This window comes from Nicotiana attenuata, unplaced genomic scaffold (assembly GCF_001879085.1).
Source record: "Nicotiana attenuata strain UT unplaced genomic scaffold, NIATTr2, whole genome shotgun sequence".
NCBI classification, from domain to species: domain Eukaryota; kingdom Viridiplantae; phylum Streptophyta; class Magnoliopsida; order Solanales; family Solanaceae; genus Nicotiana; species Nicotiana attenuata.
Window position 1 is genome coordinate 41,077 of NW_017672360.1, and position 72,089 is coordinate 113,165.

The 72,089-nt window shown below is 39.2% G+C and overlaps 1 protein-coding gene across 1 annotated transcript; it reads right to left on the bottom strand.

Moving 5' to 3' along the window:
* Positions 1-1,928: 1,928 nt before the first annotated feature.
* On the bottom strand, positions 1,929-27,544 carry LOC109212909. The gene is made up of 11 exons (XM_019376637.1): positions 27,292-27,544; positions 27,131-27,196; positions 26,913-27,037; positions 24,427-24,505; positions 24,265-24,330; positions 24,047-24,171; positions 20,763-20,893; positions 20,566-20,679; positions 4,037-4,803; positions 3,129-3,422; positions 1,929-2,175 (listed from the first exon to the last, which is right to left on the bottom strand). The coding sequence occupies exons 1-10, from the start codon at positions 27,542-27,544 to the stop codon at positions 3,157-3,159; spliced, it is 1,992 nt and encodes a 663-aa protein (XP_019232182.1). The 3' UTR covers positions 1,929-2,175; positions 3,129-3,156.
* Between the last annotated feature and the right edge of the window lie 44,545 nt (positions 27,545-72,089).

The following is a 72,089-nucleotide window of genomic DNA, read 5'->3' on the forward strand; positions in this document are numbered from 1 at the left end:
AAGCGACCAACCTTGGTCGCTATTTTTGGTAGCCAAAATGTATTGACTATTTGACCAAAATAGCGACCAACATTGGTCGCTATATCTAAAAAAAATTTAAATTAACTTTTAATTCAATTTAATATTATATATATATATATATATATATATATATATATATAATATATTATAATATATATATCATATATATAAGCCATATATATAAGCCATATTTGATATAATTATTACCTAATACGCTAATACTTAGTGCAATAGTACAACGTAAGTATATATAGCCATATTCGATATAATATTACCTAATACGCTTATACTTAGTGCATAGTACAGCGTAACTATATATATTACATATATATAAGCCATATTCGATATAATATTACCTAATACACTGTATACTTAGTGCATAGTACAGCGTAACTATATATATTATATATATATAAGCCATATTCGATATTAATATTACTAATACGCTTATACTTAGTACATAGTACAGCGTAACTATATATATTACATATATATAAGCCATATTCGATATAATATTACCTAATACGCTTATACTTAGTGCATAGTACAGCGTAACTATATATATTACATATATATATATATAAGCCATATTCGATATAATAATACCTAATACGCTTATACTTAGTGCATAGTATAGCGTAACTATATATATTACATATATAAAACCATATCGATATAATATTACCTAATACGCTTATACTTAGTGCATAGTACAGCGTAACTATATATATTACATATATATAAGCCATATTCGATATAATATTACCTAATACGCTTATACTTAGTGCATAGTACAGCGTAACAATATATATTACATATATATAAGCCATATTCGATATAATATTACCTAATACGCTTATACTTAGTGCATAGCATGTTAAGTATATTTTAGTCTATTCATCCTTGTGTTACAAAAGTGTTAACGGCTTACATTATATTATTTAGATAGTAAATACAAAAGTTATTTTTAATTTTGACCATTGTTGACCTGAAAAGAGACCAAACTTTGGTCGCTAATTATACTTAAATTTAAATTAAATTTAAATCAGATTTATTTATATTTTATATAATATTTAAAATATTAATATAATTGTTTAAACGGGTCCCATATTAGCGACCAAATTGGTCTCTATTTTTATAAGCGACCAACTTTGGTCGCTAACTTTGAATTATATTTATTTATATTTTATAAATTTTTTTAAATAATAATATAATTATTAAAATTTAATAAGTGGTCCACAATAGCGACCAACGTTGGTCGCTATACTCAGTATTTCTTTGACAACACAGTCTGACCAGTCCGGTCAACATTTTGACGAAATTATTAACCAAATAGCGACCAACTTTGGTCGCTAATGTATTTAAAATATTATTTATTATTTTCTCCATTTAGAGACCAACGTTGGGTCGCTTTTCTTGACAGACCAACTTTGGTCGCTAAAGGTTTGTCGCTTTTTCCCGGAATTCTAGTAGTGTACCTTAAAAACGTTAGTCCATAACGTGACCTAAGTTCTTCATAAATGATTATTATCCAACGTGTAATCTAAAATGTAAGATTACTTGTAATTATTTAAGCATATAAAAAAGGTAACTGAAGAAGCAGTTGACAGAAAAATCATTCTGAAATATATTATTTGCTCCATGTGTTAATCATGATATTTGTTGCAGTTTCTTTCTGAAACTCTGCTGAAATAAAGAAGAGCAGAAAATATATGCATCTTATTATCAAAGCTTACCCAAGGAATGAAGATCATATATAATATATATATATATATATATATATATATATATATATATATATATATTATATATATATATATATATATATATATTATATATAATATATATATAAGGTCTATCTTTTTTAATAAAGCTATATTTTTTGTGTCTTGGCCTACTTTCTTGAATAGTTGAAAAACTAAAATGTAAGGACTAAATAAAATAGAGTTGGACTACATATGTCAACAAAATGGAAAACAAAATCTTAGCAAATAAAGGACAAAAAGGAAGAAAAAACAACAGAGTTTTACTGTTTTCAAAGTCCATCTCCAGAAACAAGTTTTTCTAATTGTCTGCTAAAATCTTGAAGAAGACTTCAAACTACAGCTATCTGCTTCATCAGTAAAAGAATTTCTCCTTTCAGACATAAATACCCTGCAAATTAAACCATCGTATTAAATCAATAAAGATGTCCTTTTATGCATGGGGGGAAACTATTATGGAGAATAATTTTTCAGATTACTCAGAAGAAAAATAAATTAAACAAAACATTCACAAGCAAGAACATTATGCTATTCTTAGAGGTTGGATAAAATAATACCAATTTTAATGAGATAAGGTGGAAAAAGACTAGATATTCAGAATTAAATCTAGGACTAAGTTTATATTATGTTTGGTTGTTTAGTACCACACTTTATCCTACCTTATCTCGTGTACCAAACGACCCCTTAAGAATCAACAAAAATGCAATGCACATACAAACATGCACAGACGCAAAGGTATATATAACACCTCCCTCCGTCTCATTTTATGTGATGTGATTCGGAGTACGAGGACAAATTAGAATTTTTATATTTTTTTAATAAATTCATATATTTAACAACTATATACAAAGTATTATCGTTAAACTTTTCTATAACAGCTCCGTTTGTTCCAGATATTTTTGGATGTTATAGCGAATTGTTGTTATAGAAAACTTATATTATAACTGAACATGAAATTTGGTTCCGAAAAGGCTTGGCTTTTATAGTGAAGTGCTGTTATATAAGGATGTTGTTATAGAGAAATCTAACTGTATACATCACAATAATTAACAACTCAAAATATTTAAAAAGCATGTGAAAAATAATGGCCAAAGAAACATTGGAAATTTCCCCTAGAATCAGCAAGGATATAAACCCAATTATTGCTCAAGCAGAATTAAACCTTACTAATTAATTAGCAGAGCACTTGGTTCACCTTTCGCAACATTTAAAAAAATTTCACAATAAAATGATATATAGATAGAGAAATTCTTAGAATAATCTAATACTAGTACTAGTACTATTTTTTTTAGAAAAACAATTAAACTTTTACCTGTACTTTTTTGTGCTTTCCTTTTGTCATACCTGAACTTTTTTCACCTTTTCTTGAACGTCACTGAAAATTTTCAGGACTTATAAAACCCTGCTTGCTTTGTTGTTGTTGCTGTTGCTCTCTTTGGCTACTAAATCCCCCACTCATACTTCTTACTATTTCCCCAACTCCAAGGAAATCTCTAGTTAACTGTTTCTTCTGTGGTGGTAATTGGTGGTGGTGCTGCTGCTCAAAGTTCAACTTGGTTGCTGTGTTGTATCCTCCTCCATAGTCATTTTGGTCATGTCCATAAGCATTGACACCATTCATAATGTCACCAGGCGGACCTACGTATGACAAAGGATAGTCAGTCGAACATTCTTAGCAGAAAATTTTATGGTGCATATACTATATATGTAATAGTTTCAAATATTACTTCTTATATTTAAATAGAACAATTAACATAAATAGCCACCGGCCTAATCATTTAAATAAAAAATAATCGGCAAATGTATAATATATGGCAGGTGTATAATATATGTATAATTCATATTAATATGTGTTAACATGTGTATAACCAGGTATAATCAGTGTATAACTTATATATACCGACTCGAAAAAGTAAATAATGAATTCGGTCGCTATTTTTTGTGAAGACCCCTATTAGATATCCTTACCCAAAAATAGCAAGTTGTTAATATGTGTATAACTAGGTATAATCAGTGTATAATCTATATATAGTAATTAGTGAATAGGATCGGCTATTTGGGTAAAGACCCCTATATTGGACATCCTTACCGAAATCCTGGCTTCGCCATTGTGTCATGCAAGTGGTTCCCACTATGGTCATATAACCAAGTATAATCAGTGTATAATATATGTATACCAATTCGAAAAAGTAAATAGTGAATTTGATCAGCTATTTGTGTAAAGACTCCTAATAAAGATTGGACATCCATACCAAAATTTCCGGCTTCGCCATTGATGTCACGCTGGTGGTTCCCACTATGGTCACTGAAAATGTCGCCAAAGTTGACAGCTTGATGATCAGATTTTGTGTCACTAGAAGATGAATTGCCCCTAATAGTACTATTTCCAAAGGCTTTCAGCAATGAGGCAGTAGTGCTAATATTACTTGTAGTAGATCCCATTTGAGCTGCTTTTTGAAGAAGTGCAGTGGCTGACATTGGTGCAACTGAAGTAGTAGTAGTACTATTAAGATTATGGTTTTGAACTTGTGAACCATAAAGAGAATGGATTGAACAACTAATATTTTGATCACCCAAAATTCCAGTAGACAAATTGCTATTGCCATCATTATTCTGGAAAAAGTTGAGGTTAAACATATTGTTGTTGTGAAAATTTGGGAGTTGAATTAGGCCATGGATTGGTTTAATGTTGGCATAATCTTGATTGGAATCTTGAAAGAAAAAGGAATTAGTACTAGTAGTTGAGCCAATATTGGATGTACCAATGAAGTTGTGATTGAACTGCTGATTATGAGTAGTTTTAGTATTGCCCAAACTCAATATATCTGTGGAATCAGAAGAAGGATACTTTTGATCTAAATTTGTGGAATTCTGCATTTTGGAGAAGTTGTCCAAATTTATGTTGCTATTACTTCCATATAAATGGCTGCCAATTGTGCTAAAGGTTGGTACTGGATTTCTTGCAGTTTCTTGAGCCAAGGCATCACAAAAGGCTCTGTGTGTGATGAAACTGTCACGCCTGTATAAACACAAATGCGATTCAAAAAATTAACTGTGAAATCATTGTAAGAACTCTTTCAAGTTCGAAAATTATATAGATGCTGATGATAGGCTATAATTGCATATTTTAGTCGCTTATTACACTCGAATTTACTGCACTTTAATTGAGTTTGCGCTTTAATTGCTAGTGTTTTGCACTAATTGTGTGTTTTATGCCTTGTAGGTGTGATTCCGAGCTATATAGATGTTATGGAATGAATTTAAGTGATTTGAAGCTTTGAAGTCTGAGTAAAAGCTCAAGGAATTAAGCCGGGATCGTGTTCGGAGGTCAAATTTGATAATTAAGTACGAACGAAGACTTGAGGAGGCATATTGCGCACTGTCTAGTAAAATAGACATAACTTTTTGCTCAGAACTCCATTTGGGCTCCACAATATATGGTTGGAAAGCTAACTCAAAGGGCTACAACTTTCATGTTTTACGTTTTTCCAAATTCCAAACGGAACAGGGTGAAAAACCGAGGTTTTGCCGCGACCGCGGTAGAACCGCGGCAGAGTGTACTCGCGGACAACTGAAGAATCAGAGGGCATGTTTGGCTGCGGTTCCACCGCGACCGCGGCAAAACCGCGGCAGGAAGCGAAAATTTCAGGGACTAAAGTGCAAGACATGGGATTTTAAGTCCTAAACCCTATATTAAACAAAGGAGGCCGGCCAAGAACAAGAAGGGGACATATTTTGGACACAAATTAGACCTAAGGAGGCGGGGAGACACTACTTTAGGGTTAGACAACACCCTTGGAGGCAAGAACACATTGGGAGCAAGGCGAAGAATTCTTCTACGAGTTTTTTCCTTCCTCTTCCTATTTTTCATTGTTGGTTATGACTTTTAGTATTGTAGTTTTACATGCTATTATGAATAGCTAATTTGTTATCTAGGGTTTTGATGGAATCTTTTGTAGGATAAATTCTTGTTATTTTTATATAATTGAGCGGTAGTATTTTCTCTATTTGTTCAACTACGTGTTTGTTGTAGTTAATTGACAGGATCCTCAATTAGCTGTGCCTATTTAGTGTGCATAACTCGGGAGAGAGTGCATATTTAGGTAGTTGTTGAACAACACCACTCCGAAAGTATAAGAGGGATCTATAACTGCGGGTTTAAAGGCGGGATTAGGGATAACGAAGCCTTGGGTGCAATCTAAAGTGAGCTGTAATAAACAAAGCCAGCTAGCGTAACTCGGGAGAGTGCGTCTAGTAAATTGTGGTAATTACTCGGGAGAGAGTTACGACAGTCAGAGCGCTCATGATCGGTAGAGAATACTTAGGCGAATTTATAGAAAACGTAGCGGGAAGGATTCCGACAATTGGGGAAATCATAACTCTAGACCTCCTTAATCTCGACTCCAACCCTTATCCTTGTTAATTGATAGTTTTATTGCTTTCTAGTATTTGTTAGTTAATTGGATAAAAAAATGAATATTATAATCTTTATAATTAGGAAATTGTTTGGGCTTGTATTTCTTAGCGATATTGAACAACTATAGCTAAACCTTAGTTCTCTGTGGGATTCGACTCTGGGCATAAATACTCAGGTTATATTTGCAACGTCCGCATTGTCCTTTTTATAAGGCATAGTTGGGCGTGATCAAATTTTGGCGCCGTTGCCGGGGAACTAACGGTGTAGTTGTAGGTGTACATTGCTAGGTTTCAAGTTTTNATTTATTTGATTAACATAGTAAAATATAGAATAAAGTTACCATATAATATTATCATTTATTAGCTTGCCACTTGGCTTAACCACAATGCCAATTATATATGGTAACCTTATTCCTTTAATATATATATATATAGACAATTATATATGTTTACATATATTATATATATATTATATAATATATATAATATTATATTATATTATATTTAACTAAAATAGTCAAATATAGAATAAAGTTACCATATACTATTGATATTTATTAGTTTGCCACTTGGCTTAACCATAATGTCAATTATATATGGCAACTTTCTTGCTTTAATATATATATAGATATTACTACTGGAACAATTCTGTAGCACTTTAACGTATGAAAAAGATACCAAAATCCTCAATCTGTCAAGGCAATTAGACCTATTAACAGTTAATGGCTTTGCAATTAAAAAATTAATTTTAAAGATCTTAAAACCAAAGTCTTTTTTTTTTTTTTTTTTTGCTTTTATATTGTATCCAGAATACATGAATACATATAATACATGCCAACAAGGATCACAATACCTTTGTTTATTTCTTTATCATATAAGGAAATACATTAAAGGGCCATAAAATTTACTCACAACTAGTTTTTGCTTTAATCGGCAAAACAAAGACTCCACTTCGGTCTTAAGCCACAGAAAGTGTAACATAGTCACATGTCGATAAGAATAAGACTTCAAAAATTCCAAAATAAAAGGCTTTAATACTATTTCTAATTATCAATTTCACTTAGATGAATTTGGAAATTCTCTTCTATATTTTGTGTCAAGCCAATTATAGACTCATCAACAGAATATATATATCACATATTTGAGGATATTTGGCTTCAAAGAATCTGTTCGTGGATAAAAGTTACAATCTGCCCTCTTGATGATAGGCTATAATTGCATATTTTAGTCGCTTATTACACTCGAATTTACCGCACTTTAATTGAGTTTGCGCTTTAATCGCTAGTGTTTTGTACTAATTATGTGTTTTATGCCTTGTAGGTGTGATTCCGAGCTATATAGATGTAATGGAATGAATTTAAGTGATTTGAAGCTTTGAAGTCTGAGTAAAAGCTCAAGGAATTAAGCCGGGATCGTGTTCGGGGGTCAAATTTGATAATTAAGTACGAACGAAGACTTGAGGAGGCATATTGCGTACTGTCTAGTAAAATAGACATAACTTTTTGCTCAGAACTCCATTTGGGCTCCACAATATATGGTTGGAAAGCTAACTCAAAGGGCTAAAACTTTCATGTTTTACGTTTTTCCAAATTCCAAACCGAACAGGGTGAAAAACTGCGGTTCCACCGCGACCGCGGCAGAACCGTGGTAGAAGATGGTCGCGGACAACTGAAGAATCAGAGGACATGTTTGGCCGCGGTTCCACCGTGACCGCGGCAAAACCGCGGCAGGAGGCGGAAATTTCAGGGACTTATGTGTAAAATACGGGATTTTAAGCCCTAAACCCTATATTAAACCAAGGAAGCCGGCCAAGAAAGAGGAGGGGACATATTTTGGACATAGATTCGACCTAAGGAGGCAAGAACACATTGGGAGCAAGGCGGAGAATTCTTCTACGAGTTTTTCCTTCCTCTTCCTATTTTTCATTGTTGGTTATGACTTTTAGTATTGTAGTTTTACATACTATTATGAATAGCTAATTTGTTATCTAGAGTTTTGATACAACCTTTTGTAGGATAAATTCTTGTTATGTTTTTATATAATTGAGCCATAGCTTTTCTCTATTTGTTCAACTACGTTTATATTCTGGTTGATTGAAGAGCTCTCAATTAGCTGTGCCTATTTAGTATACATAACTCGGGAGAGAGTGCATATTTAGGTAATTGTTGAACAACACTACTCCCAAAGTATATGAGGGATCAATAACCGAGGGTTTAAAGGCGGGATTAGGGATAACGAAGCCTTGGGTGCGATCTAAAGTGAGCTGTATTAAAAGCCAGCTAGCGTAGCTCGGGAGAGTGCGTCTAGTAAATTGTCGTAGTTACTCGGGAGAGATTTACGGTAATAAGAGTGCTCATGATTGGTAGAGAATACTTAGGCGAAATTATAGAAGATATAGCGGGAAGAATTCCGACAATTGGGGAAATCATAACTCTAGACCTCCTTAACCTTGTCTCTAACCCTTAGTATATTTAGTTGTTAATTTACTATTTCAATTTGTTAGTTAATTAGTTAAACATAAGAATCTTAATATCTATAAGTTAGGAATTGTTCAAGCTTGTATTCTTGGTGATAGTGAACAGTTGTAGCTAAACCTTAGTTCTCTGTGGGATTCGACTCTGGACTTGTAAACCGGATTATATTTGCAGCAACCGCATTGTCCTTTTTAGAAGGCATAGTTGGGCGTGATCAAATTTTGGCGCCGTTGCCGGGGAACTAACGGTGTAGTTGTAGGTGTACATATTGCTAGGTTTCAAGTTTGAACTTTTATTTTATTATTTCATTTTTTTTTTATTTTTTTATTATTTTAGTTTTATTTGTTTATTTGAGAAATATGACATCATGGAATTATGAGAATTTTGTTGTTGGTAATTCTACTTTTGATCCTCCTTATGCATATTATGAAGGAAACCACCCAGGGCAAAATTATCAAAATATTCCTGAGAGCGAGTTTTGTGCACCAACTCAATCTTATGTGTGGAATGTGTGTGATATGTGTGGTGGTCAAGATGGTCACTTTCACGGTTGTGCTTATATTTCTTACCTTCCCCTAACCCCTTACTTTGATGGTTCTTCTTTTTCTGGTGAAGTTAATAGGAACAAAGAACCTAGGGAAGCTGACCTAAAGAAGCTCGAAGATATGTTAAAGTGCATTTTGGAACAACAGAGTAAATTACTACTGCGGATAGAAAGGCAGGAGGAAACTATTCACAACTTGAAAGTTCACATGAGTCAAGTGGTTGAAGTTTTTAATGCTCAACAAGTCAATATTGTGAATAGTATCCAAGAAGAGCGTGAATTAGATACAAAAATTGATGAGCTAGAGGAGGAGGCTAGAGTAGAACACCAACAATCAATCACACTAGATTTTGAGGATGTCGATGTTGTAGAAGAGATACTAGAGTCAACCAAGGATATTGAGGATACATATTTAGTTGACTCTATTGTCATTAGTGTTGAGAATGTAGATAGTCCCAATGTTCATGTAGTTGAGCGCATTGGTCCTCACTCCAAGCATTTTTTCACATTGTGTTTAGATGATGATATGAAAATAGAGTCGTCCGAGCCATTTGAGGAGTCAAGGAATGAGGAACAAAGTGCTTACATTCTGGAATTCTTCTTGCCAGAAAATCGGGATTACACACCTCATCTAAAGGCCAAGAAGTGCAGAATACTACATTATTTTATTGGGCCAGTCAGATTCGTTCCACCACCCCAGGAGCATGATCATAGAGCAGAATCAAAACTTGGGGTCCGATTCATAAGTTCAAAGTAGAGGCAGAAAGTGATTCACGTCGCGCCGCGACGTTAAATCAAGCGCTTGTTGGGAGGCAACCCAGCTTTATTGCTTTCTTTTATTTTTTTTTATTTTTTTTTATTTTTTTTAATTGTATTATTTTTGTAGTGTCAATTTTTTTATTTTCTAGGAGCATGGAAAGCAAAGGTATTGGAAGAATGCAACAGCAAACCAAATGGTTGGAACTAAGTGTGAGGTACCCGCACGAAGGACCAAGCTGGGGAGAAGTCTGAGTACCCCATGAACTGCTAGTGCTTCGGCCTTTGGCGCACCAGGGAGTTTCTTTTACCCTCTTGTATGTATGGGTGTGCATTGGGGACAATGCACAATTTTAAGTGTGGGGTGAGGAGATTATCTGGGTGACTTTTCATGCTACTTTAGCCGTGTTCGTTTAATTAAATAATTTTTTTTTAAAAAGATTGGACTTTTCCTGATGACGGATCTTGTAGACAGTTTTCTTGAGGGAAGTAAGTCTAAAGAAAATACCAAAAAGATTTTTTGTTTTGTGTTAGGTAGTGTAGCAATTACCCCTTGGTTTTTCTTTAAACCACGGTTCTTTTCCAAGGGTTTTATTTAAACCGGGTGTAGTTAGTTTTTTTTTTTAAGGAATAAGAGCCATTGTGTTGTGCTTTGAATTGAAGCAATATCTCTTGACTTAGTTATGCCTTGAGAACAGTGAGTACTTTGGTTGTGACGCTTAGGCTCAGTTTTTGACTCTTGTAGAAGTACCTTAAATTGTATGATTTTAACTTTGCTTAACTGCTTTGACTAGAGTGTCTTGATGAATCCAATCCTGAGTGAGTTATGTGCCATGTGTGTGTGAGGTTTAGGTGTTATTCTGTGCATTGCATTTGATGCCTAGAACTTGCCCCGTGTGTTTGCAAAGTGAAATAGTAGTTTTATTCAGTCTTGGAAGTGATATAGGCGTTTTCTTGTTGAGCCAGATATGTATATTTTACCCACCTAATTGTTATGTATCGTAGTTAACCCCTTTGAGCCTATAATCCTTTTTCTTTGGCAACCACATTACAAGCCTTACCCATTTGTTTGAATTAACCATCTATTTGAACCATTGTAACCTCTCATGAGCACTTGAATTGTTTATGAACTTTGTAAAAGTTAAAGTGTGGGGTGGTTGATTTGGCTTTTGAGTGGAACTAATGAAATAAGGAGAAAGGTGCACTGTTTTGAAAAAGTAAAAGCCACTTGAATTGAAAAAAAAAAATAGCTGGATTGTTGTTAAAAAAAATCCTTGATAAGTGGTGGCTCTTGATATAAGTGTGCTTAAAGAAGTATGGGGTAATATACATTGATGTGAAGGTGGAGTTTGGTTTGACATAAATATGGGGTTTGAATGTTAAAGTATATGTATTAAAGTGCTTAGGGAGGTGTAGTCACCCTTATATCTAAAGGTATCCTACCCGTCCCGTAGCCTACATTACAACCAAATAAAGTCCTAATTGATCCAAGATTGAATGAGCTCGATTAGTGGAGTAGTACACTACGGGCAAGCTTATGGTGCATCTTTTGTGGCATATGAATGTTATTTCTGAGAGTGAGTGAATTCTTTCTATCTTGAGTTCCTAAGTGTTCTTAAATTTTATTGTGTGGAACTACTCTCTTTTATTGTGTGAGGGCACTTGATTTATGAAGGAAAGGTAATGTCAGTCACCTCTATATTAGAGTAAGTGGGTGAGTTGTGAATAACGTGTGGTACTTGTGAGTCAAATCTTGAGGTGAAGATGTTACGCTTTTGTGCTTAGTCTATTTTAAATACTCTTGGTGTGATGAGTTAGGAGAATTGTTTAAAAAGGTCGTGTCTATAAAAAAAAGTGTAGTTTGATTGCTCGAGGACGAGCAATGGTTTAAGTGTGGGGTGTTGATGATAGACTATAATTGCATATTTTAGTCGCTTATTACACTCGAATTTACTGCACTTTAATTGAGTTTGCGCTTTAATCGCTAGTGTTTTGTACTAATTATGTGTTTTATGCCTTGTAGGTGTGATTCCGAGCTATATAGATGTTATGGAATGAATTTAAGTAATTTGAAGCTTTGAAGTCTGAGTAAAAGCTCAAGGAATTAAGCCGGGATCATGTTCGGGGGTCAAATTTGATAATTAAGTACGAACGAAGACTTGAGGAGGCATATTGAACACTGTCTACTAAAATAGATATAACTTTTTGCTCAAAACTCCATTTGGGCTCCACAATATATGGTTGGAAAGCTAACGCAAAGGGTTACAACTTTCATGTTTTACGTTTTTCCAAATTCCAAACGGAACAGGGTAAAAAACCGCGGTTCCACCGCAACCGCGGTAGAAGATGGTCGCGGACAACTGAAGAATCAGAGGGCATGTTTGGCCGCGGTTCCACCGCGACCACGGCAAAACCGCGGCAGGAGGCAAAAATTTCAGGGACTTATGTGCAAAACACGAGATTTAAGCCCTAAACCCTATATTAAACCAAGGAAGCCGGCCAAGAAAGAGGACGGGACATATTTTGGACATAGATTCGACCTAAGGAGGCAAGAACACATTGGGAGCAAGGCGGAGAATTCTTCTACGAGTTTTTCCTTCCTCTTCCTATTTTTCATTGTTGGTTATGACTTTTAGTATTGTAGTTTTGCATACTATTATGAATAGCTAATTTGTTATCTAGAGTTTCGATACAACCTTTTGTAGGATAATTCTTGTTATGTTTTTATATAATTGAGCAATAGCTTTTCTCTATTTGTTCAACTACGTTTATATTCTAGTTGATTGAAGAGCTCTCAATTAGCTGTGCCTATTTAGTATGCATAACTCGGGAGAGAGTGCATATTTAGGTAATTGTTGAACAACACCACTCCCAAAGTATATGAGGGATCAATAACCGAGGGTTTAAAGGCGGGATTAGGGATAACGAAGCCTTGGGTGCGATCTAAAGTGAGTTGTATTAAAAGCCAGCTAGCGTAGCTCGGGAGAGTGCGTCTAGTAAATTATCGTAATTACTCGGCAGATATTTATGGTAATAAGAGTGCTCATGATTGGTAGAGAATACTTAGGCGAAATAATAGAAGACATAGCGGGAAGGATTCCGACAATTGGGGAAATCATAACTCTAGACCTCCTTAACCTTGTCTCTAACCCTTAGTATATTTAGTTGTTAATTTACTATTTTAATTTGTTAGTTAATTAGTTAAACATAAGAATCTTAATATCTATAAGTTAGGAATTGTTCAAGCTTGTCTTCTTGGTGATAGTGAACAGCTGTAGCTAAACCTTAGTTCTCTGTGGGATTCGACTCCGGACTTGTAAACCGGATTATATTTGCAGCGACCGCATTGTCCTTTTTAGAAGGCATAGTTGGGCGTGATCACCTCTCTATGCGTCACTTTTCAAAAGAAATCAATTATTCGCTATAGATCAATGAAGTCAAATAACTTATCACAAAAGAATTCACTGATTACGAGAAGTTTGGACTAAAAACGGAACTGGCCTTCAGTAACAATTAGGAGTAAACAACGTAGGCTTTGATGCCATTGTTAGAATAATTCGCGGGGCGAAAACAGCATTAGTGTACCTGTCAACAACGCAGCCGAAGAATTTGATCTCACCACCAAAATAATAGCCCCAAGTCGTATTTTGAATCTATAGGAAACAGAGTTGTTGTTCACAAATTAGATACCTAAACTTTATTGTATTCTTTCTTTTTCTTGCCAAGGAGAAAAACAACATTGTCTATACTAAAGAGAAATATATAAAGAAGAGGAGAAGGTGAGAATTATCGATGGCCTCAACCGTTTGCACGCTCCCACTATTTTTTTTAACGTGTGGTACTTCTCCTATTCTTTTGGGAGTTAATAAACTTCCCTGATACTTAACTTCTATCAGCCTTATCTCTTTTAAGTGGGCCGAGTCAGTAAATGAGCGACCCATAACTTAAATCCAATATCCAACAAATCCTATTTGGCACCTCTCTAATGCTTGGAAAGATATTTATCTTTTTTGTCATTTTTTTGCCTTTTCCTCTTACTTCTCTATTAAATATCTATTTTTTTTTCCAACAAAATGTAATCACTGCAACAGTTTAGCTACTAAAACGAGCAGTTAAAAGGTTGGATTCAAATAATAATGGGTTGTGGTTGAATTCTCTTTCCTATTAAAGATCCTTGTATAAATTATCAATTGCATAATAATTTCTTATGCACTGCTTTAAATTTAGGCAAAATATTCATCTAGACTCTAAAGCTGGTATTGTAGTTATGATGAAAGTGAAAAAAATATTCAAAACGCACAAGAATTTTAACATATTCCAATCAAGAGAGAGATACTACCTAAGCTTTTGGCTTTTCCTTTCAATAGGAGGAAGAAGAGTCGCGCATTTGTTCTTTGGGGAAGAAAGGGGTTTGGCTGAAAGGTATTTGCAGTTTATTAGGCCATAGTCATCCATAAATAGTTTAGGTGTGCCAGTTTTTATGTGTATATTATTGTTGGTGCAAATTTGCTAATTGCAATGATGGTTTATTGTAAAAATATTTTTCTTGAGTTAGCAAGTTGATGAAAATATATCAATTTTTGAATCCCAATACATATCATGTATGCGGTAATTACATTGCCATTGACAAATTTCCAGCAGTTGAATTAATTCTTGATGAATTGTAAAGCTAATACAGAGAAGGGTCGTCCAAAGTTTATCAAACTTAGATGTTAGGAATATATGAAATTTTCATGTTAAAAGGAGAAAATAACAACCTTTTTACCATGGACCTAAAATTAATGTATTTGTCTTTACTAGCATTTTATATCTTTTGATTTTGGCCATTAATTTTTTTTCTGTACGGTTACGTCTCTCTTCTCCTTCCAATGCCTAATTCTTGAAACGCTATGGTGTAATAAATATGATGCGTGGTAATAGACTACACTATCTCAGGAGAAATTCAAAAATAGTCAGATTTACAAGTGGTCACTCAAAATTAGTCACAGTTTCAAAAATAATCAAAATTTAGCCACTTCTTATGTAAAGATAAATCTGAATGAAAACACTGTTCAAAATTCGGAAAATACTCCAACATAATATACTGGAGTTCCAGCATAAGTATACTGGAAATCCAGTATATTATAATGGAGTTCCAGCATAAGTATATTGGAACTGCAGCATATTTTAATGGAGATCCAGCATAAATATACTGGAACTCCAGCATAATATACTAGAGTTCCAGTATAATATACCGGTCCAGTATAATATGCTGAAAGTTCATATAATGGTGCACCAATCTCCAGTATATTATGCTGGGTCGGTCGCTGTTACAGCGAAATAGTGGCTATTTTTCATGACTTTGCAAATATTGGCTATGTTTGAATGACCAGTCCGAAAACTGACTACCACGTGCTATTTTAACCACTATCTCCTTATTTTGAATTTTAGTGGCGAGTTTGATTTTAATTGATCTTCTGGGATGCAAAGCTAACTGATGGTAAATATGAAGTATTTATTTTCTGCTAATTTTAGTTTGTTTCTCTTTCATTTTCCTCTAAGCAAAGATGAATATGTTGTCATTGAAATTTGAGTGACAACCTAATAGCATTGTAATTATTTATAGCCTCATTGTATTATTTGCATTTTGCACGTTCTCCTACCAATCAAGATATGTCAACCTCATTATATGCAATCAAGAATTTTTTTAATTTCCCAGGGGATATACCCAAAAGGTTAGAGTTATTGGTTTTTGCTAATTTGTGACTTTAGGGATAAATTAGGGGTTTTCGATTGCTGGAACTGAAATAATAAGAAGAAGAAAGAGGATAAAAATGTAACAAAAGAAGAGATAAAGAAAAGGAAGAAAATAAGAAAGAGGATAAAAATGTAACAAAAGAAGAGATAAAGAAAAGGAAGAAAATAGGCAAAAGAAAAGTATTAGGACTAGGGCGCTTGATCTTATCACTGGTGGAATACACTTAAATTATTACTTTCTTTTTCTTTCTTTCGTCTGTTTTAAAAATTTTATTTTATTGTTGTTTCCTTTCCTTAGTGTTTTATAATTTTATTTTAGATCCATGAAAAATGTTAACTTCATTGACCATAAGAGTAAATAATTCTTAAGAAATTAAAAAAAAATACTTAGAGCATGAAGAAAAAAGCAAAAATATCTCAAGTTTGTTATGAAACTATTATATTGTGGATGTCCATTTATTACTCCGCTATAGATAATCTTCCATTTAGTACTCTATTGAAGTTTATCTACAAGCAGCTCATGCATGCAGGTTGCAAGCAACTCAATGAAATGATTTGCAACAGCTTCTTATTAAACAGGCAGATTGCGAGCAGTTCATGCAGACAACTTACAAGCAGCTCAAGAAAGCCTCGCAGCTACTTCCTGAAAAGCCTAGCAGCTGCTTCCTAGAAAGCCTCACAATTGATTCCTTTCTTCTATAAATAGAGGAGTTTTGAGTTCATTATGTACATCAGTCTGAAGTTGAATAATACATCAACCTCTCTCTATACTTGTCTTCAATTTATTTACTTTACAGTTTTTATTTTATAACACGTTATCAGCACGAGACTCTACCATCTCGAGCAAATACTTTGAAAGTGTGACGACCCAAAGGGGTCATAACCTGTATTCCTACTCCCTCTGCACTTCTGAGGCCCTGGAAACCTCACTTGGGGGTTGCCTCGACTTGTGTGCGCAGTCCGGGCGCGTAACCGGAAAGTTTACATGTGAATTTGTGAGAAAAATAATAAAATTTGATGTTTTAAATTGATCGAGTTTGACTTTGGTCAACGTTTTGGACAAACGTACCCGGACTCGTGGTTCGACAGTCTCGGAGGGTCCGTAGGAAACTTTGGGACTTGGGTGTGTGCCCGGAATCAAATTCCGAGGTTCCAAGTCCGAGAAATGAATTATTGTGTGAAATTGTTTTCTGAAAATAATTAAAGAATTTGAAAGTGTTATTTGTTTAGAAGACTGTGCTGTTGGGCTCGTATTTTGGTTCCGACGCCCGGCACAAGTCTTAAATATGAGTTAAGCAATTGCTGTGAAGTTTGGTTAGATTTGGACGTCATTTGACGTGTTTTGAGCTAGCAACAGTAAAATTTGATGTTTCATGGAAATTGGAAGGAAATCATGGGTCTTGAGGCCTAATTCGATGTTGTTTTGGCGATTTGATCGCACGGATGAGTCCGTAGGATGTTTTTGGAGTTGTGTGTATGTTTGGTTTGGAGCCCCGAGGGCTCGGGTGAGTTTTGAGTGGGTCCCGGGAGGGTTTTAGACTTAAAAGCATCAGAAATTGCAGGTCCAGGTGTTGCAGGCCCCCAGCGCGGCCGCGATCATTTCTGCGCGGTCCGCGCTGGAAACCGCGCGGCCGCGGTGCATTTCTGCGCGGTCCGCGTGGCTAGGTTCAGAGGGCCAGTGAACTCTAGGTCAACCAGCGCGGCCGCGCACCAAATCAGTGCGGTCCGCGCTGGATAGGTTCAGAGAGTCGTTTTCCCTCCCTTCCTCGGCGCGGCCGCGGGGCATTTTTGCGCGGTCCGCGCCAGTCCTTCAGCAAAGTATATAAATCTGAGATTTTCAGTCATTTTGCACTTTTTCAAAACCCAAAACATAAGAGGCGATTTTCCAAACGATTCTTCTCCTTCAAAACGATTGGTAAGTGATTTCTAACTTATTTTCCTTGCTTCTTAACATCTTTAAACATAATTTCAACTTCAAAACAAAGATTTTAATGGGGGAATTTGGGAATTTAGGGTAGAACTAGGGTTTCAAAATTTGGGGGTTTTGGACCTCAATTTGAGGTCCGATTCCAAAATAACTTATATATCTGAGTTCATGGGGGAATGGGTAGTCGGGTTTTGGTTCGAACCTCGGGTTTTGACCACGTGGGCCCGGGGGCATTTTGGGGATTTTTGAACAAACTTTGGGAAATTCACTTTTCATGCATTCAAATTTATTAGATTAGCCTTTGTTGATACACTCAAGTAATTTGTGACTAGATTCGAGCGGTTTGGTGGTGAATTCGAAGGGTAAAGCTATACTAGAGGATTGAGTTGAGTTTGGAGCATTTGAGGTAAGTGTTTGTTCTAACTTTGGCTTGAGGGAATAGGATTAGGATGTTATTTGCTACTTGCTAAATGTGGAGTACGGTGTATAGGCATGGTGACGGTTATCTATGCACCGGAGTCTAGCATGACCGTGAGTCTTAACTGCTTTTAATTCGAATGACGTGACACAATTTCCTGGTTAAATTGATAAATTTCATATAATGTGAACGGTTGAGGAAGAATTGTGATTGGTATATTTTGGAGCGTTGGCTCGAACAAGAATGTGATAGTCGAGAAAGAAGTGATTTAAAAGAGGATGTGTTGTGATTATTCCCTTGCCGGGACGTGTAGACTATTATTATGTACTCTCCCTTGCCGGGATATTTGGGCTGTTAGCTGTACCCTTGCCGGGTTAAAGTGTTATGTTGTTGAATTCCCCTAATGGGGCCTTCTTTACAAAGTCAGATATTATATACTATGATATGGGATCGTGTGGCACGCCGTCCACTTATATTCTATAATATGGGATCGTGTGGCACGCCGTCCACTTATATACTATGATATGGGATCGTGTGGCACGCCGTCCACTTATGAATTAAGAAATGGGATCGTGTGGCACGCCGTCCACTTATGAATTAAGAAAAGGGATCGTGTGGCGCGCCGACCACCTATAAATGAGCTATGGTATTGAGATAGTTTCGTCGTTATATCCGTTGGTCTGTGTTCGCTGTATTTTTCCCCGAGCATGCCCCCTTCCCCTTTTTAGTTGATATTCTCTGTTGTTATTTCTGTTGCCTTTGTATATATATATATCTGTACAGGTTGTTTTTGGTAGGTCCTGTCTAGCCTCGTCACTACCTCGCCGGGGTTAGGCCAGGCACTTACCAGCACATGGGGTCGGTTGTGCTGATGCTACACTTCTGTGCTTTTTGCACAGATCACAGTACCGGAGCAGGAGCTTTTGGACATTAGTAGGAGCGTTGGGAGCTTACTTCAGTCCGGAGATTTCCGAGGTAGCCTTGCTGGCGTCCGCATGGCCCGGAGTCTCTCTTATCTCTGTCTTTCGTTTGATTTCCCTTGTATCGGATCAGACAGTACTGTATTCTTATTCAGACTTTGTATTTAGCATTCAGTAGAAGTTCGTGAGTTAGTGACATCAGATCTGGATAGAAGTGTATTTGAATTTCCGCACTTGGTTTCAGTTATTATGTTTCGAGACTTCCGCATTTATATTAATTGCCTCGTTCTTCTTTATACTGTTAATGTTGTTGAGAGAAATGTTAAATTAATGGCTTGCCTAGCTCCTATTAGTAGGCGCCATCACGACTTCCGAGGGTGGGAAATCCTGGTCGTGACAGAAAGTATCAATGGTACGTACTTTCTTTTTGTAAATAATGTCAAATTTTTCTAAACGTGAATTTGTAGTACTGGATAAATCAGACAAAAGCTACGTGTCTTGGGTGCTTGATGCTAAAATTTATCATGATCTAATGGGTCTAGCAGACACCATTGAGGATAAGTTATGTGTTTTACTTGCTATGTATGCTACTGCCATTAAAAAAAAGGTATTTAGGAACCTAGCAAGTGAGCCATAATCATTGGACGAGATACTGGAGCATTTTATGAATTTCAAAACACTATAATTTGTATATCTTTATGTTCCGATTTTCACATACTCGTTTTCGGATTAAGATTTCAATTTTACTCCAGAAGAGTAATATTGCATAGGAAACTATAAAGTGGATGACATTGTTAGATTAATTTAAACTCCAGTAGAGTCTGTAAGAAATAGATAGTCACTGGCAGTGGAAATATATCCTAAGTCTTGTTATGTCTTAATTTTGTGGTTCATGTAACGGCTCGGCCGGTCGTTTCATGAGTTACAACCCCGTTTTTCCCATTTCTGTTTCTTATTGTATTTTCAGTTATGTTTCATCATATCGTGTTGATTGTTCTGTGTTCGGAGTGGTCTTGGAGTGGAATGAGACACTTAGTCTCTAATTTAGGAGCTTTAGTGGGAAAAGTCAACTGGATGTTGACTTATGTGTAGAAGGTCTCGAATGTGAATTCTGATGGTTTGGATAGCTTTGTTAGGTGATTTTAGACTTAGGAGCGTGTTCGGAATATAATTTGGAGGTCCGTGGTAGAATTAGGCTTGAATTGGCGAAATTGGAAAATTGGAGTTTTTCGGTCGGCAGTGGAAATCTTGATAGCAGGGTCGGAATGGAATTTCGAAAATTTGATTAGGTCCGTTGTGTCATTTTTGATGCGTGTGCAAAATTTCAGGTCATTCGGATGAGGTTTGATAGGTTTTTGCATCGTTTGAGGAATTCGGAAGTTTGGAAATACTTAGGCTTGAATCCGAGGGTGATTTGGTGTTTTGATGTTGTTTTGAGTGTTCCGAAGGTTGGAATAAGTTTGAATAGTGATATGTGACTTGTTCATATGTTTGGTTGAGGTCCCGAGGACCTTGGGTTGATTTCGGGAGGTTGACGGATCAAGGATGGGAGTTGAGGAAGTACTGAAGAATTCATTCAGCTGTCATAACCGCACCTGCGGCTTAGGGACAGCAGGTGCGAGGTCCGCAGAAGCGCAAGAGCAACCGCAGATGCGGTTAAGGCCAAGGAAGCCAGGATCCGCAGATGCGAGAGGAGGAGTGCACCTGCGTGACCGCAGGTGCGAGTATTAGGCCGCAGATGCAGCTATGGCCGGATAAGTGAAAACCGCAGATGCGTTTGGTTGGACTGCAGAAGCGGTCCCGCAAGCGCGTGTAAGGGACAGTAGATGCGGAAATCGCTGGGCAGAAAGTATAAAAGGCCATCTTCGCGAATTTCTGCCATTTCTTCACCACTTTTGGATGAGTTGGAGCTTGGGGACTGTGATTTCAAGAGGGAATTAAGTGTTTTCAGTGAGGTAAGCTACTTGGACCTTGTATCTTGTGTTTATGGAAATTATTCCATTGTTTAATCATGATATTAGTGCGAAAATTAGGGAAGAAATTGGGAGATTAGGGCTTGAAATTGAAGAGTTTAAATTGGTGATTTGAGGTCCGATTTTGAGGATATTTGTATGTATAGACTCGTGAGAGGATGAGGATTCTTGTCACGACCCAAATCGATGGGCCGCGACGGGCACCCGGTACCTTACTCAACCGAGTACCAATGATGTGCTAAATGTCAATACCACACAAGGGGGGGGGGTGATTTGTGTGGTATCCAATTTTCGCTCTAGAAGAACCTGGTTCTTCTAGGTATACTTTCTACTACTGTTTGCGGAATTAAAAGTACATAAAATAAAGAACAGAGAGATTTTTACGTGGAAAACATCTGGCTCAAAAGGTGAAAAAACCACGACCTACTACTCAGTAGGATTTTCCCAAACTTCCACTAAAATCACTGAGCTAAAACAACATTTACAAAACTCTTGTAAACCTAAGGATTAAACTCTAATCCCGTTGTGGCACACAGCCTCAACTGTTGCGACAACTTCAAGTTAACTCTAACTTGAATACTCAAAGTACCTAATACAATTGAGAGGCTGAAAGGTACAAGTTTAAATCACCTACTACAATTGAACTAAAATAAAAGAAAGATACAATGGAATTGGTTCTTCTATCTTGTCCAAGTAGCTTCAGGAATGCACACTTAAATCTCACATAAATTGCTTGCAAAATTGCCTCGCTCTTTTGCTCTCAATTTAGTTTAACTTCTGCATTTGTGCAATACCTGTAAAAGAGAACAATCACTGTTATTTAATGGGTTAGTAATTAGAGTTTGATTGAGACTCAATTGCTGATCTTCCATCGAAGTTGAGTCCTTGAACACCATAAACTCCAACCCTATCCTTTATCCGGATTGTGTCCTCTTCTCATAAGGAGACTTTCTCTCCTTATCCAATATGCAATCTTTTCGATCAGTTAAGGAGATATTGCTGCTTGATCACTAAGACTTATCTCCTTCACGTGTATCTCACATGTATAGGTTGATAAACATTGTGCCTCACACGATGGACCTGGTCCATTACTGAGTTCATTTGTCATTCTTCAAAAGTTCACCTGAACTTGGGCCAACAAATTCTCCCTTTTTGATGATGACAAACTCTGTGCTTTTACTGATCAAAGAACCTGTAAGAACTCAGCTTAACTATCAACACTTAACCTAGAATTTTAACTTATCATCAAGGACCAGGTTTAATTAAGTTATAAATATCACATTATTCAGAATAAAGAGTAAAGCACAATATCTCTTCCCCCTTTTGGCATCATCGAAAAGTTCCATACAGTGTGAATCCCAGATTTTAATAATTACTCATGGCCACTGAGGCAACTGCAAGTGAAAACATGAGTCAATTTATCAATAATCAACAGACATAATTAAACTATTAAGATCAGAATCTTCATATAACAAGAGAAACAGCAGTTGTCATTGATAAGGATATGTTTCCACAAACAAACCACAAAAAGAAAGAAAAAACTTCCAAAACATGAGCAAAAACTGAAATATCCCTAAATCGGGTCACTGGGGGGGGGGGTACTAGACTGGATCTAAAGACAGGTGCTGGAAGGCTTAAGGCTTGGAAGAACTAGAGGGTTGAGATTGGAAAAGGTTTAGCATATTCTGAAGCATTCCATCACCCTTCTCCTTTTCTTTTGCTAGCTCAGTTCTAAGGCCATCTCTCACATTCTCTAATTCAGCCACGCGTTCCTTGAGCCTAGCAATTTCATCATCCTTAGTTCTACACTCCTGAACCAAGGCCCTAACCTTGCTGTTGATGGGTGTCTTCAGAGATGAACCAGGTTCAACTGGGGTGGCATTGACTGGATAGTCACAAGCTAGAAGAGTCTTGACGCCAAAATGTTCCTTGCTTGATGCCATCTCCCATTTCTTCAAAGGCACATTCAGCCTGTCCAGAACAGTAGTCAATATGAACCCATATGGAGTGGCATGAGCCTTGGAGCCATTGATGACCCTGTCTAGTAATTTGACAATAAAAGCAGGCCAATTGATCTGCATTCCTCTCACAAGGCACTCTATAAGAACCAGGTCCATGTAGTTGGCAGTGTGCCTTCTCTCCTGTCTGGGTAGTAGACACTTGTTGACAAACTCAAACAAGACCTTGTGCTCATCCCTCATCTCACTTTTCTGCACGAACCTAGCTTCAGGCACATCTTCAGCAGCTTTAGCATCACAGAAATTCCTAGTGATTTGAAGAGCAGTAGGGAGAGAATCCAGACATGGCCACCTTTGCCTTGTATAATCATCATACCCTTCACTAGGTATGTCCAGAATCTCACCCAGTTTGAGTGCATCAAACTCCACTTTTACTCCTTTCACCAGGCTGGTGACTACCCCATTCTTCATAGTGGCATTTGCCATAAACTCAATCAGTTCTTTCCTGGCCAGCCTTCCATCCATTTCAAGGACCATGTCCTTCCACCCTTGTGCAGTAAGAGCATCCACCAACCTCCTCATTCCTGGTTCATCCAGGTCTTTCAGCAGCCTTCCTTTCAAAAAATTTCTTTTGCCAAAGATGGCAAACCTGTCTTGTTCTTTCTCAGATTCTTCCTCTTCTTCTTCACCACTCCATTCTTCATCTTCCTCAGTAATTTTCACCTGCTTGCCTTTCACTGCAGATCTTGTTCTCTTGGCCAAAGAGGGTTCAGCAGGTACAGGTACAGAGGAAGACTTCTTTGAAGAAGTCTTGGTTCTTTTTGATTTGGGTGTTGGAACCTCTTCAGTTGTTCCTCTTTCTTGATGGACCAGTTCCATCTCCTCTTCTTCTTCTACTACTTCAGAGCTTTCTACAACCTTTGCTTTTCCCTTCTCCCTCTTTTTCTTCCTGCTTTCTTCCAGAGCTTTCTATAACTCTGCTTCACTTTGCTTGACCCTGCTTCTAGTAGCTCTTCCCTTAGGCACTGAAGGGACAGTAGGTTTTGGGGATGAAGTTTTGCTTTTCTTGGTTGGCTTGGAAGCAGTTGGAGCCTTTTGTGAAGAAGCTTTTCGCTTCTTTGGATCATAACTAGCCCCAACCCTCTTCAGAAGATCAGCCAGGGTTTCCTCAGCTGATGAAACAGGTTCTTCTTGTTGCTTGCTTAGATGAACAAGCCCTTCAGCCGCCTCCCCAGAACCACTTCCCCCTGACTTGATGCCACTTTCTTCAACACCTCCACAGATAGCAAGAACCTTTTCCTTCCCATTTCCCCTCTCATCACCACTTGCTCCCTCTCTCTCTTTTCTTTTCTTTTTACCTCCACTCCTACTTGATTCAGCCACCTTTACATCTTTAATAGGACCACCTAGAACAAACCTATTGTCTGTGTTTTCAACCACAGAAGAAAATACCACACAAGAGCTTACCTCACCAGGGGTTTCTTGAGTTTTCTCTGTGTCAGAAGACCCATGTTCTTTACCTTCACTGGCAGAAATAAAAGCTTCAGACTTAGAGCTGGAGTCAGATTCGTGAGCAGGGCTTTCCTTCATCTGGCTAGCCTTCAATTTCTCATTTAGAACTTTCCTTAGGGCTCCGGATGCTACAGTTTTTCTAGCCAACATTTTCTGCCTACGAAACCTAGGTTTTGGGGATTCACTTGGAGGAGTAGATGAGGATGTATTAGAGGGGGATGCTGGTGGGGGAGTGCCAGGATTATCTTGGGGGTTAGACATGGTTCTTCGTTTATGGAAGAGTTTTGGAAATTTCTGAGAAGAAAGGCGATTTGGGATTTCTGGAGAGAAAAATCAATTAGAACTGGAGATATAATTTTTGACGGTTATGGGATTGTGAAGAAGAGGTGTGGTGTGTATTTAAAGGCAATTAGTCATAAGTGCAGTAACGACAGCCTTTTCAGGGGTCAATTAGAGGTCTAATCAAGGTGTAATTCCAGTCTCTTAGTAATTATTAGGCATTTCTAGATTTTAGGAAAAATCCCGGTTTTTAGAGTTCTAGGAGAACGAAACTGGTTCAATGCTCAACGGATAGAATTTATGGGAATTTGACGAATGTAGGACTTCTGCTCATGATTGGATAATTAATCTTTCTAATTGTGCAGAGTATAGAAAACATACCTGAGCTTTCATATGACCACATACTGATGAACCAGGTTCTTCATATAGAATTCTCTTGAACATGTCTCAAATGCCATAATAGAAAAACTTTGTAAGAGATCAGTGAGTCATATATACACATGTCACAGGAGTAAACTAAATAAAGTATGAAACTGAGTAAGAATTGGTCTAGATATTTACACAAAGTTAGAACTCCTAACCAAAAAATAATTTTTTTTCAAATTTTTTTTTCATTGCGCATTCTGAACTGGACCTATTAGGTGATCTTAATCATCCCTAATTCCAATCTGTTCCTGTCACGACCCGGATATCCCACCATCAGAGCCGTGATGGCGCCTACTCGTGGTAGCTAGGAAAGCCAACTTATTTACCTTTTCATCAATAAACAATTATCTTAACGGTTTGTAGCATCAATATAGAACATGAAATCTACTAAGAACAGTAGCGGAAGTCTGTCTTATAAATAGAAAACAAAATGCGGAATAGTCAATAATAACCTCTACCCAAGATTTGGTGTCACATTACTCACGAACTACTAAGAATATACTAAATACAAAGGTATGAAAGAAATATATAAGTTGTCTGTCTCGAAAACAATGAGGCAACAGTCAAAACAGAGAACATAAAGAAGAGACGCCGGGCCTGCGGACGCCTGCAAGGCTACCTCAGTCTCGTGTAAATGAATCCTGCTCCCGTACTACTGCTGCTGCTGCTCCTCAAAACCTGGACCTGTGCAAAAATGCACAGAAGTGTAGCATCAGCACAACCGACCCCATGTGCTGGTAAGTGTCTAGCCTAACCCCGGCGAAGTAGTGACGAGGCTAGACTGGACACCACATAAACCTGTGTAGTTATAAATATATAGCGAAAATCGAATACAAAGCAATTAACAATATGGGAGGGGGAAACATGCTATGGGGAGATACAATATTAACAGTAACCCAGGGTAATAAACTAAAGCAACTTAGATCCACCATAAACAAGGAATCAATACTCAATATAAACACAGGGCATCAAATAACTGTTGCGGCGTGCAACCCGCTCCATAATTATCATTGTTGCGGCGTGCAACCCGCTCCACAAATACCACTGTTGCGGCGTGCAACCCGACCCATATCATTTATCATGTATCATTGTTGCGGTGCGCAACCCGACCCTCACATATTATTGTTGCGGCGTGCAACCCGACCCTCACATATTATTATTGCGGCGTGCAACCCGATCCTCAATATCATTGTTGCGGCGTGCAACCCGACCCTCACATATTATTGTTGCGGCATGCAACCCGATCCTCAATATCATTGTTGCGGCGTGCAACCCGCTCCACCAAGATCATATTTCCTCATCCAAACCACAGTCACAAATACGGGGCAAGAGAGTAAATAAACAATAATGAAAATCCCGGCAAGGGAATACACATGACATACAACTTAATAATCTCAGTATCCCGGCAAGGGAGAGAAAAAACCAACAACAGAATCAACAAAATGTCCGGCAAGTGAACAGACTCAAGGAGTCTCATGNTGGGTGTAGGAACCTCTTCAGTTGTTCCCCTTTCTTGATGGACCAGTTCCATCTCCTCTTCTTCTTCTGCTACCTCAGAGCTTTCTACAACTTTTTCTTTTCCCTTCTCCTTCTTCTTCCTGCTTTCTTCCAGAGCTTTCTGTAACTCTGCTTCACTTTGTTTGACCTTGCTTCTAGTAGCTCTTCCCTTAGGCACTGAAGGGACAGTAGGTTTTGGGGATGAAGTTTTGCTTTTCTTGGTTGGGTTGGAAGCGGTTGGAGCCTTTTGTGAAGAAGCTTTGCGCTTTTTTGGATCATAGCTCGCCCCAACCCTTTTCAGAAGGTCAGCCAGGGTTTCCTCAGCTGATGAAACAGGTTCTTCTTGTTGCTTGCTTAGATGAACACGCCCTTCAGCCGCCTCCCCAGAACCACTTCCCCCTGACTTGATGCCACTTTCTTCAACACCTCCACAGATAGCAAGAACCTTTTCCTTCCCATTTCCCCTCTCATCACCACTTGCTCCCTCTCTCTCTTTTCTTTTCTTTTTACCTCCACTCCTACTTGATTCAGCCACCTTTACATCTTTAATAGGACCAAATAGAACAAACCTATTGTCTGTGTTTTCAACCACAGAAGAAAATACCACACAAGAGCTTACCTCACCAGGGTTTCTTGAATTTTCTCTGTGTCAGAAGACCCATGTTCTTCACCTTCACTGGCAGAAATAAAAGCTTCAGACTTAGAGCTGGAGTCAGATTCGTGAGCAGGGCTTTCCTTCATCTGGCTAGCCTTCAATTTCTCATTTAGAACTTTCCTTAGGGCTCCGGATGCTACAGTTTTTCTAGCCAACATTTTCTGCCTACGAAGCCTAGGTTTTAGGAATTCACTTGGAGGAGTAGATGAGGATGTATTAGAGGGGGATGCTAGTGGGGGAGTGCCAGGATTATCTTGGGGGTTAGACATGGTTCTTCGTTTATGGAAGAGTTTTGGAAATTTCTGAGAAGAAAGGCGATTTGGAATTTCTAGAGAGAAAAATCAATTAGAACTGGAGATATAATTTTTGACGGTTATGGGATTGTGAAGAAGAGGTGTGGTGTGTATTTAAAGGCAATTAGTCATAAGTGCAGTAACGACAACCTTTTTAGGGGTCAATTAGAGGTCTAATCAAGGTGTAATTCCAGTCTCTTAGTAATTATTAGGCAGCGGTAGAGTTTTCAGGAAAATCCCGGTTTTTAGAGTTCTAGGAGAACGAAACTGGTTCAATGCTCAACGGATAGAATTTCTGGGAATTTGACGAATGTAGGACTTCTGCTCATGATTGGATAATTAATCTTTCTAATTGTGCAGAGTATAGAAAACATACCTGAGCTTTCATATGACCACATACTGATGAACCAGGTTCTTCATATAGAATTCTCTTGAACATGCCTCAAATGCCATAATAGAAAAACTTTGTAAGAGATCAGTGAGTCATATATACACATGTCACAGGAGTATACTAATTAAAGTATGAAACTGAGTAAGAATTGGTCTAGATATTTACACAAAGTTAGAACTTCTAACCAAAAAATAATTTTTTTTTCAATTTTTTTTTCATTGATCATTCTTAACTGGACCTATTAGGTGATCTTAATCATCCCTAATTCCATCCTGTTCCTCTCAAAGTTTTCTCTACTCAGTGCTTTAGTAAAAATGTCAGCTATTTGTTTATCAATAGCACATAATTCTATTGAAATCAATCCTTTCTCATAGTTATCCCTTAAGAAGTTGTGTCTGACATCTATGTGCTTAGTCCTCTTATGATGAATAGGGTTCTTTGTCATACTTATAGCACTAGTGTTATCACAGAATACTGGAATACATCCCACTTCAATTCCAAAATCTACCAACTGTTATTTGATCCATAGCAATTGAGCACAACAAGAAGCAACAGCAATATACTCAGCTTCAGCGGTAGATAGGACACTAAATTTTGCTTTTTGGTAGCACATGACACAAGACATGAACCAAGGAAGTGTGACATACCTGAGGTACTCTTCCTATCCACTAGAAAACCTGCATAATTAGCATCAGCATATCCTACTAAATTGAAATTGCTACCTTTGGGATACCAAAGACATATATCAGTGGTGCCTTTCAGATATCTTAGTATCCTCTTGACAGCAGTCAAGTGAGACTCTTTTGGATTTTCCTGAAAACGAGCACAAAGCCCTACACTGAAAACAATGTCAGGTCTGCTGGCAGTAAGATACAAGAGTGAACCAATCCTACCCCTATACAACTTTTGATCAACTGATGAACCAGGTTCATCAACATCTAATTTAGTGGCAGTTGCAATGGGTGTGTCTATTTCTTTAGATTCCTCCATTTTAATCTTTTTGATTAGCTTTTTTGTATACTTTTGCTGATGGATCATGGTTCCATTTGGATTTTGTTTGATCTGCAAGCCTAAGAAAAAGTTAAGCTCACCCATCATGCTCATTTCAAACTCACTCCCCATTAATTTTGCAAAGTCCTTACTTAGCTTATCAGTGGTGGTCCCATATATTATGTCATCAACATATATTTGCACAACAAGGAGATCTTTACCTTTTTCTCTTAAGAATAAGGTACTGTCAATTTTACCTCTTTTGTACCCATGCTCCAGCAGGAATTTGGACAATCTTTCATACCATGCTCTTGGGGCCTGCTTGAGTCCATAGAGAGCCTTGTCTAACTTGTACACATGCTCAGGACATTCCTTGCTTTCAAACCCTGGAGGTTGTTTTACAAACACTTCTTCTTTCAGGTAGCCATTCAGGAAGGCACTTTTAACATCCATTTGATGAAGAGTGATTCCATGTGTGCTGCAAAGGCTATGAGAAGTCTGATTGCCTCTTGTCTTGCAACTGGAGCAAAAGTCTCATCATTGTCTATGCCTTCCTCTTGGTTGTAACCTTGAACTACCAGTCTTGCTTTGTTTCTTGTAACTGTTCTATCTTCATCAAGTTTGTTTTTGAAGACCCATTTTGTACCAATGACTGATCTATCCTTGGGTCTTGGAACTAGATGCCAAACTTGACTTCTTTCAAATTGGTTGAGTTCATCCTGCATTGCATTTACCCAATCTGCATCCTACAAAGCCTCAACAACATTTTTAGGTTCAATAAGAGATAGAAAAGCATCAAAAGCACACAGATTCTTTAATTGTGATATAGTTTTAACTCCAGATGTTGAATTAGTGATAATATTCTCAATGGGATGAGAACTTTGATACTTGTGAGGTTTCACAACCAACTGGTTTCTACTAGATGTTTCTCCCATGCAGGGTCATGAACAGGTTCCTTTAGGAGATTTATTTCAATTCCTCTTTGATTAGTTCCCCCTGTCAGGCTGCCCTGTATGGAAGAACCTGTTCCATCACCTGTTCCTTCTGTTGGTGCCACTTTGACCTGAGCTGAGGCTTCAGTCAAGTCCTTTACCAATCCAATGGCTTCATCTTCATATTCCTGTCTCTCAGAAAGAATGTCAGTTTCATCAAATACTACTTGCACACTTTCTTCTACACACAAAGTTCTTTTGTTAAACACTTTATATGCTTTGCTATGTGAAGAATATCCCAAGAATACTCCCTCATCACTTCTGGGATCAAACTTACCTAGAGAGTCTTTTCCATTATTATGCACATAACACTTACAACCAAATGCCCTAAGATGTGATATATTTGGTTTTCTCCCTTTAAGTAACTCATAAGGAGTCTTCTCTACCAGAGGTCTGGTCATGCATCTATTGATTATGTAACATGCAGTGTTTACAGCCTCAGCCCATAAGCTGTGAGGCAATTTACTAGAAAGCAGCATGGTTCTAGCCATGTCCTCAAGAGTTCTATTCTTCCTTTCAAATACTCCATTTTGCTGGGGAGTCCTAGGGGCAGAGAAGTTATGATCTATACCATTTCCATCACAGTATTCAGCAAACTTTGCATTTTCAAATTCAGTTCCATGATCAGACCTAATGGATGCAAGTTGATGTCCTAAGCGTTTCTGAGTTTTTCTAACAAAAGTAGTAAACATATCAAATGCTTCATCTTTAGATGTTAGAAATAGTACCCACGTAAATCTAGAATAATCATCAACAAGTACCATTACATATTTCTTTCCACCTCTACTCATGGTTCTCATTGTACCACAAAGATCCATATGAACCAGTTCCAACGACTTTGACATGCTTACTATTTTCTTCGTTTTGAAGGATGATCTTAACTGCTTCCCCCTTGCACATGCCTCACAAACTTTGTCTTCCTTGAACTTGATGTTGGGTAACCCTATCACCAAGTCCTTAGAGACTAATTTGTTTAGCTGATTCAAACTGGCATGACCAAGTCTTTTGTGCCACAGGAGGGGATCATTAACCAACACACTTAGGCAAGTGAGTTCATTTTCTGACAGAGTGGACAAATCTACAATGTAAATATTGTTAACTCTTTTTCCCTGCAAAGCAATCTTGTCAGTGGTAAGGTTAATCACAAAGCATTTGGTAGAGGTGAAAGCTACAAGATTACCTCTGTCACATAGTTGTGACACACTTATTAGGCTATATTTCAAGCCATCTATCAAGTAGACATTCTCTATGGAATGAGAATCTGTCTTACCTACCTTTCCAACCCCAATGATCTCACCTTTCTTTCCATTACCAAAGGAGACATTACCTCCTTTTAAGTTCTCAAGTGAAAGGAACTGGTCCTTGCTCCCAGTCATATGTTTTGAGCAACCACTATCCATATACCATATTTGGCTGCTTCCTTTCACTTGGACCTACAAAAGAGATCAGGGGTTAGTCTTAGGAACTCAAACTAGTTTGGGTCCCTTTCTATAGGCAAAAGGATGAATCAAATTCCTTCTTGCCCACCCAGGCAGCTTACTTTTCTCTTGAACAAAGGCTTTGTTCTTTTGACTGGCCTTTACTTTTGCATTACATTCATTTTTGTAATGGCCAGTCTTGCCACAGTGTGTGCATATTTTATTCTCAGGAAGTGTGAGGTACTTGCTTTTAGGGTCCCACTTTGGTGCTTGAGTCCCATAGCCAAGTCCTCGTTTGTTGCTACTGTGATGTTCTTGCAACCAAGAGAGTGCATCAGAGGCCTTGTTCCATTTGCAAGTTCTGTCTAGTTCATGTTTCACTTTTCCTAGATCTTCTTTTAGGACTTTAATCAGTTCATCCTTTTTATACAATTCATCCTTCATTTTTCCTAAGTTTTCCTCTAGAGTGAGATATGTGTGATCAGCTTTCTTCTTTCCTGTTCCTAGTTTCAATTTTAAGTTTTCAGACCTAAGTTCTAGGATACTGGTGTCAAGTTCATGAACCTGGTTCTTCAACTCAGCATTTTTGCTATTACACTCATTAGCTCTAGATTCTAAGCTTTTGCATTTTGCTCTTAGGATCACACATTCCCTAGACAGTTCTTCCTTCTCATTGTTAATTATCTCAGACTCATCAATGAAATCTAGTAATAGCTCAACCAGCCTATCTTTAGACAGAAATTTAATTTTGTCTTTGAGAAAAAGAATACTTACCTCTTGTTCATCATCTGAGTCTCCGATGGCCATAAGAGCCTGTTCTTCTTCAGCTTCATCCTCTGAGTCCTCATCTGATGTTTCTCCCCAGACAGCAACAATAGCTTTTGTTGAGCCTTTGTTCCTTTTTGGTTGAACCTGTTCCTTCTTCCTATTCCTTCATTCAGCCCTTTCTTTCTTCCACTCAATTTCCCATTGAGGGCAGTTCTTAATCATGTGATTAGTCTTACCACACTTGTAGCAACCCTCATTGGTCTGTTTCTCAGGAGCCCTTGGTTTGTTGAAGGTTGTACCTCTTGAAGAACCCTTTCCTCTCATAAGGTACTTTTTGAAATCTCTTGTGATCACAGCTATTTCATCATCCTCTAGATCTGAACCTTCAGCAATTCTGAGAGCCATACTCCTTTCCTTCTTGGGTGTATCCATCTTCATGGTTTGCCTTCTCAATTCATACGCAGTGAGGTTTCCAATTAGTTCATCCAACTTGAGGGTAGCAATATTCTTTGATTCCTGAATTGCAGTGATTTTGCTTTCCCATGAGACTGGCAGAACCCCTGTCAAGATTTTCTCAACCTTGTCTTCTTCAAGAATAATCCTTCCAAGAGATTTAAGTTCATTTGTCAGTGTAGTGAACCTAGTATACATCTCTTGAATTGTTTCTCCTTCCTTCATAGTAAAATTCTCATATTGAGAATACAGCAGTGTTCCTCTGGACCTCTTCACTTGAGGTGTTCCTTCATGAGCCACTTGCAAGGTGTCCCAGATTTCCTTAGTAGTGGTACAACTTTGGATCCTGTTGTACTCATCAGGACCTAGTCCACACACAAGCCAATTCTTGGCTTTAGCATTTTTCTCCCACTTCCTCAGGTCTTCAACAGTGCAGTCAGCCCTTGTCTTTGGCACGTCCACTCCTTCAGCATTCTTCTTTGTAGTTTCTAGGGGACCATCATTAACTATGTCCCAGAGTTCATAGTATTCTCCAATGATGTGATCCCTCATCCTGTTCTTCCACCAAGAATAGTATTGTCCATTGAAGAGTGGAGGCCTAGCAGTGGATTTCCCTTCCCAGTTCCCAGGTGGTGCACTCATGTTGATCTTTTCCTAAGGTGTTAGCCTTTTCAAGGATAACCTGCTCTGATACCAATTGATGTTCTAAACATCAATCCACACAAGGAGGGTGGGGGGGGGGGGGGGAAGATTTGTGTAGTACCCAAATCTTCCATCGAAGTTGAGTCCTTGAACACCACAAACTCCAACCCTATCCTTTATCCAGATTGTGTCCTCTTCTCATAAGGAGACTTTCTCTCTTTATCCAATATGCAACCTTTTCGGTCAGTTAAGGAGATATTGCTGCTTGATCATTGATACTTATCTCCTTCACGTGTATCTCACATGTATAGGTTGATAAACACTGTGCCTCACACGATGGACCTGGTCCATTACTGAGTTCATTTGTCATTCTTCAAAACATCACCTGAACTTGGGCCAACAAGTTCATTACAGGCTCACGTCTCGGAATCTGACAAAATTAATAAAATCTAAACACACATTCAACTACGAGTCCAACCATATAAAAATACTCAAATCTGATCACGACTCGACATTCAAATCCTCAAATTAAAGCCTATGAAGTTTCTACAATTTTTCCCAATTTTTCAACCCAAAACACTAATTAATTGATAAAAACAATGACAGATTCATGTCATTTAACCAAATTCGGGTTAGATCACTTACCCCGAATCTCTCCAAACGCCTCAATCCGAGCTCCCAAAGTCCAATTATGAAATATAACTCAAACCCTCATTTTTGATACTAAAGAGTCTGCCATGGTGCCCTTCTTTGCGATCGCAGAGCACAAAAATCTAAGCTGCCCAAATTTACTCTACGCAAACACGACTCACAGGCTCAACACACTACGCGATCACGAACCTACTCATGCGATCGCAAAGAACAAAATCGCGTGAACCCAGCTTCTTCATTTCCTCTTCGCGACGCGGCTTAGGCCACGCGTTCGTGATTCACTGCCTTTTCAAGCTACGCGATCGCAAACACCTTCATGCCATCTCATAGTCCTAAATCCCTAGTTGCCCAAATAAGCATTCGTGATCAAGGACCTTCTCACGCGATCGCGTATAAGGAAACCAGGCCTGCAACATCAGAATCTTCTAAGTCCGAATTCCAACCCGTTGGCCATCCGAAATCCACCTGAGGCCCCCGAGACCCCAACCAAACATACCAACAAGTCGTAAAACATCATACAAACTTAGTTAGGGTCTCAAACGACATCAACAACACCAAAAACACGAATCGCACCCCAATTCAAACCTAATGAAACTAATGAATCTCCAACTTCAACAATAGATGCTGAAACCTATCAAATCAACTCCGATTGACCTCAAATTTTGCGAAAAGTCATAAATGACACAACGAAACTATTCCAATTTCCGAAACCAAAATCCAAGCCCGGTTACCGCAAAGTCAACTCTCGGTCAACCTTTTCAACTCTCCAAACTTCTAATTTTCTAATTTTCGTCATTTCAAGCCAAAATAACCTACGAACATCCAAATCAATATCCGGACACAGTCTTAAGTCCAAAATAACCATACGAAGCTATCTGAACCATCAAAACTTCATTCCAGAATCATTTACACATAAGTCAACATCCAGTCAACTCTTTCAACTTAAGATTCCAACCTTGGGACTAAGTGTCCCATTTCATTCCGAAACATCCCCGGAACCAAACAACCACCCCGGAAAGTCACATAACAACAAACAAACACTGAATATGCAATAAATGGGGGAATGGGGCTACAACACTTAAAATGAGCGGCCGAGTCATTACATCCTCCCCCTCTTAAACAAATATTCTTCCTCGAACGGGTCTAGAATCATACTCGGAGTCTCAAATAGGTGTGAATATCTTCTCCGCATCTCCCGCTCGGTCTCCCAAGTAGCCTCCTCGACTGGTTGTCCTCTCCACTACACCTACACTGAAGCTATGTTCTTTGACCTTAACTTTCGATCTGCCGATCCAAAATGGCCACTGGCTCCAACTGAACCCTGCTGAAATCTGGAACATGAGACGAATCACCGACATACTTCCGGATCGTAGAAACATGAGACACTAGATGAACACTCAAAATGCTAGGCAGTAATGCAAGCTTGTATGCCACCTCCCCAATCCTCTCTAGCACCTTGAAAGGCCCAATATACTGAGGGCTCAACTTGCTTCTTTCCGAACCTCATCACACCCTTCATGGGTGAAACTCTAAGCAGTACCTTCTCTCCCACCATGTAAGCAATATCACGAACCTTCCGATCACCGTAGCTCTTTTTGCTAGACTACGCCGTGCGAAGCTGATCCTGAATCAACTTAACCTTGTTCAAAGCATCCTAAACCAGGTCAGTACCCAATAGCCTAGCCTCACCCGGCTCAAACCAACCCACCAGTGACCGACACCGTCTCCCATAAAAAGCCTCACACGGAGCTATCTAAATGCTCCATTAGTAGCTGTTGTTGCAGCCAAACTCTGCAAGTGGAAAAAACTAATCCCAAGAACCCCCGAAATCCATGACACAAACGCGTAGCATATCCCCCAATATCTGAATAGTGCGCTCGCACTGTTCGTACGTCGGAGGGTGGAATGTTGTAGTCAACTCAACTCGTCCTCAAAGGGGAGGCCAGGCCAGATATTATGCTCTCCCTGCCCGTACAGAGGCTGTCGCCTCCGATTCTGTCATCACAGGTACTATCTTGGTCTGTCACAGAGATGCATCGGTTCTATTCGATCCAAGCTCTACTTATTCTTATATGTCTTCTTATTTTGCTCCGCATTTAGGTGTACCTCGGGATTCTTCGAGTTCCCCAGTTTATTTTTCTACTCTTGTGGGAGATTCTCTTGTTGCGGACCACGTTTATCGGTCATGTTTGGTTGTTCCTGGTGGTTTTGAGACCAGAGCCGATTTATTATTGCTCGGCATGGTTGATTTTGATATTATTTTGGGCATGGACTGGTTGTCGCCCCATTATGCTATTCTTGATTGTCACGCCAAAATCGTGACACTGGCCATGCTAGGTGTACCGCGTGTTGAGTGGAGGGGTGCTTTAGGTCACACTCCTAGTAGAGTTATTTCTTTCCTTAAGACTCAGTGTATGGTTGAGAAAGGTTGTGATGCGTATCTAGCATATGTGAGAGATGTCAGTATGGATACTCCTTCTATTGACTCAGTTCCAGTAGTACGGGATTTCTCTAATGTGTTTCCAGCTGATCTTCCGAGCATGCTGCCTGATAGAGACATTGATTTTGGCATTGATCTGTTGTCGGGCACTCAGCCCATTTCTATCCCTCCGTACCGTATGGCTCCTCTTGAGTTAAAGGAGTTGAAGGAGCAGTTGCAGGAATTACTTGATAAGGGGTTCATTCGGCCCAGTGTATCACCTTGGGGTGCTCCTATCTTGTATGTAAAGAAGAAGGATGGTTCTATGCGTATTTGTATTGATTATCGCCAGCTGAACAAGGTGACAGTGAAGAACCGTTATCCCATACCCTGTATTGATGACCTGTTTGACCAGTTACAGGGAGCTTGTGTGTTTTCTAAGATTGACTTGCGTTCAGGCTATCATCAGTTGAAGATTTGGGAGCCAGATATTCCGAAGACTGCCTTCAGGACTCGGTATGGTCATTAAGAGTTCCGTGTTATGTCATTTGGGCTGACTAATGCCCCAGCAGCCTTCATGCACCTGATGCACAGTGTTTTCCGGCCTTATCTTGATTCATTCGTGATTGTTTTTATTAATGACATTCTGGTATATTCCCAGAGTCGGGAAGATCATGAGTAGCACCTGAGGACAGTGCTCCAGACCTTGATAGAGAAGAAGTTGTATGCTAAGTTCTCTAAATGTGAGTTTTGGTTGGATTCCGTGGCGTTCTTGGGTCATGTGGTCTCGAGAGAGGGTATTCAGGTGGATCCGAAGAAAGTGGAGGCCGTGCAGAGTTGGCCCAGACCATCCTCAGCTACTGAGATCCGTAGTTTTCTTGCCTTGGCGGGTTATTACCGTCGATTTGTTCAGGGGTTTTCATCTATTGCAGCACCTACGACCAGACTGACCCAGAAGGGTGCTCCGTTCCAATGGACAGAAGAGTGCGAGGAGAGCTTTTAGAAGCTCAAGACAGCTTTGACTACAGCCCCAGTTTTGATATTGCCTACCGGTTCGGGGTCTTATACTGTCTATTGTGATGCCTCGAGAGTTGGCCTTGGAGCGGTATTGATGCAGGACGGTAGGGTGATTGCCTACGCGTCCAGACAGTTGAAGATACATGAGAAGAATTATCCTGTCCATGATCTTGAGTTAGCTGCCATTATTCATGCCTTGAAGATCTGGCGTCATTATTTGTACAGCGTGCCTTGTGAGATATATACTGATCACCAGAGTTTGCAGCATCTGTTCAAGCAGAAGGACCTTATTTGCGTCAGAGGAGATGGCTAGAGCTACTGAAGGATTATAACATCACTATCTTGTATCACCCGGGCAAGGCCAATATGGTGGCCGATGCTTTGAGCCGCCGGGCAGACAGTTTGGGGAGTTTGGCTTATTTGCCAGCAGCAGAGAGGACCTATGGCAATGGATGTTCAGGCCTTAGCCAGCCAGTTTGTGAGATTGGATCTTTCGGAGCCCAGTCGGGTTCTAGCTTGTGTGGTCTCCCGGTCTTCCTTGTTTGATCGTATCCGGGAGCGTCAGTTTGATGACCCTCATTTGCTTGTCCTCAAGGACAAAGTGTTGCATGGCGATGCTCGAGATGTGACTTTAGGTGCTCACGTGGTATTGAGGATGCTGGGTCGAGTTTGTGTAACCAATGTTGATGGGCTTCAGGAGTTGATTCTAGAGGAGGCCCATAGTTCAGGGTATTCCATTCATCCGGATGCCGCAAAGATGTATCAGGGTTTGAGGCAGCACTAGTGGTGGAGGTGGATGAAGAAAGATATTGTTGGGTTTGTAGCTCGGTGCCTTAACTGTCAGCAGGTGAAGTATGAGCACCAGAGACCGGGTGGATTGCTTCAGCAGATAGAGATTCCGGAGTGGAAGTGGGAGCGGATCACCATGGACTTCGTATCTGGGCTCCCACGGACTTTGAAGAAGTTTGATGCCATTTGGGTTATCATGGATCGGCTGACCAAGTCCGCGAATTTCATCCCTGTGTGTACTACCTATTCCTCGGAGCGGTTGGCGGAGATTTATATCCGGGAGATTTTCCATCTGCATGGTATTCCAGTTTCCATCATTTCAGACCGAGGTACTCAGTTCACATCGCGATTTTGGAGAGCCGTACAGCAGGAGTTGGCTACCCGGGTGGAGTTGAGCACAGCATTTCACCCTCAGACAGACGGACAATCCGAGCGCACTATTCAGATTCTTGAGGATATGCTTCGTGCGTGTATATTTGAGTTTGGAGGTTCTTGGGATCAGTTCTTGCCATTGGCAGAGTTTGCCTACAACAACAGCTATCAGTCCAGCATTCAGATGGCACCGTACGAGGCCTTATATGGTAGGCGATATAGATCTCTGGTGGGTTGGTTCGAGCCAGGTGAGGCTAGATTATTGGCACAGACTTGGTTCGGGATGCTTTGGAGAGAGTCAAGGTGATTCAGGGTAGACTCCGTACAGCCCAGTCCAGATAGAAGAGTTACGCAGACCAGAAGGTGCGTGATGTTTCCTACATGGTTGGAGAGCGGGTTCTGCTTCAGGTTTCGCCTATGAAGGGCGTTATGAGATTTGGGAAGAAGGGGAAGTTGAGTCCGAGGTTCATTGGCCCTTTTGAGATATTGAGGCATATTGGGGAGGTTGCTTACGAGCTTGCCTTACCTCCCAGCTTGGCAGGATTTCATCCGGTATTTCATGTTTCGATGCTCCGGAGGTATCACGGTATCCGTCGCACGTGTTGGATTTCAGCTCAGTCCAGTTGGAGAGGATCTATCTTATTTTGAGGAGCCAGTGGCAATATTGGACAGGCAGGTTAGGAAGCTGAGGTCAAAGAACATTGCATCCGTGAAGGTTCAGTGGCGGGGTTAGCCGGTCGAGGAGGCGACCTGGGAGACCGAGCAGGATATGCGCAGCCAGTACCCTCATCTTTTCACTACTTTAGGTATGTCTTTGTGCTCGTTCGAGGACGAACGAATGTTTAAGTATGGGAGGATTTAACGACCCAGCCGGTCGTTTTTAGAATTTACGCCCCAATCCCCTATTAACTGCTTTCCCCAAGTTTATTTCTGCTATTTTGAATTTGCCGGGATGGTCGGTTTTGAATTTCGGAGAGTTTTGGGACACTTAGTCCCTAAATGAGAGCATATGTGTTGGAAAGTTGACCTTAGTCGGAACAGTGTGAAGACAGCCTCGGAATGGAAATTCGATGGTTCCGTTAGCTCTGTTAGGTGATTTCGGGCTTAGGGGCGTGGTCGGATTGTGTTTTGGAGATCTGTAGCTGATTTAGGCATGAAATGCCGAAAGGTCGAATTTTGAAGTTTCCAGTTCGATAGTGAGATTTTGATCCGAGGGTCGAAATGGAATTTTGGAAGTTGGAGTAGCTCCATTGTGTTGAATGTGACGTGTGTGCAAAATTTCAGGTCGTTCGGACGAGGTTTGATAGACCTTTTGATCGAAACCTATTTTTGAGGATTTTGGAGTTCTTAGGCTTAAATCCATGGTTAATTCGAGGTTTCGATGTTGTTTTAGGTGTTTTAAGGATTGGTACAAGTTTGGGTAGTGGTTTGTGACTTGTTGGTGCCTTTGGTTGAGGTCCCGGGGGCCTCGGGGTGATTTCGAATGGTTGACGGAGGAAATTTTGGAGTTTAAGTTGCAGCTTCAGCTGCTGGTGCTGTCATAACCGCACCTACGGTTTGGGTTCCGCAGGTGCGGCGCCGCAGAAGCGGCTACCGCAGAAGCGGAATTTTGGCCATCTCTTCAGCAACCGCAGATGCGGTATATTTTCCGCAGAAGCGGTACCGCACCTGCGGGTAAAGGGCCGCAGATGCGGATTTTGGCCTTTAAGTGGGAAATCGCAGATGCGACATTTGTTCCGCAGAAGCGGGACCGCAGATGTGGTCCCAGGACCGCAGATGCAAAAACTGCTGGGCATTATTTTTTAAAAAGGGGTTCCGCGACTTTGAGGTTTATTTCACCATTTTTATCTCTGCTTGGGAGCTTTTGGGACGATTTGAAAGAGGGATTTCAAGGGAACTTCATTGAGGTAAGGAATTTGGACCTAATACTCGTTCCTATGCTATTATTTCACGGATTAGAGCTAGAAATTATAGAAATTAAGGGTGAAAATTTGGGGAAAACTAGGGCTTAGTATTGGAGACATTTGATCGATGATTTGAGGGACCATTTGAGGGCCGATTTTGGTAATTTTGGTATGCATGAACTCGTGAAAGTGTGAGGATGCTGAAAACATAAATTTTACCCTATTCTGAGATGTGGGCTTGAGGGGCGTTTTGGTCATTTTACATAATTTCGCGTATTAGCTTAGAATTTAATTGTATAATCAGTTACTTGAAGTGTTATTCACATTATGAAATTTAATTGAATAGATTTGGGCCATTTGGAGTCGGATACTCGTGGCAAGAACGTGGTTTCGGGTTGACATTTGAGCCGGTTCGAGGTAAGTGGCTTGTCTAACCTTGTGAGGGGGACTTTTTCCCCTTAGGATTGATATTGTGATAATTGAAATGCCTTGTAAGTGAGGTGACGAGCGCGTACTTGTGCTAATTGTTGGAAATCCGGTTTTATTTCATTAAAAATAGCCTTGAATTGTGTTCTTCTTTCTTGCTTACACTACTTGGGAATTTAGCCTGCTATTATTCTAGAGAAGCATGTCTACTTGACTAAATTGTTCTATTTGACTTAACTGCATTATTTCTATTACGTGAAGCATGCTAGGTTAGAATTATCTGCCTGACTTTGGTATGAAATGGTTTGAATTGAGTTCTTGTTGCTGTTGTGTACTTACTTTGGGACTACGGGACGGTATCCCGGGAGTACCCTGTATGTTTACTTTGGAACTATAGAATTGCATTCCGGGAGATCCCCCTGCACTTTTACATTGGAATTACGGGATTGAACCCGGTAGATTCCCCAGTACTGAGTATTTATATTTGGGACTACGGATGTGGTATTCCGGTAGATCCCTGTGCATTTATGAGTTGGCTATGGGACTGCACCCGGGAGATCCACTGGATATGATATTTTTATTTGGGGACTACAGGACGGTATCCTGGGAGATCCCCGGTTGTTATCTCGGAGCTGAGCTGTATTCTCTTTCTGTGTTTTACTTGCCTTTGTAATAGTTGTTGCTATCCTTCATATCCTGTGTTACTTATTTACACTGTCTATTTCACACTGTTAAACCTTATATTATTATTTAACCTCAGTAGGGACCTGACCTTCCTCGTCAGTACTCGACCGAGGTTAGGCTTGGCACTTACTGAGTACCACTGTGGTGTACTCATGCCCTTCCTGCGCATGTTTTTCATGGCGTCACCTCAACACCAACTACATAACACGTAATTTAGGATTCATACCCTCAGAATCAAGTTTAGAAGTGTTACTTACCTCAAATCGTGCAAATCTCTACTCCAATAAGCCCTTGCCTCGCGATTCGCCTCCAAACGCTTCGAATCTAGCCACAAACAACTTGATACAATCAACACAAGCAATAGGAATCAATTCCGTATGAAAAATCTAAGTTATAAAGCAAAAGTAAAAAAGTCAACTCAAAAGATTAACCACGGGCCCACGTCTCGGAATCCGACAAATGTAACAAAATCCGAACACCCATTCAACCACGAGTCCAACCATAGCAAAATTACTCAAATCCGATCACGACTCGACCTTCAAATCCTCAAATTAAATCCTATGAAGTTTTTACAATTTTTTCCACTTTTTCCAACCCAAAACACTAATTAAATGATAAAAATAATGATTGATTCATGTAATTTAACCAGATCCGTGTTAGAATCAATCACCCCAATCAATCCCTTGAAAATATCTCTAAGAATCGCCTTAATCCGAGCTCACAAAGTCGAAATCCGTGTTAGAATCACTCAAGCACATTTTTGATATTTAAGAGTTTTGCCCAGGTGCCCTTCTTCGCGATCGCGAAGCACAAAAATCCAAGATGCAAAAATTTACTTTACGCGAACGCGAATAATCCCACTCAAATGCGACTCACGGGCTCAACAAACTACGCGACCGCGGACCTACTCACGCGATCACAAAGAACAAAATCATGTGAACCCAGCTTCTTCCTTTCCCCTTCGCGAATGCGGCTTAGCCCACGCGCTCGCGATTTACTGCCTTCTCAAGATACGTGATCACAAACACCTTTACGCGATCGCATAGCACTAAATCCTTAGCTGCCCAAATAAGCCTTCGTGATCGCGGACCTTCCCACGCGATCGCGTATCAGGAAACCAGACTTGCAACATCAAAAATCTTCTAAGTCCGAATTCCAACTCATTAACCATGTGATATCCACCCGAGACCTACGGGACTCCAACCAAATATACCCACAAGTCCTAAAACATCATACGAACTTAGTCGAGACCTCAAACTACATCAAACAACACCAAAAACAGGAATCTCATCTCAATTCAAGCCTAATGAAACTAATTAATCTCCAACTTCCACAATTAATGCCGAAACCTATCAAATCAACTCCGATTGAGCTTAAATTTTGCACACAAGTCATAAATGATACAACGGACCTATTCCAACCTCCAGAACCAAAATCCAAGCTTGGTAACCACAAATTCAACACTCGGTGAAACTTCTCAACTCTCCAAACTTCTAATTTTCCAACTTTTGCCATTTCAAGCCAAAATCACCTATGGACCTCCAAATCAATATCCGTACATACTTTTAAGTCCAAAATCACCATATGTGGCTATCGAGACCATCAAAATCCATTCCGGAGTCGTTTACATATAAATCAACATCTGGTCAACTCTTTCAACTTAAGCTTTCAACCTTGGTTATGTGTCCCAATTTATTTTGAAATATCCCCGAAACTGAACCAACTACTCCGGCAAGTCACATAACAATAAACAAACACTGAATAGGTAATAAATGAGGGAATGTGTTGGCCCAAGAACAGGTGAAGTTTTAAAGAATGACAAATAAACTCAGTCATGGACCAGGTCCATCATGTGAAGCACAGTGTTTGTCAACCTATACATGTGAGATGCATGTGAAGGAGATAAGTCCCATTGATCAAGCAGCAATATCTCCTGAACTGATCGAAAAGGTTGCATATGAGATAAGGAGAGAAAGTCTCCTTATGAGAAGAGAATACAATCCAGATAAAAGATAGAGTTGGAGTTTGTGTTGTTCAAGGACTCAACGTCGATGGAAGATCAGCATTTGAGTCTCAATCAAACTCTAATTACTAACTCATTAAATAACAATGATTGTTCTCTTTTGTAGGTGTTTCACATACGCAGAAGTAACACTAAATTGAGAGCAGAAGAGCAAGGCGATTTTGCAAGCAATTTATGTGAGATTTAAATGTGCACTCTTGAAGCTACTTGAACAAAATAGAAGAACCAGTTCTATTGTGTTTTTTCTTATTCTAGTTCAATTGTAGTAGGTGGATTAAAGTTGTACCTTTCAGCTTTTATAGAAGCAATTGTAATAGGTACTTTGAGTATTCAAGTTATAGGCTAACTTGAAGTTGTCGCAACAGTTGAGGCTGTGTGCTACGAAGGGGTTAGAGTTAATCCTTAGGTTTACAAAGAGTTTTTGTAAATGCTGTTTTGGCTCAGTGATTTTAGTGGAAGTTTGGGAAAATCCTACTGAGTAGTAGGTCGTGGTTTTTTTCACCTTTTGAGCCACGTGTTTTCCACGTAAACATCTCTGTGCTCTTTATTTTATGTACTTTTAATTCCGCAAACAGTAGTAGTTAGATCACTTAGAAGAACCTGGTTCTTCTAGATTGAAAATTGGGTACCACACAAATCACCCCCCTCCTCTTGTGTGGTATTGACGTTTAGAACATCAATTGGTATCAGAGCAGGTTATCCTTGAAGAGGCTAACACCTTAGGAAAAGATCAACATGAGTGCACTACCTGAGAACTGGGAAGGGCAATCCACTGCTAGGCCTCCACTCTTCAATGGTCTGTATTATTCTTGGTGGAAGAACATGATGAGGGATCACATCATAGGGGAAGACTATGAACTCTGGGACATAGTCACTGATGGTCCTCTAGCAGCCACAAAGAAGAATGCTGAAGGAGTTGATGTGCCAAAGACAAGAGCTAACTGCACTGCTGAAGACCTGAAGAAGTGGGAGAAAAATGCTAAGGCCAAGCAATGGCTTGTGTGTGGACTAGGTCCAGATGAGTACAACAGGATCCAAAGCTAGACCACTGCTAAGGAAATCTGGGACACTTTGCAAGTGGCTCATGAAGGAACACTTCAAGTAAAGAGGTCCAGAGGAACACTGCTGTATTCTCAATATGAGAATTTCACTATGAAGGAAGGAGAAACTATCCAAGAGATGTATACTAGGTTCACTACACTAACAAATGAACTTAAGTCTCTTGGAAGGATTATTCTTGAAGAAGACAAGGTTGAGAAAATCTTGACAAGAGTTCTGCCAGTCTCATGGGAAAGCAAAATCACTACTATTCAGGAATCTAAGAATATTGCTACACTCAAGCTGGATGAACTAATTGGAAATCTTACTGCCTATGAACTGAGAAGGCAAACCATGAAGATGGATACACCCAAGAAGGAAAGAAGTCTGGCTCTCAGAATTTCTAAAGGTTCAAATCTGGAGGACGATGAAATGCCAATGATCACAAAAGATTTCAAAAAGTACCTGATGAGAGGAAAGGGTTCTTCAAGAGGTACAACCTTCAACAAACCAAGGGCTCCTGAGAAACAAACCAAAGAGGGTTGCTACAAGTGTGGTAAGACTGATCACATGATCAAGAATTGCCCTCAATGGGAAATTGAGTGGAAGAAAGAAAGGGCTGAACGAAGGAACAGGAAGAAGGAACAGGTTCAACCAAGAAAGAACAAAGGATCAACAAAGGCTATGGTTGCTGCCTGGGGAGAAACATCAGATGAGGACTCAGAAGATGAAGCTGGAGACAGACCCTTATGGCTATTGGAGAATCAGATGATGAACAAGAGGTAAGTATTCTTCATCTCAAAGACAAGATAAAATTTCTATCTAAAGAAAGGCTGGATGAGTTATAAAAAGACTTCATTGATGAGTCTGAGATAATTAACAATGAGAAGGAAGATCTGTCTAGGGAATGTGTGATCCTAAAAGCAAAATGAAAAAGTCTAGAGTTTAGGGCTACTAAGAGTGATAGCAAAAATGCTGAGTTGATGAACCAGATTCTTGAACTTGACACCAGTGTCCTAGAACATAGGTCTGAAAACTTAAAACTAAAACTAGGAACAGGAAAGAAGAAAGCTGATCACACATATCTCACTCTAGAGGAAAACTTAGGAAAAATGAAGGATGAGTTGTACAAGAAGGATGAATTGATTAAAGTCCGAAAATAAGATCTAGGAAAAGTGAAACATGAACTAGATAGAACTTGCAAATGGAACAAGGCTTCTGATGCACTTTCTTGGTTGCAAGAGCATCACAGTAGCAACAAAAGAGGAGTTGGCTATGGGACTCAAGCACGAAAGTGGGACCCTAAAAGCAAGTACCTCACACTTCCTGAGAATAAAGTCTGCACACACTGTGGCAAGACTGACCATTACAAAAATGAATGCAATGCAAAAGAAAAGGCTAGTCAAAAGAACAAAGCCTTTGTTCAAGAAAAAAATAAGCTGCCTGGGTGGGCTAGAAGGAATTTGATTCATCCTTTTGCCTATAGAAAGGGACCCAAACTAGTATGGGTTCCTAAGACTAACCCCTGATTTCTTTTTGCAGGTCCAAGTGAAAGGAAGTAGCCAAATATGGTATATGGATAGTGGCTGCTCAAAACATATGACTGGGAACAAGGACCAGTTCCTTTCACTTGAAGACTTAAAAGGAGGTAATGTCTCCTTTGGTAATGGAAAGAAAGGTGAGATCATTGGGGTTGGAATGGTAGGTAAGACAGACTCTCACTCTATTGAGAATGTCTACTTGATAGATGGCTTGAAATATAGCCTGATCGGTGTGTCACAACTGTGTGACAGAGGCAACCTTGTAGCATTCACCTCTACTAAATGCTTTGTGATTAATATTACCACTCACAAGAGTTTTTTGCAGGGAAAGAGAGTTAACAAATTTACATTGTAGATTTGTCCACTCTCTCAGAAAATGAAATCACTTGCCTAAGTGTGTTGGTTAATGATCCCCTCCTGTGGCACAAAAGACTTGGTCATGCCAGTCTGAATCAGCTAAACAAATTAGTCTCTAAGGACTTGGTGATAGGGTTACCCAACATCAAGTTCAAGGAAGACAAAGTTTGTGAGGCATGTGCAAGGGGGAAGCATGTATGATCATCCTTCAAAAGCAAGAAAATGGTAACCACAACCAAGTCGTTGGAACTGGTCCATATGGATCTCTGTGGTCCAATGAGAACCATGAGCAGAGGTGGAAAGAAATATGTAATGGTGCTTGTTGATGATTATTCTAGATTTACCTGGGTTCTATTTCTAACTTCTAAAGATGAAACATTTGACATGTTTACTGCATTTGTTAGAAAAACTCAAAAACAATTAGGAAATCAACTTGCATCCATTAGGTCTGATCATGGAACTGAATTTGAAAATTCCAAGTTTGCTGAATTTTGTAATGAAAATGGTATAGATCATAATTTCTCTGCCCCTAGAACTCCTCAACAAAATGGAGTAGTTGAAAGAATGAATAGGACTCTTGAGGACATGGCTAGGACCGTGCTTCTTTCTAGTAAACTGCCTCACAGCTTCTGGGCAGAGGCTGAAAACACTGCATGGTACATAATCAATAGATGCATGACTAGACCTCTTGTAGAGAAGACTCCCTATGAGTTACTTAAAGGGAGAAACCAAACATATCCCATCTTATGGCATTTGGTTGTAAGTGCTATGTGCATAATAATGGAAAAGACTCCTAGGTAAGTTTGATCCCAGAAGTGATGAGGGAGTATTCTTGGGATATTCTTCACATAGCAAAGCATATAAAGTGTTTAATAAAAGAACTTTGTGTGTAGAAGAAAGTGTACATGTAGTATTTGTTGAAACTAACATTCTTTCTGAGAGACAGGAACATGAAGACGAAGCCATTGGATTGGTAAAGGACTTGACTGAAGCCTCAGCACAAGTCAAAGTGGCACCAATAGAAGGAACAGGTTCTTCCATCCAGGGCAACCTGACAGGGGGAACAAATCAAAGAGAAATTGAAATAAATTCCTTATAGGAACCTCTTCATGATCCTGTTCCTCAGCAACAGAACATGGAAGAAATATCTAGTAGAAACCAGTTGGTTGTGAAACCTCACAAGTATCAAAGTTCTCATCCCATTGAGAACATTATCACTGATCCAACATCTGGAGTCAAAACTAGATCACAATTAAAGAATTTGTATGCTTTTGATGCATTTTTATCTCTTATTGAACCTAAAAATGTTGTTGAGGCTTTGTAGGATGCAGATTGGGTCAATGCAATGCAAGATGAACTCAATCAATTTAGAGAAGTCAAGTTTGGCATCTAGTTCCAAGTCCCAAAGATAGATCAGTTATTGGTACAAAATGGGTCTTTAGGAACAAACTTGATGATGATGGAACTGTTACAAGAAACAAGGCAAGACTGGTGGTTCAAGGTTGCAGCCAGGAGGAGGGCATAGATTATGATGAGACTTTTGCTCCAGTTGCAAGACTAGAGGCAATTAGACTTCTCACAGCCTTTGCAGCACATATGGAATTCACTCTTCATCAGATGGATGTCAAAAGTGCCTTCCTAAATGGCTGCCTGAAAGAAGAAGTGTTTGTGAAACAACCTCCAGGGTTTGAGAGCAAGGAATTTCCTGAGCATGTGTACAAGTTAGACAAGGCTCTCTATAGACTCAAGCAGGCCCCAAGAGCATGGTATGAATGATTGTCAAAATTTCTGCTAGAGCATGGTTACAAGAGAGGTAAAATTGATGTACCTTATTCTTAAAGGAAAAAGGTAAGGATCTCCTTGTTGTACAAATATATGTCGATGACATAATCTTTGGGGCCACTACTGATAAGCTAAGTAAGGACTTTGCAAAATTATGAGGAGTGAGTTTGAAATGAGCATGATGGGTGAGCTTAACTTCTTCTTAGGTTTACAGATCAAACAAAGTCCAAATGGAACCATGATCCATCAGCAAAAGTATGCAAATGAGCTAATCAAAAAGTTTAAAATGGAAGAATCTAAAGAAATAGACACACCTATTGGAACTGCTACTAATTAGATGTTGATGAACCTAGTTCATCTGTTGATCAAAAGTTGTATAGTGGTATGATTGGCTCACTTTTGTATCTTACTGCTAGCAGACCTGACATTGTTTTCAGTGTAGGACTTTGTGCTCGCTTTCAGGCTAATCCTAAAGAATCTCACCTGACTGCTGTCAAAAGGATACTAAGATACTTGAAAGGCACCACTGATCTGTGTCTTTGGTTTCCAAAGGTAGCATTTTTAATCCAGTAGGATATGCTGATGCTGATTATCCAGGTTTTCTAGTGGATAGGAAGAGCACCTCAGGTATGGCACACTTCCTTGGTTCATGTCTTGTGTCATGGGCTACCAAAAAGCAAAACTCAGTGGCCTTATCTACTGCTGATGCTGAGTATGTTGCCGCTGCCTCTTGTTGTGCTCAATTGCTATGGATCAAACAGCAACTGGTAGATTTTGGTATTGAAGTTGGTTGTATTCCAATATTCTGTGATAACACTAGTGCTATAAGTATGACAAAGAACCCTGTTCATCATAAGAGGACTAAGCACATAGATGTTAGACACCACTTCGTAATAGATAACTATGAGAAATGACTAATCTCCATAGAATTCTGTGCTACTGATAAGCAAATTGCTGACATTTTCACTATAGCACTGAGTAGAGAAAACTTTGAGAGGAACAGGTTGGAATTAGGGATGATTAAGATCACCTAATAGGTCCAGTTCAGAATGCACAATGAAAAAAAATTGAAAAAAAAATTAAAAAGAAAAAAAAATATTTGGTTAGGAGTTCTAACTTTGTGTAAATATCTAGATTAATTCTTACTCAGTTTCATACTTTAATTAGTATACTCCTGTATGTACATATGACTCACTGATCTCTTCCAAAGTTTTTTCTATTATGGCATTTGAGGCATGTTCAAGAGATGAAGAACCTGGTTCATCAGTATGAGTTCATATGAAAGCTCAGGTATGTTTTCAATACTTTGCATAACTAGAAAGATTATCAATTCAATCATGAGCAGAAGTCCCATACTTCCAAATTCCTAGAAAATTCTATCCGTTGAGGGATTGAACCAGTTTCGTTCATTTAGAACTCTAAAGAACCATGATTTTTGCCTAATATCTAGGGAAGCCAAAATAATCATTAAAAGCCTGGAATTACACCTTGATTAGACTTCTAATTGACCCCTGAAAAGCTACCGTTACTGCATTAATGTCAAATTGCCTTTAAATGCACACCACATATCTAATCTTCTTCACTATTCTAAAACCGTCAAAAATATTTCTCCAGTTTTAATCGCTTCTCTTCTCCAAAAATTCCCAAATTCTCTCAAGAAACAATCAACCATGTCTAACCCCAAGATCATCCTGGCACTCCTCCACCACCATCACCCTCAAATTCATCCTCATCTACTCCTCCTAGTGAATCCCCAAAACCTAAGCTTCGAAGGCAAAAAATGTTGGCTAGGAAAACTGTAGCATCTGGAGCTCTGAGGAAAGTTTTAAATGAGAGACTGAAAGCTAGCCAGATGAAAGAAAGTCAAGCTCAAGAGTCTGACTCCAGTTCTGACTCCGAATCCTTTACATCTGCCAGTGAAGGTGAAGGACATGGGTCTTCTGACACTGAGAAAATTCAAGGAACCCCTGAGGTAAGTTCTTTTGTGGTTGAAAACGTAGAAAATAGGTTTGTTCTAGTTGGACCTGTTAGAGATGTAATGTTGGCTGAATCGAGTAGAGGAGGTAAAAAGAAAGGAAAAGAGAGAGAGGGAGCAAGTGGTGAAGAGAGGGGAAAAGGGAAAAGAGCGGTTTTTGCTATATGTGGGGGTTCAGAAGAGAGTGGTATAAAGTCAGGGGGAAGTGGCTCTGGGGAAGCAGCTGAAGTGTTGGTTCATCTAAGCAAACAAAGAGATGAACCTGGTTCATCTGCTAAGAAAATCGTGGCTGATCTTCTGAAAAAGGTTGGGGCAAGTTATGACCCAAAGAAACGCAAAGCTACCTCACAAAAGGCCCAAAATGTACCCAAATCAACCAAGAAAAGAAAACCTTCATCCCTAAAATCTACTGCCCCTTTAGTGCCTAAGGGAAGAGCTACAAGAAGCAGGGTAAGACAAAGTGAAGCTGACCTACAAAAAGCTCTGGAAGAAAGCAAGAAAAAGAAAATGGAGAAGGGTAAGAGAAAGGTTGTTGAATCCTCTAAGGTCGCAGAAGAAGAGGAGATGGAGCTGGTCCATCAAGAAAGGGGAACAACAGTGGAAGTTCGTACACCAAAACCTAAAATGTCCAAGACTTCTTCCAAGAAGTCTTCCTCTGTACCTCTGTCTGCTAAACCCTCATTAGCCAAGAGGACAAGATCTGCAGTGAAAGGCAAGCAGGTGAAAATTACTGAAGAAGATGATGAATGGAGTGGAGAAGAAGAAGAAGAAGAATCAGAAAAGGAACAGGACAAGCTTGCCATTTTTGGCAGAAGAAAAATCTTGAAAGGTAGACTGTTAAATGACCTGGAAGAACCAGGGATGAAGAGACTGGTGGATGCTTTAGCTGCACAAGGTTGGAAGGACATGGTCCTTGAAATGGATGGTAGGCTGGCCAGGAATGAACTGATTGAATTTATGGTAAATGCTGCTGTGAAGGATGGAGTAGTCACCAGCCTGGTGAAAGGAGTCAAAGTGAAATTTGATGCACTCAAACTGGGTGAGATCCTGGATATACCTACTGAAGGGTATGATGACTATACAAGGCAAAGGTGGCCATGCCTGGATTCTCTCCAACTGCTCTTGAAATCACTAGAAGATTCTGTGACTCTAGAGATGTTCCTGAAGCCAGATTTGTGCAGAAAAGTGAAATGAGGCCTGAGCACAAGGTCTTGTTTGAGTTTGTCAACAAGTGCCTATTGCTCAGACAGGAGAGGGGGCACACTGCAAATTACATGGACCTAGTTCTTATGGAGTGCCTGGTGAGAGGAATGCAAATCAACTGGCCTGCTTTCATTGTCAAATTGCTAGACAGGGTCATCAATGGCTCCAAGGCTCATGCCACTCCATATGGGTTTATACTGACTACAGTTCTGACATGCTAAATATGCCTTTGAAGAAATGGGAAATGGCATCAAGCAAGGAATATTTTGGTGTTAAGACCCTGCTGGCTTGTGACTATCCAGTCAATGCCATCCCAATTGAACCTGGTTCATCTCTGAGGACACCCATCAACAACAAGGTTAGGGCTTTGGTTCAGGAATGTGGCACTAAGGATGATGAAATTGCTAGGCTCAAGGCTCGTGTGGCTGAATTGGAAACTGAGTGAGATGGCCTTAGAACTGAGCTAGCCAAAGAAAAGGAGAAGAGTGATGGAATGCTTCAGAATATGCTGAACCTTCTCCAATCTCAACCCTTTAGTTCTTCCAAGCCTTAGGTCTCCTAGCATTTGTCTTCTGAACCAGTCTAGTACCCCAGTGTCCCGGATTAGGGATGTTTCTATTTTTTTTTGCTCATGTTTTGAAAGTTTTTCTTTCTTTTTGTGGTCTGTTTGTGGAAGCATATCTCTATCAATGACAACTGCTGTTTTCTCTTGTTCACTGATGATTCTGATCTTGATAGTTTAAATATGTTTGTTGATTATTGATAATTGCACAATGATTTCACTTGCAGTTGCCCTAGTGGCCATGAGTACCTTTTAAAATCTGGGATTCACACTGTATATGCAACTTTTCGATGATGCCAAAAGGGGGAAGAGATATTGTGCTTTACTCATTATTCTGATTAAGTGATATTTGTAACCTAATTAACCTGGTCCTTGATGATAAGTAAATTTCTAAGTTAAGTGTTGTTGGTTAACCTGAGTTCTTACAGGTTCTTTGATTAGCAAAAATCATAGAGTTTGTCATCATCAAAAGGGGGAATTTGTTGGCCCAAGAATAGGTGAAGTTTTGAAGAATGACAAATGAACTCAGTCATGGACCAGGTCCATCATGTGAAGCACAATCTTTGTCAACCTATACATGTGAGATGCACGTGAAGGAGATAAGTCCCATTGATCAAGCAGCAATATCTCCTGAACTGATCGAAAAGGTTGCATATGGGATAAGGAGAGAAAGTCTCCTTATGAGAAGAGAATACAATCCGAATAAAAGACAGGGTTGGAGTTTGTGTTGTTCAAGGACTCAACGTCGATGGAAGATCAGCAATTGAGTCTCAATCGAACTCTAATTACTAACTCATTAAATAACAGTGGTTGTTCTCTTTTGTAGGTGTTGCACATACGCAGAAGTAACACTAAATTGAGAGCAAAAGAGCAAGGCAATTTTGCAAGCAATTTACGTGATATTTAAGTGTGCACTCCTGAAGCTACTTGAACAAAATAGAAGAACCAGTTCTATTGTGTTTTTTCTTATTCTAGTTCAATTGTAGTAGGTGGATTAAAGTTGTACCTTTCAGCTTTTATAGAAGCAATTGTAATAGGTACTTTGAGTATTCAAGTTATAGGCTAACTTGAAGTTGTCGCAACAGTTGAGGCTGTGTGCTACAAAGGGGTTAGAGTTAATCCTTAGGTTTACAAAGAGTTTTTGTAAATGCTGTTTTGGCTTAGTGATTTTAGTGGAAGTTTGGGAAAATCCTACTGAGTAGTAGGTCGTGTTTTTTTTCACCTTTTGAGCCAGGTGTTTTCCACGTAAAAATCTCCGTGTTCTTTATTTTATGTACTTTTAATTACGCAAACAGTAGTAGTTAGATCACTTAGAAGAACTTGGTTCTTCTAGATCGAAAATTGAGTACCACACAAATCACCCCCCCTTGTGTGGTATTGACGTTTAGAACATCAGAATGGGGCTACAACACTCAAAATAGCTGGCCGTGTCATTTCAAAAACTCCTTGGAGGATGTGTGGTAGAAAGCAAGTGTACAGATACGGCCAATAGAACATGTTGTATTAGTATTGCCTTACCTCCTGGTGATAGTATCTTGGCCTGCCAACCTCTGACTCTATTTTTCACCTTACTAACCATCTCTGCATAGTAAGTTATCTTTTGTCTTCCTGTGAATAGGGGACATCCTAGATATTTTATTGGGAACTTTTTTTGCTATTGCTTGCTCTTAGTGCACCTGGAAGTAGAACAAAACAACTTTTACTCTTATTTATTTTCTGACTTGAAGCTGCTTCATATGTGCTAAGAGTATTCATTATTAGCTGCAGAGTTTTTGTCCTTCTACTGGAGAATAAAATGACATCATCTGCAAAAGCAAGATGATTAATTTGAGGCCCTCTTTTGCTCATTAAAAAACCAGTGAAGTCTCCATCTGAGAGTAGATTATTCAGCATGGTAGATAGTAGTTCTACACAAATGACAAAAGGTGATTGTGATATTGGGTCTCCTTATCTCAGCCCATTCTCGGATTTGCATGTCTATGTCCATTCACTATTACTAAATACCAATTGCATGATATTTGTCTGGAAATCAAGTCAATCCATTTTTATGAGAAACCTATCTTCCTCTTCATTTAACATAAAAAAAGCCATTACACTCTATCATATGCCTTTGTCATATCTAGCTTCATTACCACTTTACCCCCACTTTGTTTCTTGCTAATTTCATTAGTAAATTCCTGAGCTAGTAACACATTTTCTGAGATTTTTCTTCCATTTATAAATCCCAACTGATTAGCAGACATTATTTTGGGTAGCATTTGAGCTAGTCTTGCATTAAACATTTTGGATTAGATCTTACTTTAGACATTACAAAGGCTTATGGGTCTCAAGTCTGATAGCTTTTGTGGATAATCCACCTTGGGCAGCAGCACAAGACGTGTGAGATAAAAAGCTAGGGATAGTAGCACCAGAGAAGAAAGCAGTCACGACGTTGTGTACATCATCTGCAATAATAGTCCAGTAGCTCTGATAGGAAAGTGCACTTAGACCATTAGGTCCAGGTGCACTACTAAGTCAATGGAGAAGTCATTCTCCTTTGTTTCTTCCTTTGTAGGGATAGCTACAAGCATTTCAGTATACTCATCACAAATCTTGGGCAAGATACAGTTTAGGGCGAAGAAGTCACTTGCATCTTCATCATGGTTGAAAATGTGCTGGAAGTAGTCAACTATTGCATCTGCTACATCTGCTCCTCCCTCCCTCCAGTGTCCGTTTTCATCTTGAATTCTTTGAATACAGAGCCTCCTTCTCTTAGCTTTCTTTACACTATGGAATTATGCAGTATTTATGTCCCTATCCTCCAACCATTTTGCTTTAGTTTTTTGCCTCAGTACCTGATCTTGAAGCTTTAAATTGTACACACATTTAGCCTTTGCTTTATTGATTTTCTACTCTTTGTTCCGGTATATTACTGATTGCTAGAACCTCTTCAAGGTCGTTTATTTGTTGCTCTATCTTCTTGGGATCCTCATATATATTGCCAAAAGCTTATCTTAACCATATGCTCAATCTTTTACTCACCCTTTTCAATTTCTGGTGCAACACCCACATAGCATTTTCTTTGACTGGTTCCTGCCATTATTCCTTCACTATATCTAGAAACTCCTGATGTTCAACCCAAAATTCCTAAAACTTGAAGTATTTTGGACTGTCAGCTATTACAGTTTTCATATTGATCAACGGGGCTTGATTCGACCTTACTCTGGCTAAATGCATAACAAACGTATCTGAAAATTCATCTTCCCATTTTTCATTGGGTAAGAGTCTATCTGATCGTTTCTAAATAGTGATTCGGGTGCCTTGGTTGTCACTCCAGGTGTATATGTTACCAAAGGAACATGCATCATGAAGTCCACAATCACTAATGCAGCTTAGAAAGTCAAGATTTTTCTCAATTCGTTATGATCTGCCTCCCCGCTTTTTCGCTATATCGGTGATTACATTAGAATCTCCTACTACACCCCATGAGCCATGAATCCTGTTTGCAAGAGATCTTAACTCATCCCATAATTGTAATCTTTAGTGAGTTTTACATTTTTCATACACCGCTTTCAAGTACAAAGGATCAATTCCCATATGATGGCTAATGCTACATGTCACTTGTTGTTCAGTATCCTCCAGTACATTCACCACATGGCTCTCATCCGAAAAAGCCGAATTTTATTATTGTAATTGAAAAAATTATGATGTAAACCAAGTTTAATTTGATACCTCCTTATCTTAGAAGACCTAGTTATAGGCTCTTGTGAGGCAATAAATGTTAGGTGATGTTGAGTTTTGATAGTTTTAAGCCGCCCGCAAGCGTGTTGGGCTTTCATGCCCCTAATGTTGCACGAAAGCAGACTAATCATGGGAAACATCAGGGTTGGGGGGCTTTAGACTTCATCTTGTTAATTTTGGACATCCATGGTGAAGGCCATTTGGTATTTCCACCGCCTAATCCCTGAGTTCCTCTAGGCATGAGATTGTTAAGCTATGCAATTTTTATCTTTAACACTCTATGGGGTGTCTTCATTATCAAAATCAAGAGCTCTATGGGGTCTTCTTGCAAACTCATCATCTGATCTTACCCCTACTTTGACATCTTATAGTTGTAGCATTTATTCATCCATAGTATCTACATTCCCTTGAGAGGCAACACATAACACATAAGTATTTTGTCTCCTGTTGGTCATTGTCCCAATTGACTTCAGGTTAGAATACATCCCAGGTGTACTGTTGTCAACTGGTAAGTCTAGTTCGTCATTGCAATTACAACTATTATTCTTGTCCCCAGAATTAAGTCCACCTATATTCAAAGTTGGAAACTCCGATCTCTCTAAGCCTAACTCTTTATGGTCAGACTCAGGTAAGTCATTGAGTAATATCTTTGACTTGAATCTGCTTCATACTTCAAATTCAACTTCTCGGTCTGCTCCTCAGACACATTAAATGGTTCATTCCCTGTTATCTATAACTTCTCTTCAATTGCTCAGGTAACACAACGTGCACTTTCTTATGTTTCTTCACCTTTTTGTAGTAGCTATTTTTTATTTTTGTGCTTCTGTTTCTTCAACTTCGTGTCCCCTCTCTGAGGCATAGTTCATAGACCATCATTAGACAGAGTAGGAATTGAAATAATTGAGGCTTCAGTGCCATCAATCCCTTTATTTTGAACTTCCATCTTAGAATATTTGTCAAACCTGCTCGCACCTTGAAGATCTTTGATCTGTATGAGAACATGTTCTTGACTTTCACTTTCCTCTATAACATTGGTTTCGTGTTCGAGGTTTTGTGTCATCGAGCCACTTTCTTGATCACCGGGTGCCTTTGCTATTTGTTTCTGAACAATTTCAATTTCTATCCCCTTGTTATCTTTCCCTGATGCCTTCTTCTTTGACCTAGATATCTCTATCCATCCCTCTTCGTTTTCCATATAAGTCCAATCCTTTTCAATAGGCATTTCAAAAATTGGTTCTCCTGTTGCTGGTTTATTCGCTTGTTGTAGTCTACATTCCGCATCCGAGTGCCCTTGCATCTCGCAATAGTAGCAAAATTCAGGCACTTGCTCATACTCCACAGGTTGAATGAAGGTTTTTATTTTTCCATTGTTGTCCAGCAGTTCTACCTAAAATTCATTTAGCCTGGGTCTTGTCAGATCAATTCCAATTCGAGCCTTGGCAGTCATCGGTCTAGTACGAGCCATAGTAGCTTTTTCAAGTGCAATGAGTGTGCCAATAGGGTCAAGTATCCTTTCTAATGCAGGATAATCATGGTAATGCCAAGGCAAATCCGGCAATGTCACCCAAACTGGCGTTAAAGTAGACGCAATATCTGTCTTGAAACTTCGAGTTTATCTCCGAACCCGCATTAACATTCCACAAATTAGCATCGAACGTCTCCCATAGAATCTCTTAATGTCTTCTTCATCATAGTAAAAAATAAACACATGCCTCCAATCCTTAGCACCAATTTTAACAAGCACCCCTGTCGCGCCACCTTTTTCTCGCGAAATCGGGTTTCGACATTTCTGGAACAACTCCTTCTGAGAGGGTAGGGAACTGGAATTGAAAGAGTCGCCACCTAACGAATTAAGGTGCGTTAGGGCACATAGGGCAGATAACTCATGTTGTACTGGTTTACATCACCAGAGATCGGCTAAGGGCTCGAAATTACCTTGAGGGGAAGGTGTTAGGCACCCCTCGAGGTCCAGAACGGTGGGTCCCGGCTGAACTAAACTTAAGAATTAGTCTAATAAAGAAGCAAGAGGAATATTTATTAAGGATGGGGGTCCTAAATTTTTTAGCCTAAAAGATCACCCCGTGTAACATAAATAATACTTCGTAACTCCCTCGAGTCGGGGTGTTACTCATATTATTCAGCGGGCACAGAGTATCATCTCTTTCTACCCAATTACTATCTTTAAGTTGTTTACCTAAAGCGCACTAATCAATTTTAAATCGTGCCCTATGTGTGCACTACCCGCACCTTGCCTATGGCCCTGGAGGTATTAGGACCTCTATTCGGGAAAGTTCTAGCCTAAGCCTAGGTTGCTCAAAAATATAAAAGGCTAAGCGACAAGCAAAACATGTTAGGACTTGCAAATATAAAGCAAATATGGGCTCATGTTAACCTCCGCACATAAACAGCAAATGCACTCAATTAATTAACAATCTTTATCGATCTTAAAAAATCCTATAGGCAGGATATCTATGCGAGAAGACAGATGTACAGAAACGATTTCATTAAGGCGAGTGTCTAAACATGTTGTTTGCCTACTGATTTTATTCAGCATGATCTGGGCAGTTCAGGCAGTAATACATCACAATTATAAGTCCAGAATTATTAAATCCTACAAGTATATTGCCTAAGTGATTGCCAAGGGCGATTGTATTCAGAATTAATTGATAGAATCCTACAGGCATGATTTTTACGAGTTTGATGATTACAGACCTATAGACATGATTTCTAGGTGTAGCACTGACTATAACTTATAGAGATTGGTTATACTCCCTATTAATCCTATAGGCATGATCTCTAAATGCTGTACTTAAGTCCTATAGGCATGATTTCTACGTTTCAGACTATTTTTAGTCCTATATGCATGGTATCTACTACTGAATTGATTTATATCCTATAGGCATGATTTCTAGACTAATTTTTTAATCCTATAGGCATGATTTCTACGAGCTGTGTATGGGCAGAAGTTATGCAGATTTCTAGAAAATCGATCAAATCAAACATCGAGGTCCTATAGGCATGATTCCTAATGCACATTTGTTGGATTGATAGATCCTGTGAGCAGGATTTCTAATATGCATTTTAATGCTAAACCTATAGGCAGGACTTCTAATATGCAAACACAGAGTTAATACCATCAACGAAAATCCTATAGGCAGGTTTTACTAAGCACAGTAGAACTCATACAATTTTTACAGAATTGACATCATAACTGAATCCTATAGCCAGGATTTCTACCCAGTTTAGCAAAAGGAGATAAGAACCCTCCCCCCCGTTTTACTAAATATTCCCCATGTTATTACAGGACAAAATAGCAAATGAATTACATAATAGTAATGAGACACTATAGGGAGCCTTCATTAGGCCCAAATAAACCTGGGAACCAGGCCTTCCAACCATAACAACTTTGAGGCACAGCATAGTGATTCATCCATAGTACATTAGAACCAGGTTTCTAGTGTGTCAAAGTTCCCAAGGGCCTCAGGGACCCAGGGCAATTCTCACACCAGAACCATACATTCAGAAGATAGCTCATAAGAGATTGGAAAACTAGTCTCCAATGTGTCAGAGTTCACAAAAGTCTCATGTGGACCCTGAGCAGTGCTCACACTTGAGTGGTTGAGAACTTAAGGCACTAAGAGTGGGGGTTTTAAAACCAGTGCATAAAAGAGGTAGGGGCAGGTTTTAAAACAGTTTTAATTTAGAAGAAACAAGGTTTAGAACACAGAGTGACAGGCAGAACTGCACCAAACAAGATTATGCTCAAACACATAGTTCAAGTAAGTTAAAAGTCTGGTTAAGCTGAATATTCATGCGAGTACCTAGGACAATCATTTTTTAATCACAGAAGCAATTAGGCAAAACAGTTAAGTTGGCCAGACACATGAAGTAAACAACCATACAAAAATCTGTAGAGTTAGGACTAATGAACCAGTTTCATGCTAAGTTCAGAACAAGTGTAAGATTAACAAGTATTGCATGAAACAAATTTAGACACTAAGCTAACTTATAAGAGGATTCATATTATTCAAACTAGTTAATCTTAAACTAACAGTGTCATTCATAGGATTAGATGAGATCATAGAATCACATAAAACGACAGAATCATACTTGGAACTAAAATATGCTATTCGAGCAGAGCATAGAGAATGAAATTGCAAAGGATTAGAGCATACCAGTTAAGTAAGAAAGCAAGTAAATATGCCATAGCAGTTAAGTTCTAGAAATGACATGGCCTTGGCTTTCAACCGGCCAAAACAAAAAACAATGAGCACAGAATCAGAGTGAAAGAACCAACTTTTTAGCGAGAGTATGAGAGTTCGAGTATGTCCTCAAGGGAAAGAGGGGAAAGGGTTTAAATAGTGTTCAATTAAGTGAACAAATAAGGGAAGTAATAAAACACACATAAACAAGGGGAGAAAACAATCACAAAATCAATTGAAGTCTAGTTTAAGGACAGATAGTACAGAGTTCAATCATTAGCAGGGCATAATAGTGTGTAATCAGGCGAGTAACACTTAGAATAAGGAAAATATTAATTAACAAACAGTTTCAAGGAAAAATAAGGTAAATAAATAAAGGAAACCTGGTAGAAACAGAATAAGGAAAGTATCAGTGCCATACGAGAAAGGAAAGAGCACGAAGAATTAGTAAAAGTCTCAAACCCTAGTTTTAGGTAAATCATAAAATCGGCAGTAAAATAAGGTACATAATGCATACAATGAACGTGGACAAGAGATTACTCAAAAAGAAAACCCGAATCGAACCAGATTTGGTTCAATTAAAGCAGGTCCGAAACCCTATTTTGGGTAAGCCATAAAATCAGCAGAGAAACAAGGACACAATAATCACATATTGTGTACAATGAAAATAGACAGAAGTTAATCAGAATGCAACGAAGAATCGAACTAGAAAAAGACCTGAAATCGTAATTTAGGGCATATAAGGGAAATTAATAGGAATAGGCAGATTCACGCACAATGAAGTGAATACGGATGAGATAATGCTAAAAATCAAAGTTTGAACCAGTTTGGGTTCGAATCAAAGAGAATCTAAAACCCTAACCTTTAGGGTTAAGTAAGAATCCACAAGAGATATGCAAAATAACCGTACTCACAAAGAACACGGGATGAACGCAGACGGAATACACAACAGGTTAAGGATTTTGAACCAATGGTTCGAATCTCTCCAGATATGCTTGCCATTTTAGGCAAGTCCTTAGGTAATACCAAAGAACGGGTAGCCAATAAGGAGGAGGGGCCAAATAAGGTAGGGAATCAACGGTTGATTCCATTATGGGGTTGGAATCGGAGAAGTTAGGGTGATGACGGCGCTAGGGTTTTGACAGGAGAGGGGGAGAAGATGAGAGAGGGGGTGTATAGAGACGGCGGGTTGGGTGAAGTAATTAGGGTTTAGATGGGTTAGGTTAATTAAAAAGGTTTGGGGTGATGTGGACCGTTGATTTCGGAGATCAACGGTCCTGATTCAAGGGTTCTGGGTCGGGTTATAATAAACGGGTGTGGGATTGGTTAATGGATTAAGGGTATTGGGTATTTGAAGTTGGGCTGGTGTATTGGGTTGGGGGTAATTGGGTAGTGTATAGGTCCGAAATTGGGTTTTTCAGGGGCTAGATTTTAAATACCCAATTAATTCAGTAAAACTAATTTATAAAAATAATTAATAAATAAAAAATTCCATTTATGCATGAAAATAATATAAAATAATTACTTAACATTATAAAAATATAGAAAGTCACTTTTATGTAAATAATGTAAAATGCATATATATGGGTTATTATTGCAAAATATGAAATTTTAGCCAAAGGATGCAAAAAAAATAAATATATATATAAAACTATGTAAAGCTTAATATGGATATAAATGATGAAAATTAAACAATAAATTATTATAAATTTATTTGAGATACAATTAATAACTATTTATATAAAAAATGCAGGAATAAATTGATTATAAGTCTTTAGAAATTATAGAAAATTATGGAAAAATACTTGGTGATACTCATGCACTATTTTGAAGGTATATATGCATATTTGAAATGTGTAAGGAAAAATTGGGTATCAACAGCTGCCCCTCTTTACCCGGGAAGGATGAAAAAGTTGTCGGGTAAAGAAATGATGACCGATTTTTACCGAATGGGGTGTTTTGAGAAATATAGGCCGCACCCTGGTTTTTGAGCTGCCTACATATCGCTGGTTTTACAGGAATCAGGACGTGTGTAGTTCTGGACCCAAAAGTGAATGAAACCGATGACATTATTGTAGGAATAGTCATGCGTTTCGGAAAGGGTTCTTTTGGGAAGGATAGTATCGAATAGATTTATGCGGAGTTATAGATGTGAATTTGAAGCATAACGGATGTAACACAGGGTAGATATCTGAACGGTCATAGAGTAAAGGCAAGTAATTGATGGGAGTCGGTTACGTTTGAAATAATGGCAAGGTGTAAATGGTATGAGCGGAAACCGGAGCGAAGGTTGCTCCCGTTTGAAGAACGGTTACTTCCTGGATTACCTGCAAAACTTAAAACAAGATGCATGCAAGTATATAGATTATTGCGAGAATTTAAACATGATGCAAATTCCCTTTGGACCATGAAGGTAGTCTTCGGACAGTGAGGATGACGTCCTTAACCATGACGTCCCGAGTAATGAAACATGAGATGAAGGATTCGCAGGCCATGAAATGATGTTCTCGGGCCATGAGAATGATGCCTCTGAACCATGACACCTTCGAATAATGATGTGCAGTATTGAGAGATCCTCAGGCCATGACATGGTGTCTTATGGCTATGAGGATGATGCCTTTGGACTATGACACCTTTGGACATGTTGGCTATGCGTCAGCCCATGAAGTGCAGAGACATAATACAAAAGGTAATAACAAGACAAATCTTAGTCTTGTGCAGAATTTGGGGGCAAAGCTTAGCCCCGAAAGAAGAGGATAAAGCAAGGTTTAGAATAGAGCAACACTTATGCAAAGGGAGACAAATGCCCAGTCTCATGAAACGGCAGTGCTTAGCCTTATGCAAATAGGGAGACAGGGCTTAGCCTCATGCAAGAATTCAGATAGAGCTTAGTCTCATGCAAAGAGAAGGAAATTCTTAGCCTTATGCAAATGGGGAGGCAGGGCTTAGCCTCATGCAAGAATTGAGACAGGGCTTAGTCTCATGCAAAGAGAAGGCGATGCTTAGCCTTATGCAAATGGGCAGGCAGGGCTTAGCCTCATGCAAGAATCGAGACAGGGCTTAGTCTCATGCAATGCTTAGCCTTATGCAAATGGGGAGGCAGGGCTTAGCCTTATGCAATAAGAGACAGGGCTTAGTCTCATGCAAAGAGGAGGCAATGCTTAGCCTTATGCAAATGGGGAGGCGGGGCTTAGATTATGCAAGAATCGAGACAGGGCTTAGTCTCTTGGAAAGAGAAGGGAATTCTTAGCCTTATCCAGGTAGGGAGGCAGGGCATAGCCTCATGCAAGAATTGAGACAGGTCTTAGTCTCACGCAAAGAGAAGGCAATGCTTAGCCTTATGCAAATGGCGAGGCAGGGCTTAGCCTCATGCAAGAATCGAGACAGGGCTTAGTCTCATGCAAAGAGAAGGCAATTCTTAGCATAGGGCTTAGTCTTATGCAAAGAGAAGGCAATGCTTAGCCTTATGCAAATAGGGAGGCAGGGCTTAGCCTCATGCAAGAATTGAGACAGAGCTTAGTCTCGTGCAAAGAGAAGGCAACTCTTAGCCTTATGCAGGTAGGGACGCAGGGCTTAGCCTCATGCAAAAGGAGGAGACAGTGCTTAGTCTCGGGCAATGGTCAATAGCAAATAGGAGCAGAATATTTCTTATCTGGAGACATATTTGCGCTTGGCGATCTAGTTGTTATGAAGGTAATGATTTTAAGGCGCATGTACTTGTGGTTATTCCTTATTCCTGCATTCAAAGAAAAATCATGAGTTTTGCGGTGGAGGTTGGTTCGTGCCTTTGTCTGCTTGTTTTGCTTTGCTTTGCTCTAGAGATCCTGTTCGAGTTGCCTTGGGTAACACCTGGCTACCATAGAAATAATGTTTTCGAAAAATATGTACTTATTTGATGAAATAGAGTTATTTTAGAAAACATAGTGGTACATAATATCAAGTAAATTAGATAAACTAATGACTGCGACACATATAGAGACATTGCGGCTTCTTTGCGTTAGAATTTTGAGGGTCCTCCTCAAAATTCTGCCCTAGTTTAGTAAGTGGTCCTTCGGCCATTCTGCATCTAGTGAAAGTTTGTTGGATCCGTTCCGGAATTTTGAGAATCCTTCTCAAAATTCTGTCCCAATTACTTTACCAATTTTCTGACTATTTTGCACATGATGACATCGGCTGGACTGCTCCGGAATTTTGAGGGACCTCCTCAAAACTCTGCCCCAGATCTGGTTCTGGAAAAATGAAGATTTTATTAAGATGTGACCGAACCCACAAGGCTGCCTACGTATCCCCTCTTAAACGTCAATCAGGTCAAGCGTAGTTCAGTTATATCATATGAAGAAATGCAAACAATCTAAACATAGTATCTCTTTACTGCGTCTGAATTGATAGGCTTTGGTCAAACTTCTCCGTCCATTTCTGCAAGTATGAGTGCTCCTCCTGTTAGTACCCTATGAACCATGTAGGGCCCTTTCCAATTGGGTGAAAACTTTCCTTTGGCTTCATCTTGATGCGGGAAGATTCGCTTCAGCACCAGCTGCCCCGGTGTGAATTGTCTTGGTTTTGACTCTTTAGTTGAAAGCTATGGACATTCTGTTCTGATAAAGCTGACCTTGACACACTGCATTCATCCTTTTTCCATCTATGAAGGCTAATTGCTCATAGCGGCTCCTTATCCATTCTGCATCACTGAGTTCGGCTTCTTGTATAATCCTTAAAGAAGGAATTTCTACCTCGACGGGAATGACAGCTTCGGTACCGTAAACCAGCAAATATGGAGTTGCCCCAATTGATGTGCAGACTGTGGTACGATATCCCAATAAGGCGAATAGTAACTTCTCGTGCCATTGCCTGTGATTTTCTACCACTTTCCTTAGTATTTTCTTGATGTTCTTGTTGGCAGCTTCCACGGCTCCATTCATTTGAGACATGTATGATGTGGAATTTTTGTGCTTGATTTTGAAAGTTTCTGATGTTCTTAACGTCAATACCACACAAGAGGGGGGGGTGATTTTTGTGGTACCCAATTTTCGCTTATCTGAACTATAGAAAGACTTGGTTCTTCTAGGTGTACTAACTACTACTGTTTGCGGAATAATAAGTGCATAAAATAAAGAACAGAGAGATTTTTACGTGGAAAATACCTAGCTCAAAAGGTTAAAAAACCACGACCTACTACTCAGTAGGATTTTCCCAAACTTCCACTAAAATCACTGAGCCAAAACAGCAATTACAAAAACTCTTTGTAAACCTAAGGATTAACTCTAATCCCGTTGTAGCAACCAGCCTCTAACTGTTGCGACAACTTCAAGCTAATTCTAACTTGAATACTCAAAGTACCTATTACAATTGCTTCTAAATAAAGCTGAAAGGTACAATATGAAAACACTTACTACAATTGAACTAGAAATAAAGAAAGACACATAAAACTTTTTATGGAGCTGGTTCTTCAATCTGGTTCATGTAGCTTCAGGTTTGCACACTTGAATCACACACGAACTGCTTGCAAAAAGTCTTGCTATTTTGCTCTCAATTCACGTTTAACTTCTGCGTTTTTGTGCAACACTATAATGTGAGAACATCCTGCAATTTATAGAGTTAGTAGATGAAGAAATAACTAGAGTTCTGATGCAACTCTTCCTTGGTGGAAGAGTTCTAGTTGATTTCAACTTCTAACTCCTTCCCTATCTTGAATTGTGTTCTCTTTGATTAAGGACTCCTTCTCCTTATCAATTATGCAACCGTTTTGTTCAGGAGATATTAAATACACCAAGTTAAGCTTATCTCCTTCACGTGCAACCCACATGCTCGAATCTGCCCGTTTTTGTGCACCTGAGGGATGGACCTGGTTCATCCTGAGTTCCTTTGTCAGTCTTCAAAACTAACCTTTAATTGAGCCAACAAATTCCCCCTTTTTGATGATGACAAACTCTGTGCTTTTCATAAGCTTAGGCCCTGTTTCAACTCAGCTCAACATCAACACAATGTTAGAAACATTTTTCCTTTTTATCACTTATCATCAAGGACCAGGTACATTAGACTATAAACATCACTGTTCAAAGTGTAAACATCACTTGTTTAAAGCACAACCTTTCTCCCCCTTTTGGCATCATCGAAAAGTTGCATAAAAATGTGAGATAACCAGATTTTAAAGCTTACTCATGGCCACTAGGGCTACTTCAAATGCAACCATGGATTAATCATCATAGATCAAGCTAAGAATTTTAACCATCAAAGAAATATAAACAAATAGTTAGAGCAAAAGACAGTGAATTTCATTGATGATTGATAAGATTCTACCACAAAGCATAAGAAGAAATAAAAATACTGAAAACATGAGCAAAGGAAACAAAAAGTCCCGAATTGGGTCACTGGTTGATCTACACTAGGCTAGGATTTAAGGCTTGGAAGAGGTAGGGGCTGGATTATTTGCTTGGAGAAGTTTCAGCATGTCTTGAAGAATTCCATCATTCTTCTCCTTTTCCCTTGCAAGTTCAGTTGTGAGAACATCTCTTTCAGATTGTACCTCAACCAATCGTGTCTTCAGCCTTGCTATCTCAGCATCATTTGCCTCACTCTCCTGTAATAGAGCTCTGACCTTGCTATTGATAGGTGTCCTTTTAGATGAACCAGGTTCATTAGGAATGACATTGACTTCATAATCGCAAGCAAGCAGAGTATTAACCTCGAAATGATCCTTGCTTGTACCTTGAAATGTGCAAGCACAATTGTGAGAATGAAACCATAGGGAATGGCATGAGTTTTGGTGCCATTGATAACCTTATCAGTAGGTCCAAGAGGGTTTCCTATTCAGATGGAACAGGTTCATCTATATTTTTCCCAAGTTGAACCAACCCCTCAGCAGCTTTGCCAGACCCACTTCCCCCTGTTTTGCTCACACTCTCTTCTATTTTAGTAAATTCCTCTCCTTTAACAACCATTGCACCAGTTTCTTTTGTTAGACCAACAGGAGTGGGTGAAGAATCAACCACTCTTTTACCCTTTCCCCTCACAGCACTCCTAGCACCCTCGCTCTCTTTTTCTTTTCCCTATTATTTTTACCACCAACTTCTCCAGATATTTTAGTCTCAACACCTGCTATAGATCCTACCAGTACAAATCTATTCTTTAAATTTGCAGCAACTTCAGAAATTGTCTCAAGAGTAACTTTAGAATCGGAAGATACCTGTTCAGTTTCGGAAGACCTAGTTTCTTCCCCCTTAGTTCAGATTTCTGGGATTCTTCTTCCCTACCTGCTTTCAATTGCTAGTTTATTTTCTTGATCTGCTCTCCTTCAGCGACAATCTTACGAGCCATCATCTTTACTCTACTTTTCTTAGAGATTGGTGTTGTAGAAGGTGTGAAAGTGGTTTCCTGTGGTGGTGATGAAGGATTTTCAGAGATGTTCGACATATCTGGGCTAGGGTATGGAAGAGAAGAGAATTAGATTGTGTTTGGAAGATGAAAGAAGAATGAGAGTTTTTGACGGCTTGAGAGAGATGAAGTAAGGAATACACTAAAGCTGATCAATATACAAAGGAATAATTGATGGGGTAACTACAACTTTTCAGACTCTTAGAAGTTTAATTAAACTGAAATTTAGTTTTGAAGAGACATTGGAGTGTATCCCTAGAATCTAGGTACTTCCATTCGGTTGGGACTCTTTTGAATGGGACTGGTTCACTTGTAACGGGTAAGTCCAAAAGGAGTTTGGTATTTGGTAGGACTCTGCTCATGATCCAAATATAGTTATTTCAAATTATGCAGAGTGTAGAAAACATATCGTGTTATCTTGATGAACCAGGTTCTTCACTGATAATTCTCTTGTGTGAGTCTAAATTTGCCAAAATAGAGAAAATATCATTAGTGATTAATGAGTCATTTTAACACATGGCACAAGAGTATACTATGGAAAGTATGAGACTGAGCAAGATTTAATCTAATTATACAATTTACTGACTTTCTAACCAAAATTTGTTTTTCATTTTTTTTTTATTTTTTTCCGTTTAACCTTGAACTGGTCCTTTTAGGTGATCTTAATCATCCCTAATTTCAACCTGTTCCTCTCAAAGTGATCGCTACCTAAGGCTTGTGAAGATGTCAGCAATTTGCTTGTCAGTAGTACAAAACTCCGTAGTGATCAAGCCTTTCTCATAGTTGTCCCTCAAAAAATGGTGTCTAACATCTATGTGTTTATTTCTCTTATGATGAACCGTTTTCTTTGTCATACTAATAGCACTAGTGTTATCAAAAAAAATTGGGATGCAACCACATCAATTCCAAAGTTCAATAATTGCTGTCTGATCCACATCAATTGAGCACAATCATGAAGCAGCAGCAACATACTTAGCTTCAGCAGTAGATAAGGCCACTAAATTTTGCTTTTTAGTAGCCCATGACACAAGACATGAACCAAGGAAGTGTGCCATACCTGAGCTGCTCTTCCTATCCACAAGAAAACCTACATAATCAGCGTCAACATATCCCACTAGGTTTAAATTACTACCTTTTGGATACCAAGGGCAAAAGTCAGTGGTTCCTTTCAAGTATCTCAATATTCTCTTGACAGTAGTCAAGTGGAACTTCTTTGGATTTGCCTGAAATCGAGCACAAAGACCTACACTGCACACAATGTCAGGTCTGCTAGTAGTGAGATATAAAAGAGAACCAATCATTCCCCTATACAACTTCTGATCAACAGATGAACCAGGTTCATCTATATCGAATTTCGTGGATGTTGCAATAGGAGTGTCAATTTCTTTGGATGTTCCTTCCTGGTTTTGTTACTGAGGAATAGATTCATGGACAGGTTCCCTTGAGGTTTGAGGATCAGTTCCTCTCTAGTCAGTTCCCTCTGTCATGTTGCCCTGGGTGGAAGGACTTGTTCCTTCCTGTGATGCATCTTCAGGCTGGACTGTGGTTTCACCATTTGAATTTCTTATCAGCCCAATCTCTTCATTATCTTGTTCCTGCCTCTCAGAAAGAATGTTAGCTTTAGAAAAATAGCATGTACATTTTTTCTACACACATAGTTCTTTTACTGTATATCTTATAAGCTTTACTATGTGAAGAATATCCCAAGAATACTCCTTCATCACTTCCGGGATCATACTTACCTAGGGAGTCTTTGCCATTATTGTGCACAAAGCACTTGCATCTAAATGCCCTAAGATGGGATATATTTAGCTTTCTCCCTTTAAGTGACTCATAGGGAATCTTCTTAACAAGAGGTCTAGTCATCCAACTAGTTATGATGTAGCATGCAAAAATTCAGTAAACTTAGCATTTTCAAATTCAGTTCCATGATCAGACCTAATTGATGCAAGTTGTTTACCTAGTTGTTTCTGAGTTTTCTAACAAAAGAAGTAAACATGTCAAATGCTTCATCTTTAGATGTTAAAAACAATGTCCAAGTAAACCTAAAGTAATCATCAACAAGCACTATCACATATCTTTTACCACCTCTGCTTAATGTTCTCATTGGACCACAGAAATCCATATGGACCAGTTCCATCGTTCTGGTGGTGCTTACCACTTTCTTTCATTTAAAAGAGGATCTTACCTGCTTTCCCCTTGCACAAGCCTCACAAACTTTGTCTTCCTTGAACTTGATGTTAGGCAGCCCTATCACCAGATCCTTGGAGACTAATTTGTTGAGTTGACTCATACTTGCATGTCCAAGTCTCTTGTGCCAAAGGAGGGGATCATTTTCCAACACACTTAAGCAAGTGAGTTCATTTTCTGAAAGTGTGGACAAATCTACAATGTATGTATTGTTTACTCTTTTTCCTGCAAAACAATCTTGTCAGTGGTAAGATTAATCACAAAATATTTGGTAGAGGTGAATGCTACCAAGTTACCTTTATCACATAATTGTGATACACTGATTAGACTGTACTTTAGGCTATCTATCAAGTAGACATTCTCAATAGAGTGAGAATCATTCTTACCTACCTTTCCAACCCCAATGATCTCACCTTTCTTCCCATTTCCAGAGGAGACATTACCTCCTTTGAGGTCCTCAAGTGAAAGGAACTGGTTCTTGCTTCTTGTCATATGCTTTGAACAGCCACTATATATGTATCATATTTGGCTTCTCCCCTTCACTTGGACCCGCAAAAGGAAATCAGGGGTTAGTCTTAGGAACCCAAACTAGTTTGGGTCCCTTTCTATAGGCAAAAGGGTGAATCAGATTCCTTTTAGCCCAACCTGGCAGCCTATTTTTCCCTTGAACAAATTCTTTATTCTTTTGACTAGCTTTTTCTTTTGCAATACATTCACTTTTATAGTGACCATTTTTACCATAGTGTGCAAATTATGTTCTCAGGAGGTGTGAGGTACTTGCTTTTGGGATCCCACTTAGGTGCAGAGGTCCCGTAGCCAAGTCCTCTCTTATTGCTACTATGGTGTTCATGTAGCCATGAAAGTGCATCGGAGGACCTATTCCATTTACAAGTTCTGTCTATCTCGTGCTTAACCTTGCGTAGTTCCTCCTTAAGGACTCTTATGTGCTCTTCTCTTTTGTACAACTCGTCTTTCATTTTTCCTAGGTTTTCTTCTAATGTGAGTTGTGTGTGATCAGCTTTCTTTTTACCTTTTCCTAATTTCAGTTTTAGATTTTCAGATCTTAGCTCTAGGACAGTGGTGTTGAGTTCATGAACCTGGTTCTTTAACTCAGCATTTTTACTATCACTTTCACTAGCCCTAAGTTCCAGATTTTTGCACTTAGCTTTCAAAATCACACACTCCTTAGACAGTTGTTTGTTTTCATTGTTTAGATCCTCAGATTCATCAATGAAATCCAGGAGTAACTCAGATAGCCTTTCTTTAGACAAAAATTTAATCTTGTCTTTGAGATGAATTATACTTACCTCAGATTCCTCATCGGATTCTCCAGTTGCCATGAGTGCTTGTTCATCTCCATCTTCATCCTCTGAGTCCTCATCTGAGCTTTCTCCCCAGGCAGCAACCATAGCCTTTGTTGATCCTTTGTTCTTCTGGGTTGAACCTGTTCCTTCTTCCTGTTCCTTCGTTCAGTTCTTTCCTTCTTCCATTCAATTTGCCATTGAGGGCAGTTTTTGATGTGGTGATCAGTCTTCCCATACTTGTAACACCCCTCATTGGTTTGTTTTTCAGGAACACTTGGTTTGCTATAGCTTCCACTTCTTGAAGGACCCTTTCCTCTCATTAGGTACTTCTTGAAGTCCTTTGTGACCATGGTCATTTCATCCTCCTCTAGATCAGCACCTTCAGTGATTCTGAATGCCAGGCTCCTTTCCTTCTTGGGTGCATCCATCTTCATGGTTTTCCTTCAAAGTTCACAGGCAGTGAGATTTCCAATTAGCTTATCCAACTTAAGAGTGGCAATGTTCTTTGATTCCTGAATAGCTGTGATTTTTCTTTCCCAAGAGATTGGCAGTACCCTTGTCAAAACCTTCTCAACTTTGTCTGCTTCAAGAATTACCCTTCCAAGAGACTTAAGTTCATTTGTCAGTAAGGTGAAGCTTGTATACATTTCTTGGATGGTTTCCCCTTCCTTCATGGTGAAATTCTCATATTGAGAATACAACAGTGTTCCTCTGGACCTCTTTCACTTGAGGTGTTCCTTCATGAGCCACTTGCAAAGTGTCCCAGATTTCCTTAGCAGTGGTACAACTTTGAATTCTACTGTACCCGTCTGGACCAAGTCCACACACAAGCCATTTCTTGGACTTTGCATTCTTTTCCCACTTCCTCAAGTCCTCAGCATTGCAGTCAGCTCTTGTTTTTGGCAGATCTACTCCTTCAGCATTCTTTTTCATGGTAGCAAGGGGACCATCAGTGACAATGTCCCATAGCTGATAGTCTTCTCCGATGATGTGATCTCTCATCCTGTTTTTCCACCAAGAGTAGTACTGGCCATTAAAGAGTGGAGGCCTATCAGTGGATTGCCCTTCCCAGTTTCTAGGTGGTGCACTCATCTTGATCTGTTCCTAAGGTGTTAACCTTTTCAAGGATAACCTGCTCTGATACCAATTGATGTTTTTAACGTCAATACCACACAAGAGGGGGGGGGGTGATTTGTGTGGTACCCAATTTTTTCGCTTATCTGAACTATAGAAGGACCTGGTTCTTCTAGGTGTACTAACTACTACTGTTTGCGGAATAATAAGTGCATAAAATAAAGAAAATAGAGATTTTTACGTGGAAAACACCTGGCTCAATA

What these genes read in the sequence shown, in the direction of transcription:
- LOC109212909 (XM_019376637.1), bottom strand. Translation starts at nt 27,544, where the DNA reads ATGTCTAACCCCCAAGATAATCCTGGCACTCCCCCACTAGCATCCCCC. An exon ending in TGGCTGACCTTCTGAAAAGG is followed by an intron (nt 24,506 to 26,912) that starts GTTGGGGCGAGC and finishes GAGAAATTGAAG; the next exon opens with GCTAGCCAGATGAAGGAAAG. An exon ending in TGGCTGATCTTCTGAAGAGG is followed by an intron (nt 20,894 to 24,046) that starts GTTGGGGCTAGT and finishes TTGAAATCACAG; the next exon opens with TCCCCAAGCTCCAACTCATC.